The 72,089-nt window shown below is 33.0% G+C and overlaps 4 protein-coding genes and 1 long non-coding RNA gene across 5 annotated transcripts; 3 read left to right on the forward strand and 2 right to left on the reverse strand.

Annotated features, from left to right (window-relative positions):
* Nucleotides 1-9,992: 9,992 nt before the first annotated feature.
* Nucleotides 9,993-51,809, forward strand: LOC132943835 (zinc finger protein GLI3-like). Its single transcript, XM_061012954.1, is given in 15 exon segments — nt 9,993-10,650; nt 23,647-24,088; nt 46,085-46,227; nt 46,230-46,250; nt 46,724-46,794; nt 46,796-47,107; nt 47,261-47,476; nt 47,730-47,879; nt 48,121-48,285; nt 48,600-48,878; nt 48,987-49,130; nt 49,236-49,526; nt 49,599-49,706; nt 49,789-49,977; nt 50,067-51,809. Coding segments are annotated over 14 exon segments (3,543 nt in total). The 5' UTR covers nt 9,993-10,650; nt 23,647-23,873; the 3' UTR covers nt 51,306-51,809.
* On the forward strand, nt 14,888-19,079 carry LOC132943836 (uncharacterized). Its single transcript, XM_061012955.1, has 2 exons — nt 14,888-16,157; nt 17,679-19,079. The coding sequence occupies exons 1-2, from the start codon at nt 15,838-15,840 to the stop codon at nt 18,613-18,615; spliced, it is 1,257 nt and encodes a 418-aa protein (XP_060868938.1). The 5' UTR covers nt 14,888-15,837; the 3' UTR covers nt 18,616-19,079.
* Nucleotides 16,170-23,637, reverse strand: LOC132943837 (uncharacterized). Its single transcript, XM_061012956.1, has 3 exons — nt 19,100-23,637; nt 17,235-17,394; nt 16,170-17,041 (listed from the first exon to the last, which is right to left on the reverse strand). The coding sequence occupies exons 1-3, from the start codon at nt 19,296-19,298 to the stop codon at nt 16,678-16,680; spliced, it is 723 nt and encodes a 240-aa protein (XP_060868939.1). The 5' UTR covers nt 19,299-23,637; the 3' UTR covers nt 16,170-16,677.
* A 7,389-nt stretch (nt 51,810-59,198) lies between the features above and the next one.
* LOC132943839 (uncharacterized) lies at nt 59,199-61,778 on the reverse strand. The gene is made up of 3 exons (XR_009664376.1): nt 61,624-61,778; nt 59,623-59,867; nt 59,199-59,550 (listed from the first exon to the last, which is right to left on the reverse strand). It is a non-coding gene; the product is annotated as an uncharacterized LOC132943839 (long non-coding RNA).
* Nucleotides 61,779-66,050: 4,272 nt separating this feature from the next.
* Nucleotides 66,051-68,407, forward strand: LOC132943783 (keratin-associated protein 6-2-like). Its single transcript, XM_061012882.1, has 3 exons — nt 66,051-66,209; nt 67,813-68,008; nt 68,080-68,407. The coding sequence occupies exons 1-3, from the start codon at nt 66,186-66,188 to the stop codon at nt 68,259-68,261; spliced, it is 402 nt and encodes a 133-aa protein (XP_060868865.1). The 5' UTR covers nt 66,051-66,185; the 3' UTR covers nt 68,262-68,407.
* The last annotated feature ends 3,682 nt before the right edge of the window (nt 68,408-72,089 follow it).

The following is a 72,089-nucleotide window of genomic DNA, read 5'->3' on the forward strand; positions in this document are numbered from 1 at the left end:
ATATTTGAATTATTAACATTTTACGACTTTTTAAATTTTAACTTCAAAATAATTTGCAAAAATGCATCATTTTGACGAAGTTTAAACTTCAACCCACAAACAAATGCTGAATTAGTAATTTTTATATGTATTAGATCAAAATTTCTACCAGAAATCACTGTCTGTAATTGTTTAAGATTAAAGCGATTTTTCCGTTCCAAGAATTGTTGTCAGAAAAAAATTAAAAAAGCAAATATTTATATATTATTGTAAAACGTCGATCTTCGCTCAGCCCATTATCTAAAAGTACCCGTGTACAGGATTGTAACTTGTAGATGTATTTCTGTTGTATAGGTCGTCAGACGTTGATTTAATTTTTTTTGAGATTCTTAATCGTGAAGCATATTATGGTAACATTATACGCATTTCCACGTTGATGGTTATCAAATGCTATACAGTATAATACACCCACAATTGTTATACTCGCGTGCAACGCAAATACCAATATTTGCAATGAGAATATTAGCTCATGTCCACATTTTCGAGTAGGTATATATATCATCGTCTTCTGCGTTTTAAGCCGAACCTCAAGGTCTATGACACAACGCCACGTACGAAACTGTCGATATTCGACGGGCACATAGTATAATGTGCGCATAAATAATATATAACACAATTATACTTCCATTATTATTATTATTATTATGCGTATACCTACGTATAATAGTAAGAAGTAAGAATGGACACTCGACCGTACTTTATATTATACAGTGTGAAACTGCGGAAGAAAAATAATAAACAGAAACGCAAGGGCGGTGTTCGACCTAATTCAGCCATGTAGATAAATAAAACAATATAATATAATATTATTATTCAATCTGATACAATATTAATATCCTACGCTAATAATACGATACGATTTTATATTATTTTAAATTATGCAGATTCCCGCACTTTTTGAAGTAACATTATTAAAAGTAATTATCGTTTCATTACGTTACCACATCATCGGTCGCCGATTCATAACCTTATAGGTATAATATGCATCATTCTAATATGATATTTTGCACAAATTTACTTTTTTCGGTTTCTGACGCGCATCGTCGTTGTGAAGAGAAAATTCGAAAAAACAATACAATGCGTATTACAAAACATTTACACCTACGTTGGTAATTTCCAAGGCTGGTCGACTATTTGGGACTACATATTGTTGCAGTACCTAATTATATTATATGTGGGTGCGGTTTTTGTTTTATTTTTTGGGGCACACTCGCCTGTTTACTATAACTATTTAAGCATCAAACTCCAAAACATATTATGACAACTTTATAAACATAATCTGTATTTATCGTTGGCCAATATTGTACAATATTATCGAGAACAAATAATTTTTTTCTAGAGCATATTTTAAATCGCCAAACCCTAACTGCATAAATTGTTTAAATTTGGCGAGATACGATATGTTTGGATGTATAATACTTTACACGCAAGTTAACGTATAGGTACCGATAATTTAAAATACTATACTACAACAAAAGATATCGCCGGAGCTATGTGGGGATTTATGTGTTTACACGCATTGCGTTACCCACGGACAGAAGTACGACGACGACATTATTATATAATAATAATAATAATAAACAAATATTTGACTAATAATATTATTATATTGTTTAAGTCTCCTAACCGGTCGTCGTCGTATGTTTGCTCACAACAGCCTGTGTGTTGTTTTCTTATACGATATAATATATTATATACATATTCTCTGAGCGTATTGTTATTATAATATTATTATCGTACTTTTCAAAGCGCCTATATCCCTTTCCACAGCCCCTCAGCGGGGGGGTGGTCGTATCACGCGGGGCGCGTGTATATATACCATCGGAGAGCGATCGTACAATATAATATTAAATTATGTATTATAATAAAATAAATCATATTATAATTAAATAGGCCTACTTGGTGTTATTATTATTATATCGGTGCCCAAATAAATTTCCCATCGGAATGCCACACCGTTCACTGCGGCTCAGCAGCACGCACCGAACGACCGCTGCTATAATATGCGCACTTTTCACATAATGATAATAGGTATTTAAAAATATTTAAAAACAACAATAATAATATTATTATTGTTGGACCGTGCGACTACAGCGGGCCTCGGAGAGCCAATAGTTTTCACTTTTCAATATTATTGTTGTCGCCGTGCGAGTGTTTTATGTTCTCTACAACTATATAGCGCGTTGTTGTGCCCTGCGGATTCGGTGACGTGTGATTTTTGCAATTTAACTCGTTAAATTTACCGATTTATTTCCGTCCGTTGGTCTTGTAATTTAGGTATTTTAAAGTGGGGCAGTATCGTTTATTAATGACAAGGGCATTATTAAGACTTTAGATTTTTTTTGTTTAGACAAGTAGACAACTCATGTTAAACCTAAAACTATTTATTTCCCCAAATATCTATCACAATCATTCTCAGTCGTGCCGAACACCGTTATCAACTGGGGAAAATTCCCCAGAACTATTTATGGTTGGGTCAGGTGGGTGGGTGGGTGATAATAAGTGGTCAGCCATTAATATTTAAACATAACCATAATTTAACAATAATGGTAAGTGTTAAGAATAGGCAATAATAGTATATGAGTATGGCAGGTCACCAGGCAGTACCTTTATCGCGATTATATACACTATTCGAGAGCAGCTAAAAATATTTTTTAGTAGGTGGGTCCACACCAGAATTTTTTCCCTATAACATGAAATATAGATCGGCGCAACTGTATGGTATATACTAATCGCACCTACAAAACATATAAAAATTGAGATTTACCTATTAAAAATTTAAAAACATTATACCATAACTAATATACCAATAGACTTATATAGTCTTATTTATTTGTATTTGTGCCAAACATTGTGAAACCAATCGTCTCAAATATATTATATCCGAATGCAGGTGCAAATAAAAATAATATATTTTGATAATTAAAATTAATATAATGATATTATTGTGCAGTGGTCTGAATTTCGTTTTTTTTTTAATTCATAGCCTCGAAATCCCACTTTTTTACCTCTCGAATTAAATTTCGATTTTTTATAAATCTTTAGGGTACTTGTCGGTAAACGTTTATCTCGTGTGTACTGCGTGCAGTGCAGACAAAAAAAAAAACGATTTGCTACTGCAGTACGATAATAAATACATCATAATATGCAATTTTACGGCGAACTGCAGTCAGCGCATGATTATAATACTATTATCATCATAACGACGTGCGTGTTATGTATCTACACCCTCGCTGCAGTGTCGAATAATCATATTACGTTATAATCATTATTATTTTTATTATTATTATGTCGGCAGGTATATACGCGAGGCGTTTTATTGTATGCGCCTTGATTAGGCACACCGAGAGAATATAATAATAATAATAATATAATATATGTGTGTATATGTACGTCGGCGCAGTGTAGAAAACATCATTATCGTCCATCGCCGATTGCCCTTACACACCGTAACCTGCGTGCATACTCATGTACCCATAAATGTGTGTGTGTGTGCGTGTGTGTGTGTGTACGTGTGTGTGCGTGTACGTGTGTGTGCGTGTGTGCGTGTTGTTTTTCCACCTCTGAATGATACACACCTATCCTCCCGCCTTTACTGCCGCTGCCGCCGCGACCATCACACCCCCACAGGCAATTGTTCGAGCCGGGGGGTAACCGCCCCGACCGATTTTGAATCCGATTTTGGATAAAAAAAAAAAAAAGAAAAAGAAAAAATAAAGACCGGCTCAAACCGATTTTCAACCCGACTAGCACTACAACAATACAAATGCAGTGTGCTACAGGTAACGGGCGGCCGTCTCGACCGTCGTGTCGCGTTATAAGTATATTGTATTTTATAGTAGCCCCGTCGCCCTAATATACGACGCTCACTACAGGTAATAATAACAGTGTGGATGGGGTACGTATGGGTCGTATATTATGTGTACGTTTATATATTATATAAAATATAAGTATGTATATATGTATAAGGTATACATAGGTATGCACGTGCAGCATAGCATCTATTATAATACGCGCCGGCCCGTTCACGCTGTAATACAGACATTATCGCGTTTATAATAAATAGGTAGTAACGATTCTTCCTGATATTGAGGTGTGACCTTCGCCTTATAATTTTCCCTTTTCATTTTTTTTTTCTGCTCCAGCTACTACAACAGTAATCCTGTAACTATTGCGGTTGCAAATCCGAATTCCACCGCTGCTGTCGACGTCGTGTAAAAACGAAAAAAAAAAACTGAGATCGAAAATGGCCAGATTTTGCTCCAAATAATCTCTGGATACGTTTTCTGGTTATATTATATTATTATATTGTTAGTTATTACATGTTGTTACAGTTTTTAAAAAAACGTGTGGCGTCAAAGATATTCATAAATTAAATTTGCATCTTATTTTATAAAATATTACACTCATCTCAACCAGCACTGCAAAAATAAATCGTTTATAACTATATAAGAAATAAAAAAAACCTATCAATAATATATGCGGTTTATTTTGTAATATTCTAGAAAATTAAAATTTAAGTATTATGAAACAAAATATAATTAGTATAGTTGGTGAATTATGCCATTACTGAACTATAAAATTAACTAATAATTAATGAAACAAGAATATTACCGACTTATATTATATTTTAAAATGTAATCAATAATTGTATAGTAGGTATACCAGTGCCCAGAACATATTATTATATCTATTCAAACCTTCAAGAGTTTTTATACTATAGTTCTATCGTTCTATGTTTGTTTGACTTAGATCATAAATTATAATTATATTATCTACCTATATTTACTTGATCACACATGATGTTTACTAGTTTACTATGTTTGCAGTGTCACAATGAGTTTATTCCATTATTAATCATAAATAATGATCGATAGTCGAATAGTTAGAGATAAATAGTAAGAGCAGTGGAGTCTGAAACGACTTATGACAATAATTATTCCCTTTACGGACAATTGAAATACTTAGTTAAATACATTTCAGCAATAGGTACGTACCTAATTATATTAATATTTTAAAAGCTGGTCATAAATATCGTTTTGATATAATTCCAATATCATCCTTGATCCTTATCAATTATCATTGAGCAATTTCAACTACCTATACCTAATAATTTATTGATTTTGATTGAGTAAAGTGTATCCAGAAAAATAAAAAAAAATTTAAGAGGATTATTGTACGTTAACCCCATCGCCAGATATGCTAATGATTTCGGTAAGCCGCATATTATGTACATTCGTGCGTATAAATAGAACAATTTACAATGCAGTAAGTCGACCATAATTATGCATGATAATATTATAACGACTTAAGTAATGTATGAACAGACGATTGCGTTTAGTAGCTACCTCAATGGGTTAAAATATAAACCACTTGCAAGATGTATTACCTATTTACTATTAAGGTCTGCGGCAAAAGCGTACTATTGAAATAAATACACATTAATTTTATTATCAGTAATAAAAGATATCTGTTTTAAGAATAAGTACAATATGAGTATGTGAGTATATTACACACAGGGTGATTCACTAATTTTTTTTTATTTAATAAAACATTAATTTAAATTCTGATGATTGGACCTTTTAAATAGATATTTAAATAGGTACTTACTTGAAGACCATATTTTCAAATTGTCGAGATATTTTGTAGGTACTACTTAAAAAGTGTCCTGTGGTGATACAAGCTTCTGTTTTTCAAATAAGAACACCCCTTGTTTTCTATAAATTATTTAGTGGATAATTTTTCTAAAAATGTCGATGTATTAAAATGAATTTATTAAAATGTTTATACTGATGATAATAGTCCTTAAACATTGTACTACAATAGTACAAAATAAATGTAAGGATCTATATTTACTTTACTTAGACCAATTTTATAAATTATAAATATTGATAGATTAATATAAATTACTAATCACTTTGAATTAACCTTGTCCCCATATTTCCAAAACCATTATCGTGGACCTATTGGCTATCATCCTTAGTAGGTACATAAAATTAAATTCACCCAAAAACTCATTAGAATTTGAATTTAATAGGTCAACATTTTCAGAAAAATTACCCACCAAATAATTTATAGAAAAGAAGGATGATTATCATTTGAAAAACAGAAGTTTGTATCACCACATGACATTATTTATATAGTACCTATAACATATTCAAAGTATTTTAAAATATGGTCTTGAGTATATTTGAAAAAATTTAAAATTTAAAAATCAGAATTTGAATAAATATATTGTTAAAGGGAAAATGGGGGATGAGGATGCAAGGTAAATCACCCTGTATACATATATAAGTACACTCATCACTTAATCGCAAGTTATACAATATTAGATAATACTATAATCCATTTCTAAGAAAGAGATTTTAAACACTGCACGCGTAGGTACGCAATTTTTTCCAAACAATAATTAAACAATACCCTAACGAATATATTATTTGTTGATTATTTAGATGATCGTATTTTTATTTTATTGAAAGCATAATATTATAACTATCATCTCTTAAATATTTATTTAACACAATATCTATATTTTGAGCGATGTAATTATTTTAACTCTCCTGACAAATATAGTTATATTTCTTCGACCAATATTTATTTTCTAAAAATACACACAAATTTAAATATAATATATATATATGTATGTTTATTATATATTTACCAAAAATCTATCTTAAATCGTCTGAAAACCATACAATTCAGGCCAACCAAATCCACTAATGTCATTCTACCTTAAAATTAAAAAAAATTAAAACACAAAATTGCTTTCTTTAGAGCGCGATGCCAAGTAATTTCTATGATTTGGCTAATTTTCTATTCGGGATCAAAAATAGACTTCCGGTCTTAAATCGAGCGAATCTAGCTGGTGTCATCGTGGTGTTATTTCACAACCAACAACCGTATCGTTGCAAAAATGTCGCGTTTTACACGTTTTGATTGCGATAGTTCAGGTTAAATAATATATAATCATAAATTTGAGGTCTAAGTGTTTTTGGCTTTCGAACAAACATTTTCTAAATTGAAATATTCTGTTTGTGCGACACAGTTATAATGCCACTATTCTTTTTAAAAATCATATACCTAAGAAAAAAAAATTACACACATGGTCGCTGTACACTATTTCTTATATTCGTATAAATATGGGACAGAGGTTCTTAAATTTGTTGAATATTCCATTGAAGTTTAAACTATCAAATGTTACACCAAGTTAATTTAGTCAATCGCCTATCGTATTTTAATTTATTATATAATATGTTCTAACGCTCAAATATTTAAACCAGGCCTTTGCGTTTATAAATCGTAATAATAAATATTTAAAAATATGTAGTTTATAGTCAAAAGAAATAATATACAAAAATCTCAGTATTGTGGAAACAGTGTGTGTTCAGATGATGATAATTTTTATATGATTATAAGGCTCGGTTAAACTTTTATTTTTGCTTAATAAATACATTTCCAGAAGTAAGTACTTAATAAACATTAGTTTCGTAATTCACCATTAGGTATATCAAAAGTTCTTGGTGCGTATTTAGTAATTTATAAAAACATTTTTCCTGATTTACATTTTTTTAGTACATAGTATAAATAAAAAATAAAAACATTGATATTTGGTTTTGTCAATATTCAATACTCATATAATATACTTTTAAGTATTATTTATTTTAATATACGACGTATAATGTGTATCGATTCTACATATTTTTTAGTCAATACTGTACGATTCGAGCCATATTATAACAATTTATTTTAAACAAACCTAATGTTATAATATGTACCACTGACCACCAAAATTTCAGAATTAATGTGATGTAGTTTACAAATGTAAAAAAAAAATGTGTAGTAGGTATGTGAAGAGTAAAATGAATGTCATATCAATATTTAAATATAGTTTAAAACGTAACTAGGTATTCAAATTCAAAATAAATGCAGGTATCTCTACCTATTCTACTTATTCTATAATATTGTCGACACAAAAACAAACCCAAAGATAAGTAATAAAAAAAATTCCTATCTACAAATTTTTATTTTATCTCATCTATCCGAAAAGTTGCTGTCTAGCCCTGAGCTCCCATACATAATGAGGAAAATAACAATAAATGATAACGATGATAATAATAAATAGGTAGGTAATTATGTTAAATAACCATGTTATTTAATTTTGTTAAACACATCGGGCCGAACTGTTGAAGCTCGAAATAAAACTAGTTATAATTACAAACAATATAATAATATAATAATAATACCTATAATGTTATATATGTATATAAAAATTAATGTTTCTTTGTTTGTTTGTCCTCTAAAGACTCGGCAATTAATCAGTAGTTATCAATAAAAGTTATGTCTATAGATTCCTTGAGACTTCTAGTCTGTAGAGTGTAAACAGCTGATTTTTTTCAATCCCTATAGGTTGGTATAGAACGGCTCAAACACGAATTTAGTTTTGGCTCACGAAAATCAAAAATATTTTGCCACTGGTTACAGATTATGTTACTATTATAATTAGTAGAAATAAGACATATATAAATGTTTACAAATATATTTAAAAAAAAATAAATACTTATGAACACAATTTGCAATGATTATACCTACTTGCTTTTTTAATTCTGGACATTATATTCGATATCAATACATAAAGACAAATATCAATCTTAATGATACTGGATTTATATATTGGTTTTAATCATTAGTTGAATCTGTCTCCAGTTTTTTGTGTTTACATATCATAAAATGTGTCCAGAATCAGGAAGTGGAAAATCATTCAATTAATCACTGTAATTAATGTGTTTGTATTATATATTATTGCAATTAAAGCAACAAGGAAAACAATAGAAAGATGGATTCATTTTAACCCGGGTGAAGTCAGCTAATACAGCTAGTCATATTATACACTCATAACAGGATGCAGGTTCATAAAAGATGCTTGCCCCCATTTTAATTCCTTTAAAATTCTTATTTTTGGTATTTTTAAAATCTACCATTTTATAAAATTCTTGAAATTGTTGGTTCTATTTAAGGGGTATCATGTGGTAAACTTCTGTTTTTCAGATGAGAACCCACCTTTTTTACTGTAAATTATTTATTGAATAATTATTTTTATAAATTTTGATGTACCTATCTAATTCAAAATTTAAACTAGTAGTTTTTCATTTATTACAATGCATGTACTAATAGGATAATAGTCCTTAAAATTGGTTTTACAAAAATATAAAACGGATGTAATATTGTGCCTGGTATTTATATCACACTTGGACCATTTTTACAAATTGTAGATATACAAATAGATTAATAAAGTTTTCTAACCACCATAGCCTCTATGTCTTTCAGCCTTAATTTCATGGACCTATTATGTTTCAGTACCTTCACAAAGTAAAATAACTCGAAAACCACTCGTTCGAATTTAGATTTTGACGCGTCAACATGTTCAGAAAAATTATCCGCTAAACAATTGACAGTATATAAAACATTCCCATTTAAATTTCCCATTAAGTTTCTATCTGCCCAAGACCACATAGGTGGGTATGACATGCATTATCTGCTCGAGTAGTACACAAAAATCTAGAAATATATTATGTCAAAATATGTTATACAGCACGGTCCGCAATATTTGAAAGTGCCGATAATCAGATTTCGAACGACAGCAGCAGCGTTATCGAAGAAAGAATATTAAAAAAGCGCGAATCACTCTGTATATTAATTTATTAATACCGTGTTGCGGTGGACGGTGTATATAGTAGGCACTGTATAACAACAACGCGCGCTTATATAGTACATAATATTATAATGGGCGACCCGTCGACGTTCTATCGGAGAGCCGGGAGTTAAATGAGTCGTTATGGAGCTGTCAACCGGCGGCGGCGGTGGCGGCGGGCAACGTGCGCTCCTACAGTCATCCCGTTTCGGAGGAGGAGGGGCTGCGGCGGCGCTCGTGTTGCCGGGATGTTCGGCGGCGGTCGAGACTGCACTCGGATCTCGGCTGATGATCGTTACGGTACGGGCGTGTGTGTGTGTGATTGTGCTATTTCCGTTTTTTCGTCGTGTGCGTGTCCGTATTATCTCTTCAATATTATTTTAATATCGTTGGTCCGCCGCCGACCACGTCGATAATAATAATAATAATATAATATTAATAAATAATAATATTGTATTGCATTGCATTGCATTGTAATTATTCATATTTTTATCTCTTAATTATTGTATTATAATAATTGTAAATCTCGACGCCGTCCCGCGCGACGTTTCCGGCGCGTCCTAAAGGATTCGACGGATTTTTTACACGATTCTCTGGCAGGTGCATTACTGTTTATTTAAATTTCATTTCATTTTTTTTTTTAGTTTCGCGCACAGTGATTTATTTTTGTTATATTATAATATTTTGTGTCGTCCGCGAACGAGTGCGCCGCTTTACGTGCCTATAACTACGATAATATTATAGTGATCAAGTGCGTTGTACTTACTAAACGTTCTACTTTATGTGATACTATTTAATTTATATTATTCTCGGGACCGTGTTTTGAAAATATGTTATGATCAGTGATTTTACCATCTGCAGAACGCTTTCTTCACCCTGTATGGACTGAACCTTTATAATACACATCGCCTTTGGAATAATCGGTGAGTACTGTCGAGCGATATTTATTTGTTCATAATTTTATTGCTTATTATAAAATTATTATTGTGTCAACGCACGATACACACGTGCAATCCTAATGTGAAGTAGTTCATCAGACGGCGGTTTATCATAACAGTTATAAGACTTTGAGCGTTCAAATATGATAGATATATTATATTATATATTATTACCTTTATCCGTCGCTATATAATAAATTTTAAGTGTGGTGAAATAATTTAAACAATGCTAATAACGCTGAATTATTTTGTCATCGGCTGAACTAAAAGAATCTGTAAACATCACATTTCGCATTTCCAAAAATATTATTTTTTTATTGACCTTTTATTTTAAAAATTTAACAACTATATTATGATAATATAACGATCGGCGGAGTACCCGATGCTTTTGAATTACAAAAATAATAATAATAATTGTAAAAATAATGACTGTTGATATTTTTATTTTTACAAATTTAAACATAAAACAACTTTTAACTTTTTAATCATCTTACGGCTGTTAATTGCTAACCACAAAACCATTGAAAAATGCGTTTAAAATCAAAACAAAAAATTCAGTTTAATTATGTACTTCAAACTTCAATAAATATGCATTCAATATTTTTAAAAACTGCCTAAAAATTAAAATGTTAAGAATAGAAAAAGGTTCTGTCTCATTGAAAATAAAATATTATATTAATATTTAATCAACAATAAAACACATTTAGTTTAGGTATTTAGGTAGATGCTTACAAATTCTACAATTTTTTTATTTATTTATATAGGTAATATTTATATATTTTAATAATTAATTAACAGCCTGCGTAAAATGAAACTACATTCATAAAATGTGAGCAAACTGTTAATTTACTGATATTGTTAAAAATAAAATAATATAAAATGTAATAATAAAGAAAAAATGCTAAAAAAGACAAAAACCTTGCCTCAAAAATTAAAAATGTCAAAATATGCAAATAAGTTTCAAAATTATTCATTGTCATACAATTTAAACTTTGTACAACGAAAACTACGTTTTACAATGAGCTAAAATGCATTAATCTACAATTGCACTGCCCTAAATGGCCTAAATAATCATCATTGACAAAGAATAATATTACTGAAAATTATTTTTGAATTTCGCACATAAATGTTATACAAACTGAATTATATATTTCTACAGTTTGTTATTGCAATTTCACAATATTGTTTCGTTTATATAAATTATTATTCTTTATTTTTTCATTATCTAATAGATTATATTATATACGGAAACATTGTTGGTTGACGATTTTGGTTAGGTTTGAATCTTATATTTTTTATTTGGTATCAAATGCCTTAACTGTTATGACTTATGACTAATTTTATTTGTCGTAGTACAGTTTTATTGAAGTATATTAAATAAAAAAAAAAAGCAATTACTGTAGTATTAATAAACTCTACTTATTATTAGTTTGGTCGATAATATTTTTTTGCGCTCAAACGAGAAATTATACTACAGGCTACATCACAATAATATAATGCCATTATATTTAATATACCTCCATGTCTCAATTGTTTATTAACGCTTATTTGACCACATGATGTTTTTGATCGATTAAAAATATTAACAAACATGTCAAACGTATAATTTACATGCAATTTACCCGTATAAAACACTGTTGATTAATGGATACATTTCTAATGGTTTTACCGGGTTATAAGAAAATTGAAAACTATAGTTTATGTTATAATGAACGTATCAATATTTCAGACGATTTACATTATACTCTGTAGAATAAATTATATTATAATCTGTTGCACACGCGCTATTTCATTAATCAACGTAGATCTATCAAAAAAAAAAATTGTAGTTTTATTATAATGTAACGCCTGAATCGAAAAATCAATTAATTAGTAACGTACTATTATATAATGTTTTATAGGAAAACAATTATAGGTACCTAATGGAGTTTCATAAAATTAATTCTTTTTATTTTAAATTAAAACCTATGATATCGGAGTGTAATTACATTTTCGTTAACGTCTCGCATTCACTATAGTAGTATAGGTACCTAACTATCAAGTAATTAATATTTTGTGTTAAAATATCAGTAGTTTTAGTAATAAATATTTTACCTAATTAATATTAAAATATATAGGTAACGAAAATAGATGATCATTCATTGTATAATATACCTACCTATTGAATATTTGTGTTGAATGTTGGATAATGCATTTAAAACTATGTAGACAACGTATACTCTTTTCTTTTTTTATGCTTGAAAACAATAACGTGCAATTAACCATTAGTTTACGGTCATATTCTGCAGTAGTTTCAATAAACATAAGAAGGTACATAGGTACTATAATAATAATAGTATAATGTCTCTAGACGACGGTTATTATAATTTCCAACGTTCACCCACACGATCTCATGTAGATATACAACGTCAACGTCAACACAATGTAATTTTATTTTTTAAATATTTATATATTTTGACGTATTTTCAAATTAAATATTTTCAGTTTTCACTGTTAAACAGACATACTGAATAATATTATAAGCCAAGCGACTATAATCCTCCCTCGCCCGATCATTCCTCGTTGATACGAATGTGCATTTTATAAGGTTTAACGATGGCCTAATGTTCAATTTTTAAAACGTGTCTAAAAATCGCAGTTTTTGTATGATATTTTAAATATTAACTCTGAGATTCGAAATTTGGTGTGATATTTTTTTCAGAATAAAAACCACGCGAGTTTATAATTTTACAATTATTATATGGATATAACACATTAACATTGAATTTATCAGTGTCCCAATATTAAATATTATAATTTATAGATATATATGTACCTATATTTTAATGTTTTCATTAAAAATCGTTTTTAATACGTCCTACTGTTTTTGCAACAATGCCTGTTCACGTTTCAAGATGTATAATTTGTACACGTATCATAAAATAATATTATACATCCGTTCAAATTCGCCCGTTTAGCATTACAAATTAATAACGATTTTCATCGATTCTTTGAATCAGTCGTTAAATATTGCCTGTTCGGATCGTCGGAAATTGGAATTAAAATATATTGTGTTGTCTTTATGATCATCTATATCGATATTATACTAGTGATTATTTTGTTTTTAGCAGACTTGTTTAAATTATTGACCGCATCGGCTCACTCAAATATCGTCCATTCGTCATTTTCACGGAACGACGTTCGAAACACTATACTAGTTTAATCGAGCCGTTTATTTTTTTTAAAATATTAAATTTCCTCGTTTTAATCGAATGTTTTTATACAAATATTTTATGTAACCACATTTTGGCGTATAAGCGGATTTTTCAAGATATAAAAAAGGTCGTTTACGCGTGATTTTGTTCTTCTAACTACAATTGAAAAAATAGTTTCTGATTTTTAATAATTTTAAACTATTTTACACGCACACACTTGAATAAAGCTACCCACGTATGCTACCCAAAATTTCACGACATTCAGTATAATAATAATATTCTCGCCTGTACGCGCCTATAACATAAATAAATACAAATTGGAACTTCTGATTTTGAATTGTTTGGAAAAGAAAATGTTTTTATTATATACCATTATTATTATTTCTATCATCCTTTTCTTTTGTCCAGAACAATATTTTACCTGAAATAGGTTTGAGGGGTTGGATCTTTGTGTTCTGTCATGGCCTAAATACAATGATATATTTTACCCTTAATATACTTCTCAGTATTTTATTCCTTTATACAACTATAATCCTTAACTTCCATGAACATCTTTTTCATTGGATTTAAAGCATTATATACGGAAATGTATTGATGCATTAAAAACATAATAGGTACCTAGGTAGGTATATGAAATATTTCTTACTTCTTATCTTGAATTTTAAGGATTAGATTTTGTGTTTTGACACTTTAATGTAAGTATCATTACCCTTTTTCTCCGGAGTGCTACTATATAGTTTTGCTCAACAGTTTTCAACGTTTGCTATAATTTTATATTGTATCTTGCAATCAAACTCATATATTATTTACTATTTTTATTTCCATTTTATTTATTATTAATACATATCATAATATATTATAATACATTAAATAGGTATACCAACAAAAGTAGAATGAATGTTTGAAAATCAACTATACTGTATATAATATTATATTAGTATATATTATAATAGTTTTTAGTATAAGTAGCTAGTAAGAAGCCAATAAAATATAAAGTACCTAATAATAAGATTTATTGTTTAAAAGCTCTTTACAAAGTAAATACTCGATATTTAATATGGAATCTATATGAATCTACTTCATCTATATAGGTATATAAAAAATGACTACCCAGTGAAGAAATAGACGGAAAATAAATCTGATCAATCAAATTAAATCTTCTGACTCCATAGGAGATATAGATACATAATGTCAGGTAAAACGGACATAAAATATCTGACAAGACGCCACCCTATACAAGCCGAGCGTAAATTTTGTAAACCTTAAATAAAAGTGAATTATAAAAATATACTTAAACGATGTATTGTAATATTATTATATAGCCTCTTAACTGGTCGAACCTTTTTAGCTTACAAGAGATTAGGACCCAGAACGGGATTAATATAGTTGTTTACAGAAACAACAAACACCGCTATTGCCCTCCATTTAACAGATTTTTAATGGTCACATTATAATTTATAATAATAATAATATAGTCGTAGTCGTAGTCGTCCCAGTGGAAATAAAATATACGCTCCCGTCGCAAGTCTCTGTAAAGAGCTCCGGTTCACCGTTTTGTTATTTTCTTTTTTTGTATCGTACATGTTATTAGGTAAATAGTATAATAATATACAGAATAATATTATATTATATTATTATTCAATTCCCATTTTAAGTAGCTGGTACTCCAGCATACAAATACGTAACAATTAACGTCGTACGGTTAAATGCTATAGCTGTTTTCCTTTGTCTATCGGACGAGCTGTTAAGGTACGGTTTCCCTTGCGCGATCGCGAACGCAAACCGCGAACGCGAACTGCGAACGCGAACTACGAAATAAGATCGCGTTCGCGTCATGTTGGTTTGCTCTAGACGATTCTACGTTGCGACCCAAAGATTTATAATTTATATTTTAACAGTCGTCCGTCAGTCGAACTCGATATTTTGAAGTGCTAAGTTCACGGTGCACGAGTACTGTTCGTTTTTAAAAATTATTATAATGGATACAGTCGATAAAGAAATCTTAAAAATTCTTTTGCTAGAAGAAGAAGAAGATGATGAGATCTTACGGTATTTGTCGGAAGAAAAAAGAAAGCCGCATGATCCATTATTTACAAAGAGGAGTACCGAAGGTTATCATGAAATACTTATCAACGGCCATCTGAAAAATAATGAAATTAAGTTTAGAGAATTTTTTAGATTAAACCGTAATCAGTTCGATTTTATTTTGAATCTAATAAGAGATGATTTAACATTAAATCCAACATTTTTTATAAGGAAACCCATATCACCAGAAGAAAAATTGGCGGTTACATTGAGGTAAGTACAATTTTTCAAATAGGTACAGATAAAGTAAAATGAAATAAGAACTCAGATTTATAAATTTATTTGTGGAATACTGTTGTTTTATTTTAATATACAATTTGTATCAAAGTTAATAATAAATCAATTTTTTATTGATCAAAATAAATAAAAATAGTTACCTTATCATATATTTCATTGACTTATGAACAATTAATTAAAAAAAAAATCAAAATACCTTATAAGATAATATTTTAAAATATATTGTTAAATTTCTTGAGAATTGGTGTTCCATTCATTGTTCATATTTTGAACTGACTGGAAAGGCGTAAATGTAGTTGGATTTTCTGGTCCGAACTGTTGTTGAATATTTGAATATAATGGTGAATCTAGTGAAGGTGGACTATAACTGTATGGAGTAAAGTTGTTAGAATATGGGGAACTACTAGTAGAATTATTTGACTGTAATGATACTCTGCGATTGCCAGGTATGATGTGGACGTTATGTGCATGATTATTTGCAGCTTGAAGTTCCAAGTCAGTCACAATTGTCAACATTTTCAATTTCGCCTGTGAAATTAAGTGTGGTGGCAACTTTTTGACAGATAAGAGTTAAACTTTTGAAAAAATGATCAACATCATCGTACTCATCCGTATTTTTTTTAGCAATTAGTTGTGTCATCAGCTCTGTTCTTTCTTTGGATCTTTTTTCTAATAATTCAGTGACATTTAAATTTTTTCTTTTATTAGTCGATTTTTGTGCTTTTGAAGTCGACGGAGATTGAGGACATTGCGTTACTGGTAATGACTGCAGTATAATATCATCTTGTGTGATATTTATTTCCTCTTCGTCTGAGCCAGAATCTTCATTATTATCAGTATCATATATATTTGATGTTGTGCTGTTAAAATGAATAATAAATATTAATAATTTGTTATTATAGCCAAATTAAAATTAACTACAATTAATAAATAATATGTATCAAAAAATTAAAAAAAAAAAATTTTTGAAAAAAGTTAATAGTTTGGGAAATAAATAATAATTAGTGTTGCGCTTGAAATCAATCACTCTATCATATGTAATAAGGTACTTACTTTCTTTCTTGTGGTATTGTATCCAAAAAACTTAAAAATGGTGCTAAATGCCATTTTGAGGGTTTTGAAGAGGCACTTGCTCCAGTATTCATTATTCTTGCCCGTTTATTTTTTAAATAGGCATCTTTAATATTCTTGTACCTTCTCTTGCAGTCTTCATCTAGTACAAATAAATATTCGTAATCGATTTCGAACAAGAGTTATTAAAATACTGATTAATAATAAAAACATAATTAATAAAAAACAATCGTGTTATTTTTATATAAAAATTTATATATATATTTTTAATATTTTATATAATTTAAATATAAATAAAATAAATAAGTAAATAAAAAAATAAATAAATAAATAAATAAAAAATAAAATTGTATTATTAGTGTATTTTGATTCAAATAAATAAATAAATAATGACATGCATATAATATATATTATTTTTTTTTTTAGATTTTTAGCTTCTGGAGAAACGTACCGTTCTTTATCTTTTGCTTTCCGGATATCACACAGCTATATTAGTATTATAATACAAAATACCTTAAAATCTATGAAAAAGCATCTGTTGACACATTTTATACCTAATCCGAGTAAATTAAATATGAAAGAAAAAGCTCGAGAGTTTTGGACAAGATGGAATTTTCCAAATTGTATTGGCGCAATCGATGGTAAACATATTCGAATGAAGTGCCCAAAAAATACCGGTTCTTTATATTTTAACTATAAAGAACATTTTTCACTCGTCTTATTAGCATTGGTAGATGCGAATTGTAAATTTTTAGTCATTGATGTTGGATCCTATGGTAAAGAAGGAGACAGTGGCATATTTGGAAAATCAAAAATGGGCCAACAAATTTATTCTGGCAATTTTAATTTCCCAAGTGACGAAAAACTACCAGGCTTTGATAATTCTACACCGTTTGTTATTGTTGGCGATGAAGCATTCAGACTTCACAGACATATAATGAAACCGTACTCTAGATCTACGGCTAAACAAGATAGAGCAAAAACTATTTTTAATTACAGGTTGAGTCGTTGTCGTAGGGTGACGGAAAATGCATTTGGCTTATTAGCACAAGTTTTCAGAGTATTTCATACTGCAATAGCAATTGATGTAGAAGTATGCGACGATTTAGTTATTGTCGCATGTTGTTTGCACAATATGCTGAGAGATGCGTTTTTAGAAAAAGGTAATAAAATTTACTATGAATATGACGAAGGACAAAGTATTGAGATGGGCACTTTATGTAGTAGAGGTGGCTTTGCGAGTGCAGATGGTTTTGATGTTAGAGAAAAATTTAAACAATTTTTTATTCAAGAAGGTGCAGTCTCGTGGCAAAATCACCAAATTTCAAGAATATCATCTACCAATACTTCGACCAATACTTAGTGTGTGTTTTTTTTTAAATAAATAAATAATTAGTTTTAACAATGTTTAATATAAGTAACCGTCTCACACAAAAATGCTTACATTTTTAAAATTATTTTACTATTTTAATATTTTAAAAATAATTCATAATTCATTATAATGTATATCACGGAGATTAAAATTAGTTTTGATATTATAATATACACGATAAAAATAAATGTCCAGAAATTATAATTTATTTTTAGCTTGTTGCTTGTTGTATAGATGTACCTACACGTGCTTTCATCACTTCTAAAATACTCAATCATAAATAGACAGTGTCATGGTCTTATCTTGAAAATAATCATTTATTTTAAACTTAAATAGTTAAATTATCTGTTGTACACTTGTTATAATCGTAATATTATAATAATATATTATAATTTCAATGTAAAAACAAAGTTATTTATATTCCTACAAATTTAATACTTTTTACAAACAATATTTATAATAATATTTTGCTTACCACTTCGTCCAACGTTGCAACTTATATCTTTCCAAATTGCATCCCGTATGTTCAAATCTTTATAATCTTTGCTTTGGGGATTATAAATTGGGGGGTGTTTAGCTACAGATTCAACCAATATCTCGTCTTGCTCCTTAGTAAATTTTACCATTGAAGAACTCATGTTTTGAACGACCGATGTCAACGAGTGTTCAATCATAAATGAGTTGCATATTATTAATATTAAATAATATCATCAAAACAACACATCGATCGCGGTGCGAACGCGATTTGTCTGCTCGGAGACCAGTCAGTTCGCGTTCGCGCCGCGAACAAATTTAGATCGCCGACCGCGATCGCGCAGGGGAAACCAACGCTATTAATTTACATTGTATCAGCAGTCGCGCGATCGGGACGCGCGATCTTAGAACGCAGATCGCGTTCGCGATCGCGCAAGGGAAACCGTACCTTTACACTGCAGCAGTACTTAGTTCGCACCAATCAACTTCGGATGTTGATTATTGACGTCGTACAACTCACTGATGACGATCGTATAATAATATGTATAGATAGGGGTATGCGCGATGAACTGGAAAACACTCTCGGATTTGAATATTATTATCATAATTTATAATAATATCGTCGTATCTCCTCAGACATTTAAATATTATATCGACGGGAAAGTATACCGCAACGGTTAAATGGACTAGATGACATTATTATTATTTTAATGCATTACGAGTGTAGTTTCTAAGTCGTACAACAATCGTTACACACTCATGCACTTGCGGTATTTTGTGAATCGTAGACGAATGTACATTTCTCGTCCCGATGCCTAGATCGATAATCTTGTAGTAATCACTGGATGGTAAAATACCTACGTCTTCTTATTCCCAGACAATGTCCATCTCACAATATAATAATATACGGAATATTATAATAACATAATATAATATATATTATATTACCCACTCATATGTGTTATTATTTCCATCAGATTTACATAATATGAAAGAATATCACCGTTGCTGTTTATCGTAATATTATCATTATAGCTGGAAAGATATATTTATTATACTATTAGTTGCGAGTCGGTATTAATTCGTTTAATTACTATAATATTATAATGGCGTGTGCGGTTTCCACAGTCGCAATCATCATCATCATCATCGCGTACTATTATTTAGTGCAGCACACGTAAATAACGTATATTAAATCATAATATATACATTGTAACTATCTACTAACTTATATACATAACATACATGGAGTGTGCCATGTATACTTTGTAAATATAATGCTTAATTCGGTGAGTTGTGACGACGATATAATAATAATAATAATAAAATACGTCTAGCCGTCTTGGTATATCAGTTTATGCGCATAATAATATTATAATTTATAATATTACAATATATATTATGGACAATGTAATATCGAACGTTTGAACCGTTTACGCGCGGTTAACCAGTAACCACCGCCGCCGCCGCAGTCGACTAGATCTCCTATATTATAGACTCTAGATCAAATTTTTACCAACACCGCACTCCCGTCGCATGCGTCTGGGGACGTCTTGTACAGAAAATCCTCGTAAAAGCGCGCCGCCAAACACGCACGTCGATGAACGTTTCCATACGATAATAATATTTTAATATGCGTACGATAAATTATTATAACAATAATTACTGTATATTATACACTCGCACACGCAACGTGTTTATGATGTTAACGCATGGTACACACTATACCTATATAATGTTATGTGTATAATATTATATAGGTGTATGGTGGCTAATTGACTAATTGAGACGATCCTCGTTATCGCGGCGAGTCTGTCGACTGCGTCCAATAGCCCCGTATAATATTATAATTATTTACAATAAATAGAAGAGGAAAACCGTTATTGTTTTATAAACAACAGTGACGATAGCTGCTTTATTTATTCCGAGGGTTGAGGAGGACGACGGTGGCAATCGTCTATCCCTCGCAAATAATAGTATAATTGAGGTTTGTGTTTTTCGCACTCGCTGTAAACGATGCGTCCCGCAGTTGGCGCATTAATATGCAATTAATATTATTAAGTACATTATCGCCCAGAGCGCCGTTTTATACGCCGATTAGCGTATATTTGATAACATTGTCTGTGCGGAGAAAATTAAAGTTGTCATCAATGTCCGCAAGTACACGAGTTCGGTGAAATACTTTGTTGGAATCCCTCGGGGCTTGTGTGTAATGCGAATAATTTATACGAGAAAAGCTCGCCGTATTGGCTTAATAATAATCGTTCCGAAAACAAAAAACCATCATGCCAATTATTACGAATTGTATACGATAATAATACACGCATTACTATATCAGCATATAATAATAATAATATACAACCGTACGGTTACAATGTACAATATAATATAATACCCTTCATGATGATATTGTATTAATTGCGCGATCGATACGCGTGCATAGATTATACGAATTATAAATATATTATTGTAGGGTGCAGAGGGTCTTATATTTAAGACTCAAAAGATAACGCGGTCATCGTAATAATATTATATGCGCGGCATATATGACGGTCGATGGTGTTTTAAGTTCCCGCCGTTTACCGTTATAAGAAAAAAAAAATTAAAAAAAAAAATATGTAACCGTCCCGAGGAATAATGCCATCGCTGTTTTCGACCCCGCGCTGCGGCGTGACGTGCAGCACGCCTGGCTACGCGGTATGCATTACGATAATGTATTACATAATATGTATCGTACGGCGGCGATACGCGCACCGATCCTAAAAATATAATAAAAATACGAAAATATACCGATCCGAGCCGAGCGTTAATAAGGAACAAAAAATAGGGTAGTAACAAAAAAAAAAATACGGACAGACTATATATATATATGTACACGATGGGTACCCGCCTAAATAATATAGAGGAAACGCGCGTACGACGTACAAGAATTCGTGGAGGCTGCGCCGATGGAGGATGTTCAAGGTCTAACCCTAACGCGCGCGCGTACTCACAAACACACACACATACGCGCGCGCGCACACATATGCACATAACAACGGCCGTGTGCGCTAATGTCTTTATTAACTTGTACTTGTACACTCGATCTGGCGCGCGTGCGTGAGTCTGTGTGTATATATATTACTACGCAACAACAACGGCGGCGGTGCAACGAACTGCCTTGCGCGCGCGCGTACACACATACACACACCTACACACCTACACACGCACACGCACACACACACACACACACGCCCAAACGCGTACTTACATGCAACGCGACTGCTCATCCTCTCACCGCTGATAAAGTCATCATCGTCGTCGCGCGATCATCGTCTCCGTCGACCGGCCCCGAAGGAGAGAGCCCGCCGCAGCAGCAGATCGAGGTATATAACATCGTAATATACACGCACAAAGGTATATTATAGGTAACCTACCTATAGCAAACGAAAAACACCCACCGTGTAATCATACGCCTAGGCTTCAAATTATAGGCGGATTATAATATCCGACCTATCCGACGACGAGTCTACCTATAGCACGAGATTATATTATACGATATACGCGCCGAGAGATGGACGTACGTAGATGTGTGCGTGTGCGTGTGATAGAGATACAGATATATTATAGGCGCAAGATGTATTATTATTATTATTGTTGCCAGCAGTCGAATTTCAACTATGCCAAAGAAACAAAAGAAAACTCGCGCGCCGGGTAGTGTATAGATACCTGCATAATGATAATAATAATATTATAACGAATACAAACGCGCATCCGGACCAATAGTATAATATGTGTATGTGTGTGTGTGTGTGTGTGTGTGTATGCGTTTGTGTTACAACAGATAGAAACCGACGCAGACGACGCGGTGTATTGTTCGGATTCGAATAAATAATAATAATAAAAAAAAATCGAAGATGGCTCCGACTGAGAAGAAAAAATAAAGAAACGACAAGCGATAGGAATTCACCACAATCGATCGCGCGAGCACATGGCGCCTTAATTACATTTACGTTTTCGTCGGCGGCGGCAATGACTTTATTAGTAGCATATTATATTAGTTCCACATGTACAGTATACATTTCATATTATTATTATATTATACGTCCTATTTTACAACCGCGATATACCTATAAACTATAAAGGTATGTCCTACCTCTACCTATATAATATAACTGCAGCCTACCCACCTAACTCTATATATTTTATAATATCCAAACACATTATACCGGGTATATAATATATAATATGAGTTTAAGACGTGTTGTACGTGGTACCTACATACTATAATATAATATATATATTGCCTATATGGCTATATAACATAATATAGTGAGCTGCGCAGGTACGTATTTATAAAAGACCATCTCTATACACGTATAACGTCCACCCCCGCGACGGGACCCTGACGGATGCATTGTGCCAGCGTGTATACAGAGTCCGGCGGGGAAAAAAAAATATAATAATATAATAACGCGACCCCGACACGTTTTCGACTGAATACTGAATATAATATACGCCTCTCCACGAAACGCATTTCAATGTCTTTTTTTCTGTCTTTCTCCGCAGGTATCGTCTCACTGCAATATAATATCAGCAGCGCCTGCCCACTGCAGAACAGGGCGCAGCAGTACATCGGACGGGTGACGACGACGGTGCAGCGGACACGTTCATCCCGCCCGCAGCAGCCACAGGTGTGATCGTGTGTATGGCCGTCGCACGGTCAGCGGCGTTCAGCCGTTCGGGTCCGAATCGCGTCCGCCCGCAGCACCACCGCCGCGGCGGTGTCCTCCGGTATGCCTGATAAGGAGACGACCAGCATGCTGTACCCGAATCCGTTCGACTACTCCGTCGGGCTGTCCCTGCAGTTCCCGCTGTCGGCCGCCGCGGCCCCGCCGCCGCCCCCGGACGCCAGGGGATCGTGCATATGGAACCCGAGCCTCATACCGCCCGCCACGTCCAGCCCGTCAACGTCCGGCATGGGCGCGTTCCACCAGCCGATACCGCACAGGTATTTAACAACAACAATACACGCGCACTATTATTGTATTATAGGTACTATTGTCACGACCCACGACATTGTGCTGTATAGACATTCACTGTTATTATAATATGATATATTTCATGTTATGTTGTATGTATAGTGGCGTGGCTCCAGCCACTCCAAAAACCCGCCAACCTCGAAAAAAAGGTCATGCATGATTTATACGCCATAGGCATATACATACCTATTATCTGTGGGGTTTTTCAAATTTCGAGTCGCCCACAAACTTACCGCGCTGCTCAGTTTCGATCCGGTGTTTATTAGTATTTTTGAACCTATAAAAATATTTTCTGAAAAATACCGCACAATTAGGTACGCGAGCAAAACGAAACGCTTAGATTTCGTGATAATCGTCTACTGTAAATTCAGACGACAACTGTGGCGTCGGCGGAAGAGACCCTTTATTCCGCTCTTTGTCGCCACAATAGCCCCTAGAGACTACGGACGTCAGTAAATATAATGATTATGTATGATATACATATATACAGTATAATAAATTCCTATATAACTGCAGCGTTGCCAATCGAAGTCCGGTATAGGAAGTTGGCTGCCGATGACTTTCGAAAAATTATATTACAACAGCAGCAGTTGTAATAATATTTATTTATTTGACAACCGAACGTAATTCGGTTTAATTATTTTTTTTATGAATTTCACCGCCTCACCACAATCATCCCTGTATGAGTATGTACTCGTCCACTTCCTATTCTTATTTCTTATACTCTTCGAGGTCTGAACGTCCGCTATCTTCAATATTACAGTAAATTCTACTGCAGCAGTAGAAAATGAACTACGATTTACGAGTTTTCGATTCGTTGAAAGTATAATATTATGGGTATAGCTCCTATATAGAACTATTGAGTTTGGTTATTTTTCTACGAAAAAAAAAATTAAGTATAATATAGGACACGGCGATTCGAAAACTGGTTTACACGTGAGTCTCTATATAATATATAGTACATAATATTATCCTCATCTCTATATTTTATCGTCGCATTCTGGCCCGTATAATAATAGGTAGGTATATATTATAATATTATACTCGCAGCGACTCAGTTTTACTCACTCGTAAGTCGTAGTTTGTACGTATATTATGATATGGCCAATAGGTACTCGCGGTACTGTATTATTGTTGAAAACGTTTAGCGTTTTATGCGTTTCGTCTACAACTACAGACGATGAGCGCGCGCGCGTGTAAATTACCGATTTCGTTCGGCGTGACGACCGTCAAACGTTTGACAAGTGCAACAGGTGAACGTGTAATATTGTGTGCAGTGCCGTTATTACATTATATTTAGGCGTGCAGGGTAGTTACACTTATTATAATATATTATACTCGTATATATTATGATAGGTATGAACCGAACTGCGGTCAAAACACGTATGAGTTATAATAATAGTACCTATATAATATGTAACGACAGAGACGTTGTAAATCTACGCGTGTCCTTAGGGTGTTGACAAAAAAAAAAAAAAAAAACAGTAAACACTAAACACGTCACGCCGCGATACAAACGAACGTTTTGTATAATAATATATTATATTATAATAGTGTACCTATACAACTTTTAATGCGACGACGGCCGCGGTATGCGTAGTCCGAGAAACGCACTGCAATCCGTTTCGGGCGGCCGTCTGCAGTCGGACGGCGGGAAAATAAAAACCGAAACGTGTGAATAAATAAATAAGCGATCTTCCCGCCGCCGTGTAAAACATCGAATTTATCTGTTCTAAATGAAATCTGACCGATCCGTCCTCGGCGGACGATTGCGACTCCGCGGAAAAAATTGTATTTTATTGTACGCGATGACGATAAAACGACCGCCGCTGCGCGATAAAAATATAGGTGTCTGCAAAACGCTGACTATAGGACGGGATCGCAAACGGTTCCCATCACACATGATGCGTAATAGCACAATATTTTATAACGCCAAACCTTTGTGCTGAGAATGGCGGAAAAAAAATGACGATAAAAACCCCTCGTCGCGATTACAACTGCACTGGACTGCAGTCCGGACTATTTTCACACACACGAATCGAAATGATCGTACATCGGGTCAAATATGATCTGCACATTTTATTAGTCCTAATTAGTCTAATGTCCGTTTCCAAAATGTATGAACACTGTCCATCGATTGATGACGCATTATAATAATGTCTTAACTTTTAACCGGCTTCGAGTATAAAAGTTATCACTTTGTTAAAAAAAAAAACACTCGTTTTTTATCTCACTCACACACACACGTTCGTTGTTTTCAAATGTTTTAGACAATTCAACTGAACATTTAAATATTATTTCTAAATTTATCTAATTACAAGGTGAAACAATGATCAAGTTAATATTATTCAGTCACAGTTTCAAATTGGTAATTTTTTACTATCGAAATGGACTACCTGCAATCTTTCAACACTATTGATAACATATATAACAAAGCGTTTTACTAACAATTCTTCGATATCAGAAAATATGCAGATTTACCTAAAATGTCATACTTTGCAGAATAACAAATTTATCTCGGGAGATGATTATTGCTTTACGACTGTCCATCGCATGCGTATTGACGTTGCGCAAATAATATATTATTGTTCATCCCCTCTGATATCACCACAGCCACAGTATGCACCACCCATCGTTTTATATACGGGTGTCAGCTGACACCCACCTACCTCTCTGTGCGTGCCACTGAATTTCGGTGAAAGGTGGAACGATGTATATATACAGACGAGCCATATTATATTGTGTACTCCACGCGCATTTATAGCACTTTTTATTATTATATTATTATACGCATATATTATCATAATAAACACACACGCGAATATCGAAGTGTAGGTATTATAGTGTTTTGCACTGGCCATCGTCCACCCCTCCCCTCCCCCCACACACGCACACTAATACACATACACCACCGTTCGGCGTGCACACAGAAGGACGACGACGCGATTACATTACGCTGAGTGCAGTGTGCGTGTGTATATTATATGGCAAAGAGGTTTTTCAAAAGAATTCACGCCTCTGCGGGGAAGACACGGGGCAGGAATGTTGTATTGCCGCGTACTCACACACACACACACACACACACACACACTTTGCACTGCAGCTCATATACGATCGGTGGTGGACCGGTAATGGTATTTGTTGTAAAAAGTAAAAGAAAAAAAAATAATAATAATAATACGTACACGTACAATACACTTTATAATATTATACATCGTTGTATATAATAATAATAATAATAATAATATGTAGGACGAAAGACGATATAATGATAATATAATATAATAATATGTGAAGGGAAAAAATGTATGTATGGATGAAAAAAAAAAAAAAAAACGTTTGTTTGAACAACATCGCACTGCGCAGCGAGCATATTTCGAATACGCGTTCGAAATCGATCTCGGATACTTGCGCGACGTTATTTTTTACATCCGTCTTCTGGTGGTTTGTTTATTTTTTTTTATTCTTGTACGTGAGTCGTTCACTTGGGAAAAACTGCGATAATCTGCACGCACCGCGCATTGCACATATTATTATTATTATATTTTTTTTTTTACCCATACGCGAAACGCTGCGACGACGACAATTATTATTATTATCATTATCATTATCGTTTTTGTACGGTAGGTTTGCACGACGATTTTCGCGCGAGGTTTACGGCTACGACAAGGTAATTTTTTAACGTTTTAGATTCCGAGCGAAGCCGCGAGGAATGCGTATTTTATTACAGTTGTATACAGCGTTGTGTTTTTTTACGTCTGGAGTGGTCGTTTTTGCTTGTAAAAGGCGAGTGATCAGATCACATTATTATGATGCTTACCTATCCTTTTTATTCCGGCAGCAAATCGAACGTAGATTATATTGTGTGCAAATGTATAATAAACTCTAGAGGTCTCCAAACTACGACTTCGTTTGTTAATAATTATATTTTTCTCACGTTTTCAAAATATTATAATGTAAAACACGTCCGTTTTTCATAAAAACGAATTTCGGTCTTTTTTGTCATTATTCAAAGTGTATTGATAATGACAGGAACTATCGAGACACTCACTTGAAATATTATTTATTTATAGTATAGGTATAGTGGTGTACCTATAAGATTTAAATATTAACAATATAATTATAATAATAATAATAATAATAATAATAATAATAATAATTATTATTATTTGAAAACAATAAAAGCGTTCTTGAGGTTTCTACCTCTATGGGAATTCAGAATATTTTAAAATATTCATATTTTTCCACGTCATTCTTTCATACGAAGTATTGCATTTTCGATCAAGTTTCGCTCCGGACAATTTTTTATATTATTTTAGGCACATGTGTGGCGCTGCTGCTGTTGCTGCGGCGGGAAAGCAACTTACACACTATACGCAGTATACACATATGGTATATAACGTGCACCACTAAACGTGCACAGAATAAAATATGATATACGATATATTTTAATAATAACGCTTATACATAATTTAAAGAGGAAAAAACCACACACACGATATAAAGACCCGATAACTCGCGGGATTGCGTTACAAACGGTTATAACATGTAATCTTATTTTCCATTGAGATTTTTTTTTTTACCCCGACCTAAAGTCCGTTGTCGGTCGAGAATTTGCAGAGGTGTATTTTTTACTGATAATCTGACGGTATATATAATATAGCTGGGTAGACATACTACATAATAGTATTGTGCGCGTTGCACATGAAGGTCCATTGTGTCGTGTCTCTTATTTCGCGCAAATATCGCCACAGCTTCTCTCTTGTTCTTTATTTACGTGCCAATTTTCACATCCAACGCGAGCTTTTAGTGTTCAATCACCCGCACAAAAAAACACTATAATATAATAATATGTACCTGACCATTGTCGTGTTATCAACCGTAATTTCTTGGTTATCGTGTTAATATATTTTGAACTAGTTGATCGAGTCAAGTTCAAAGTTCCGTAGTCGTACCTGGCCTTACTGTATAATATAGTCAGGTAAAAAAAAAAAATGTCTATGATATTATTCCAATATTTTTATCAAATACCAAGTGTATTTTATACCGAGCGATAGGTGATTTGATACTGCACTCATTTTCACAATTGAATTCATTCCTCGATCGATTTTCCAGTAAAGACGTATAAGTGAACTGTCTAAAAAGAACTCAGTCCATTTAGCGTGTCACCTATATTTAACCGCAAACCATAATATTGTTGACTTTGCAGGCATAATACAATAAATAAAGATACGACGTATATTATTCTGATAGTCAACGTGAAGTTAATGACATGCATTATCATAAAAAATAATCCATTATCCTGGTGATTCCGAGATCCTGTGCGTGAGGCCATTAACCCGTTCGTCCCTGAGACGCGCTCATAATGACTTAGTTCGGCCCGCGCACATGATAATAATATATATAATGTTTAATATCATATTATACGGCGGCGGCGGCGTTGGTGCGTGCGTGCGTATACGCATCGTCCTTTTCGCCAATTGTCGTTAATTATTGCTCTATATATATGTACGATGGTGGACAAAAGACAAATCACGGGGCCGCCGCCAAGTCTTTATTAATTTCAATTACTATAAATGGATACCCAATTGAATGCAATGAGGATGTTATCCACCACAGTCCAAATATATCACCATATACATTATGATAATAACAATACCAATTATTATTACGTCGTGCCAGTGCCGGATTAAGCCGAATAATAGCCCTAAGAACATTAATTTTTTCCTAACTCTCAACAATAACTTGGCCTACCCCCCTTCCATAAAAAAATACATATTTTAAACTATAATAAATATAAATAATACGTATTAACCATAATTAATATTAAAACTACGATAGGCACCCTGGTAAAAATTGTTCTACTGGGTACATATAATGAAATATTGAACCATTCTTAATCAAATACTTTTTCTACCATTATATTCTATGAATAAAACTGTACTATTACATTGTCATCAGTCATTGCAGTCATCACTAGGTCTAAGGACTTCACACCCAACTAAAAATAATCTATTTTTTAAAACATTAATTAATGCAAATTATTAATAATAATATATTACATAACTATACTATACTATATTACATATATAATATACCTATAATATGTATAGATTTTAATTTCAAAACGTTTTTCATTTTTATAGTAAAGATATCACCGACAGAAATCCCTATATGAATTTATGATACAAGTTATAAAAGTTATGACACCTCAGCTATAGGCATTATATTCGTTAATCCAGCCCTGTGTCGTACGCTTTATTGTTAGATTGTATATACACGTGTTTCCGAAATCCCTCGTTCTTTCGGTAACGAACCACCAAACAGGTGCAGTCTTTTACGTCGTTTCTGCCGGGTCAAGTTTTCTCTTTTCTATCAGTGTGTAATTTTTCTAACTCGTGATAAATCAAATTTCCACTAGCCATTGCCCGCGATGTCGACGTGTGCATGTGTGCTGTCGGTGGGGCGGAAAATAGGCGGTCCGACCGAAAATTATTACGCCGTCAATATACGTATCTCTATACGTATAGAGAGGTATCTGGTATACGTATAGGTACATAATGCAACCTCCCAAAAAAAAAAAAAAAAAAAGAAGAAGAAGAAGAAAAGAAAGAAAAAAAGTGGTTGTTACTCTATCGGAGATACTGCAGGGAGAGACGAAGGAGTATAAAAAAACCAGTTTGTTTTAACTATGCCGTTTTATCCGGCCGAAAACTTCGGAAAACATAATTACTTATTTCCCCTCCGCCGCCGCCACCACCGGTAGTGCAGCGGCGGCGCGGCGGCATTATAAATGCGTGCACGCCTCACAATCGAGCCGGCCGAGAAACGCGTTAAATCACGGCCCTAAACACAAACGGCTAATCCGCACCGGAGGCCAATTTCGAAATAAATAAAGTCATAAAAACGATATATATATATATATATATATATATATATGATATACATATTATATACGTACTAAACATATACACGTATGCATGAGCGCGGCAAAAAAAAAAAAAAAACTAGTTTCCAACGCACACACTCGGCGGGGACCGGAGCTCTCTGCACAGACGGACCGAGCGGATAGTAGGAGAGAACCGGATTCGGCTAATTGGCTCGTTTATATATAATGAAACCAATGCGCGTCGTATATAATGTGTATATATAGGTGGGCATAGGTGCACGTCGTTTTGCGGATCGCGTCGTTGTCCAAACTACCAAAAAACGAAAAAAAAATTCGTATAATGTATAAACGAATGAAAAAAAAAATGACGAATTCGCATGAAGAAAGAGAGATAGACACGCGCGTATTTTTTTTGTTAAATTTATATAACATATAGTTCCCGTGTATAGTAGAAGTAAGAGATTTAGTAGAATATCTAATTAACTGGGACTTAATTTTTTTTTACACTTGGGCAAACACGTCTGCATACTTTATCAACGTTTTATATATTTGTGTTTATTGCCCAATTTATAATAATTATTAAATAATAAAAATCGTTCTAATGTTGAATGCTAATGATATAAGACAATATTATTCGTCAAACGTGTACATTATTTTGGGTTGGCACAAAAAATTGTTTGAGGGGGCTAAGTCAACCCAAGTCCTGAGTCCCGTTAGCAATATCCCTAGCCACAGTTAATAAAAACTAGCGTTTTTACTATATTACTGTAAACATTTTTAATAATATTATTATTATTTTTCTTCTATTTTGCCCACGAATAGTGAGATTCTATTAATATTATTATAATTATTTACTATCGGAATTCCTTCATTATATCCGATTTCTATCGTCGACAAAACGCCACCACCGCCACCTCGGATGCCCGTGCGTCCATACTAATTGTTTACCTGTAGCAGCGCGCATCTCCCTAGCCCCGCAACCCGACAGTTAGCTCCCCCCCCCCCCCCCGTCTAATTGGCCAACGGCGGCTGGAAATGCACACGTGCATTTAATTGGGCTCTCCGCCGGATAGATTGATGAAATATATTATTTATTGTTGTCTGCAGATGACCACGCCCACTCTGTATAATATACATTTCGACACTTAATGCGCCCTTGACGGCGGCTGCGGTGGTGAGAAATCGCAGACAAATTAATAACCCCGAGAACAGCCTGTGAAATAATACATAATAATAATATTATATTGTAATAAATATCGTTGTCGGGTGGCGATACAGATACTAAATCGTAAGCAACAAGCAACGATAATAATAATAATAACACTATTATTGTGTAATGATTTATAATATTTATCTGAATGTTTCGGATTTCGTTTTGTCTGAAATCGCTAGAAGAAGCCGAATCGATTGTCCGCCACCGGTATCGACTACGTAGTAATCTGTGATACGCACCATAATTCTAAACCTGCCCCCCCCCCCCCACGCGTATCACCGTATATTTTAATGCCGTGACTGTATTATATCATCGACAGCCGCCGCTAAGACAATAATATGTTCAGAAGTCTGTTTATATTACATTATTATAAAGTCTTCCCGGCCGACGAATCTGCGCCGCTGCCGCCGCACGCATTCCACGCCGTGGCCTGCTGTCGTCCGAAAGTGGATAAAAACGACAGAGACGATTATTATAGTATTAATAATAATGATAATAATAATAAGCTCGCTAATAGGTCTTTGTGTATTGTGAGTCCGTGAAAAAACATACACACACACATGTGTATATCTATATGTATATAACGCGAGCGCGTGTCTGTGTATATATATATATATATATATATATATATATATATATATATATATTATATATACATAATATTATATATTATTATATAGAAATAATAAATAAATAAACGGGTTCCAAATAAGAACTGAAACACGAGCTAAATGCTATTATGGGGTTTGACAGATTTATTAGGAACCAGTTTTATGCGCTTATCTGACGACCAAAACCTGTAGTCTTTTTTTTCATTATTATTATTATTATTTTTTATATATAATATAGTATATATATATATATATGTATACATTTTTTTAACGGCCGTTTTGTGGCGGAAAGCTCAATCGAAATGAGACGCGCTACAGACGTCTTATGTGCTGCTGCGGCTGCGGGACGAGAGGGGAAGTGAAAAAAAATGTGTGTGTGTGTGTGTATATATATATACACTCTTGCTAATCGGAACGAATTAAATTCCATTTATTACTCTCCCGTTTTCGTTAACCATATAATATATAATAAATGTTATGGACGTGATTGGCTTACTTGTCTTTATAATGTTCTTACTATATAATATATATCGTATCCAGACTTTAAAAAGTAATCGACTGGACTTATACGTTCACACTTACCATTATAATAATATAATACGCTGCACATTATTAATAATTCTCTTCAACACTGAAAAATGTTATACCTTATATCAATTCATAATAAGTTATAATATTATTATATTTCATCGTATCCATTAAAAACACACAATTATTATGTCGTTAATTTTTTTTTTTTGAAACTAATGTGTATATAAAAGTATCAAACTCAAACATTATTATAAGTTACAACTGCACACAACAAACAGGTGTCTGGCGCATTTGCATTAATAGTTACACTTACATGTATACTGTATACCATATAATATAAGCGTTAACTGTGCTGCATTTATTGTAGCGAAGCAGTATTCGTACATGCATACTGCGCATACCTATACGTCTATACATTATTACACACATACATATATGTATAACATAGTATAAGAAAAAATGTCATGTATTTAGGTATACAACGGTTATCTTTTACCGTCGCGTTCGTGATTACTGCAGCGATGGCATTAAAACGATTATTGCCCGACCGGAATCCTTTTCACCAGAGAAACCCCAAAAATTGTTAAAAACATTTAGTCAAGGATGAAATACATAATAATAATAAATATTCGAACAGAGAGCAAAAAAGAACCGGTACCGTCCCTATAAGTATTATCTTTTGTGTTCCATTGTGATATTTCTTTTCTTCTACTTGTCGCATATGATGGGCATTTTACCGCGATGTCGGACAAGGCTGTGAACAATAAGGTCCACTCAGCGAATACCCCACTGCGACCCTATGGCCTATACACTCGCTCAATGCTGCACTGTCGTCTTCAACTTATATATAATATATAGGCACCTACTATATTATAAGAATCATGTATAGGTCATATATAATATATATTATGTACAGGTCTACCTATTTATACCACTCATTCGATCCGGTGCGCAGACACGTGCTACGTGCAAAATATCTCCTAAGGAGTATAGACTATTTAAGATGACAAGGTCTCTTCCCCTCCTCCAGTCATCGCGCTTATGTTGTGATTTATATTTAACATTTAGATATAAAACGACGAGCAAATAGAAAGAGACGTCGCGCATACGTGTAAATATTATATTATGTACATACAGGAAATCAAAAGAGACCACTGATTACATCCTCTTTGTACACATAATCTCTGTACTCTGCGTTGTATCTGTACATACTATGTGTGTGTGTATCGTAGGCCGTGAGAGTGCGGTCAGTAAATCAATGGAAGCGACGAAGCGCGCGAGGTATAATAAGGCTCGTGGAATGGCCACGGCGGCGGATAAGAAGTATACCTACTATATATAATATAATATACAATATTATATATATATATACACACACACACGTGAGAATAGATAGACGAGTGAGATGGAGAAAGATAGTATGATGTGCGAGAGGGACGTGATCATAACGGCAGCAGTAACAGCGCAGCAGCAGCCGGTCGTCCGGTGAGACGCGGGGGGAGAAGAACAAGACTCGCACAGAATCGCCGTCCCGATCTCTTATATTATTATTATTACACACGCACGCACTCTGTTTGTATATATTTATATATTATACACTATACGTATGTAGTGTTGGCGGTGGTGGTGACGGTGGTGGTGGTGGTGGTCGTCGTCGTCGTCGTCGTTGCAGTCGTCAGCAGCAGTTGAATGCCAACGAGACCAGTAATATACAAGGGGGAAATGACTGCGGAGAGAGAAGTACCTCGTCGCCAGTATGCGGCAGAAGAAAAAAAAAACGTACACACAAACGACTTTATATAATAAATAACAACTGAATCCCGGTCTCGGGCAACACAATCGTGGGGATTTATATTATTTACATATAATATAACGTACAAGGTGCACGTGAACGACACACACACACACACACATATGCACACGCACACGTGCACTCTCTTCTCCTCGTCCTGCTCGCAACACTGTCATCGTCGTCCTTCGCGTTCAGGACGCGCGCATCTCCGTACAATATACGATTATATTTATATATATATATATAATATACATACCTAATATATATGTATGTGTACGACGTGACTACTACTATAACTACTACAACTATTACTACTACAACTATAAGACAAACACACACATCCATATTACGTATGTGTGTGTGTGTGTGTGTGTGTGAACACTAAGTGCTAACGAATATCAATCGTTATTGGTATTCGCGTCGCGTCTCAACCCTCTCGTCCTACGGTCGACGAGTAATTCCCCCTTGCCCCCGCATCGTGTTATATTATAATAATAGTATATATCATGTTACAAGATAATCACTTCATTTGTTCGCCTCGTCCTTCCCCTCCACTCGCCGGCGACCGAGTATAATATAATATTCCGTCTCCTACCGTCCTATTACCGCGCACCGTCGAAAAATAATGTATACATACCTACACATCGTATAATACCACACTCGTATTTTTATAACTCTCTACGTCTGCGAACGATATCCGCGTAAGACTACACGGACTCGCCAAAATATTATAATAACAATGTTGCGGTTATTATAATAATAATATTCCATCCAAAAACCGACGTAGGTAGTAGTGTCTATAATATTATTATTATTATCCCCTTCTCCGTATACATTATTTTCCGATTAAAAAAATAATTACTACAGAAAAATTAATTCGTACGTTAAATAAATTACATGCGCGCGTATACATACATTGAGTATATATATATACATATTATTATTATTATGATGTCGTTATAACATTATTATAATATGTTACCATGGCCCCGCCGTTGCACAGAACTGGTTTTCGCGCGTAATTAAATACCGTTTACGGCACCGCCTCGCCGCCGTCCACTGTAATTTACGAAAACGCTAAATAATATTATTATTATATACATTTCCGAACGGCGCGCAGACAAACGTCGATGGTCGTGGACGGGGTGGGACGTATTCACATGATTGGTATGTATTTACCGAAAAGAATGACTTAATTTATATAATAATATTATCGCGGCGATTGCGTTCGGATCGAAACGGGCAGCAGCAGCACCAGCACCAGCAGCGTTTCTCGGATTGTAACAGAGTCGTCTCTCGTACACACACATATTATTATTATAATATACACGTCGACATCGTATCTGATGTGTCAATGTGTGTGTGTGTGTGTGCGTGTGTCTGGACTACCTGTATAGACACGTTTTCCGTGTGTGTATAATGTCGTCGTCGTCGTCGTCTTTTAAACACGGTCGTTATGCGCGCGCGTGACAATAGTCGAGCTGATTTGAATGTTTCAAACAAACACACACACACACACACATACACTTGTGCGGGAGACAAGCGCGCAGACAAACAAACCAGAATTTTTATACTGCATATTATATAGATAGGTAGGCAGTTGCGGGTATTATGTTATATTATTATAGGCAGGTAGAAATTAGTTTAGGCGCTGGCAAACCCGTTGAAATATTATGTAAATTATCGCGTCGAACGTATATTATATTGTTACCATCGTCATCATTAGGTGAACAGTAAGAAATTATAGTCATTTACATTGAAATGCTCGCGTTCGTCACACGCACACACGATGTGTATAGGCGTATAGTGTACATACCTATACAGCTGCAGCTCCGTCGGACACGGTGCGTATTATATTGTATATTATGCTGTGCCGCAGTGCCTTAAAATAAAGTCACCATTATTGTAGAGCGCGTTTGGAATTTATTATTTTGTTTCCCATATTATTATAATACGCACTACTGTCGTACGACGACTCCCTTAACCCTTACCCCGCCCCCACACTCGGTCACCCCGTCCACCACGCGCACCCGGTGTACCACCTATATAATATTATATGCGCATACCTATACACATAATATACGTCTGCTCGAGTTCCTATATAATGATAATAATAATATTATGTATTATAATGCACAAGCGTATTATGTACGTTTTTCACGATTCTCTTTTGTTCCTCTCCCGCAGCAGCCGCCACCGCCGTCGTAGCTGCATATATATGTATATATATAGAGAGAGAGTCGCTTCTGCTCGCCGCGACGTCTCATCCGCAATCGTTTTACAACAATGGACCGTATTATAGTGGCGCGTTAATTAAGACGTGTCACGTTAATACCCGTAATGATCATATATACAATGTAACTCGAGTATAATATATATAATATGTACCTACTGTCCTACCTAAACAGCCCACAGGCATATTGTCTACGTGTAATACGTCCGTCGATTTTTTTTTTTTAATTAACCCTCACCCCCGGCGCATACGATGTACCTCGTGCACACGATAGCTGGTCTCGTAACAGCATTACGTTATAATATTGTTAGATATAATTTTATATTATTATATTATCATCATTATCGTAAGATAATATAATTACATTGATATTATACATAATATTATTATTATAATAATAATTCGACGGCCTCGATTAAAAACCGATCATGCGCGTTGTAGTACCATTTTTTCTTGCTTATTTTCTACTTTGCGTTCATCACACGTATCGTACAAGTATATACGACTACGTACTTATAGCGCCACATCCATTGCATCCCAAAAACATGAATCGTCACATATTATTTCACGTATTATAATCAATTGTATAGCTTTAAGGGGATTCGATACCGTGATTTTCTGTTTTTGTCCAACACACGTGCGACATAGTATTTTAGACGTGTTTTTTGCCAAACATTCCAATTGATCTATTGAAGCGATAAGAATTCTGAAAACAGATTTGAATTTGTCGTCAAGTCTACTTGAAATCGACGTTCCCACATTTTTGATATTATCCCCTAAATTCCAGAAAACGTCATATTAAAAAAAGAGTATTTAAACATTTTTGTATTTCAATTTTTGGAGAGGCCAAAATCAAAAAATCAAAATTGTGGGAAAGTCGATTTCAAGTAGACTTGACGACGAATTCAAAGCTGTTTTCAGAATTCTCATCACTTCACTAGATCAATTGATATGATTGGCAAATAATCCGTCAAAAATCTTATATTGCGCGTGTGTTAGACAAAAACAGAAAATTACGGTATGGAATCCCCTTAAATATGAGCTGATTATGTTATGCGTCTATATTTGTACACTTATGACTTAGGTCAGTTATCTATATACCATATTATACGATGCAGACTTACAGCCGTTCATAAGTCATATTGTATATAGCCACATAGGTATTAATTTATTGGGATACTGGTCCTTCTATCCACTGACATTTTGGAGATATTCAAAAGTCCAGTGATAGGTATCGATCATTCGGCGTTCCAATTATTATAATTACCATTATTTGATTTCATCTTAAAATGGAAATCCATAACTACTTGCTCCGTTTAAATAATAATTACATGAACATGTGTTACAGTCAATAAACAATACACAGTGATTGTTCCTTTTTTTTTACTTTAAACATGCATTCTGTATAATAATATTATATCGATATAATGTTCTACAAAATGTGTTATAATAATAATAATAAAAATGTTAAATAATAATTTTAAAAAATAACCTGTACCGTGGCGATCAAGGAACTATTACTGTGCAATATATATATATATTGTACACGTGCTCGTATCGTATATTATAATATTGTTGTATCGTATTATGGTGTATCGCCGTTATTCGTCCGCATATAATATATAATATATGTTACACTCGTATACGGCTATAATATAATAATACGTCTTATTGTACGCGTCGTATACCTAAGTAGTACAGTGACTTATGTGCTTCCATTATTCATCATCAGGGCACCACGTAGGAGTGGAGAATCGTATATACATATAAATATCTGTACAACACATGCACATGTATAATAATATATAAATGTTGACCCCGCGCGTATTATTGTAAATTACGCCCGATGGAGATAATATGCGTGCGCGGTTTTTTTTTTCTTTTCGTCGTGCCCGCGCTGACATTTCACGAGGAAAAAAAATTATACCTATACCTGCGCGTACACACAGCCATAGGTGACTGCTGCAGTATATAATAATAATATATACGATACAATAATAATATTATGTTGTATTATATTGTATTATGTATAGCGAACGGTATTGTATTATATATGAGTCCCGGCGTATACGCACTCGGCGGCGATAAATCGCCCGACCAGTTGTAAATCATCGCGAGCGTATATTATATTATATACCTACCTACCTAGCTATATACTCGCCTCCTACATGTATTCGACTGCACGCGCGCGAACCGACTTTTTATCCGTCTTTATAATAATAATAATAATAATACGATGATATTATTATAACGTGCACGCACTCTTTAATTGGACCGATTCATCGGCGACGCGCATAATGGGATCAAATAACAACGGCTGCAATAACGACCTATATATCATATTATACAGGTACCGATATATTAATATACGTCTGCGGCGAGTGACCCCTCCGATGAAAAAAAAAACGCCACCTACGCCTCCCTATAATTTTTTTTCTAAAATTTTTCGACTAAATTTTTTTGTCTAATACCCGCGATGACGGCGAAACGAATAAACAAATATTAAACCCGCCGTCCGACGACCCCGCTCGCGGTGTAAAACGTTAATGGCGGAGGAGGTGGTTGGACCGCGGCGCGCGAGGGGGGCGCGTCCATCGCCGTTGTATTATAATATAATAAATTATATACACATATATATTTATTATATATATTATGTGTGCGTACGTTACACCGCAGTCCGCGGCGGCGTGTCGGGCCCGTCCCCCTTCGACGACGACGACGGCCTTCATGAAGACATTACTCTTTACACACGCCGCGTGTATCATAATATTGTGTACGAATATATTATAAATATATATATAATATACGGTACGAAGCGCGTGTAATCATTGTCGGTCGTAAAACGAGAAAAGCGGACGAAAAAAGAAACGAAATAAATACGAATAAAATCGTGACGAAAACTACATAATAATAATAATATAACGTGTAGTCGGCGGCGATGCCCTGGGTCTCCGCGGGTCGAGGTGTAGGAGGGAAAAACGCTGGACGCGGATAACCGCGGCGGCGTACATAATATGTAATTGCATATTATACACAGCGATCGCGCCGAAAAGAAAAAGAGCCGGTAATACCTATATAATGTGGGTAGGTTAGATATTATACTATGTATAATACACGCGGTGGGCGGGCAGGAGAGAGAAAACAAAATTATACCGAAATAAATAACGATATCACGTAAATATATAATAATAATATTATAGTCTCACCGCAGCATCGATCCCGTTCTCGCGATTGGTTCGTCCGCGTTGATAATTTCATCTTGTCCGCTATGCACACGTCGCACTGCGTACATATTATTATATCGGTACCTACACAATCGCGTCGTAACAGCAGCAGCTATGTACGCCGTGTATAGGTACGTTATTATATTATGATGTACAATGTACAATACACACCACATCCAGCGGGTGTAATTGGCTGACGATAATATTATTATGATATTGACCGAACTAAGACTCGGCAATTGATTTTCTTGTGACAGTTTTGTTATAGTCTATAAACGTTATATTTTCATATTATTCGTCCAATCATTTGCGTAGGTATACGGTTGCACGTCACACACTTAAGCGAACTGCAGCACTATTGTTCTTTACGGGCACCTATAGAACGTTTTAAGGGAACTGTGACGGAATTGACTAGGCATTTATTTAATAGTCTACTTAAAACCACGAGTAGTCCAATAGTCTTTTAAGAATAAATGAGATTCAAACAAGAGCCGTCGTATAAACTATAAAAACAAGGTGATATAGTATTATTAATTAACGTGACAACTATCGATGTACAAAGAACGGGCGAAGACCATCGTCAGATGACAGCAATTGATAAGTGCAGATAAGAATACCTTATTGCACTAACTAGATTCTTCGATCTACGGAGCCCGTTCAGTTTCTCAGATTACAAAGGCTTCATTAAATATCAAGAAGGGAAATTACCTATATTATGTACCATTTTAGAGATTTTCTTTAGATCAGATAATTGTTACAGTATTTTAAAAATATTGTGTCAAATTCTATCGTATCGGACTACGAGTGTAACTAAATGACACTGTCGAGGTGGCAATCGCTATGGTACAACAACTTCTATAAGCCGGGTGACGCCGTCGAGTCTACCGGCTGCTGCTCGCATGTCTAATCAAATAAACTGATAACTCGATAGCGAGGTGATACCATAACGTAATATGGACCATGGATGAGAGAAGAAGATCAGGAGATGGTATTATTATTGTTATAAATATTGTTATTATAATAATATTATTACCTACACCGTTCACCGCGTCGTCGTCGTCGTCGTCGTGACGTCACCGCGTGCGTCTCACTCCGGTCCGCATCGTAGTCGCACACTTGGGTGGTCCGTCGTGGCGTGGCTGCGGTAACCGCGCGCGCGCGCGCTGCCTCAGTCGACGATTCGGTTTTGTGGTGCGATGTGCGCGTCGTGCTCGTCGTTCTCCCGTCCTGGTCGCCGCCGCCGTCGTCGCCGTCGCCGTCGAGTCACAGCCGTGCCCAAGTCCGCGAGATCGCCACCGCTCGAGGAGTTCACCCGCGGCAACCGTCGCTCCTCGTTACATACCTTTATCATATAGGAATACACAATCCACGATCGTAACCTTCAGCCTCCGCTTAAACAGTTACAAAGTGACGTACACCATGCACCCACAGGTTCGTAGCCGCAAAGATATGTCGAGGTTCTCTATGGATGTCGAGATTCGGGGAGGTTTTTTATGAGAGTGGCGAGTTCGCGGAAGTCATTGCCACGACAGGCGACTGTCTTCAGACGAAATAGTATATTATTTTAATGCTCGCAGTCCATACCTATAGTAGATATAGCCACCGTATCGTACATAATATTATACCTATACCGACATTATAGACTATATAGTATTATACCGACATACCGCGGTTGCGGTACGTTTACACGAAGCACCTGTTGTTGTCGAGCTGAGAATTTATACGTACAATAATATTGAACCCACTGCTACCGCATCATCTAAACGCGAAGGTTACAAAGAAGTTGACATTCTGTCAGAGTTTCGGATGACGGTTTCTTAGAATTTCAATAGTATCGGCCGTGATATGTTAATATAATAATATTATTATAATGGCGAGAAACTATTTTAGAAATGGTCGAGTAGTGCTTGTTCGTCGGTGATCTTGTTTATTTTTGAGTTTCCTATTTGGGACGATACAATTTGTCTCCGTCGACCCGAATAAAACGGTACTATAATTGCGGCAGATATATTGTAATCATAAATATATCTCGTATAAGTCCTGGACACCGGCCAACGATGACTACGGCGGCGTTGTTCTGCTGTCAGAATTATGTCCGCAGTCAAAACTGGTGTTTTTATTAACTCTTTACGTCATCATGGGAGCGAGTGATAAAATATGTTTTCACGTTTCTCGCGCTTCATCGGCCGCTTAAGAAACTTGGCTACAGCCAAGAAAGTTACAATAATACTAATACTGCAGTATTATGTGTCAGTCTGCGCGTCGCCGCCAACCCTCGATAAAATTTTATAATATTTTATTCTTGTCTTTATTCTTTGACTGGTCCACATGTACACTAATCGTATATTGTGTGCGTAAAGGAGAAACATATTTTATACACACATATATATATACGAGTTGTTGAATGTAGGTACACCTGATTTTATTATTTTTTTTTCTTAGTGTGTAATACTCGCAGGGTAAAGATATTTCTACAAAGACTCGGCAAAAGGGAGAATAATAATATAATGTGGACGTCGAGAGAGAACAGGTCTCAATACATCTGTATAGCAGGATAGAATGGGGGTGGGGGAACAAAAAAAAAAAAAGGACGGCGAGAATTCAAAATTCAACGTCCTGCTGTTCGGTTCTAAGAAATTCACGGCCAGTTGCATTCCATCACTGGCATTATTATATCGAAATGTTTATCTGTGATCTAACAAATTGAACACATGCCTAAACCACCACCAATCATGCGTCGTCGTCGGTCGTCCGGTGCAATGATAAAGAGGAAACGGTGCGCGGTTTTTTTTTTACTTTGAATTTTTTTTTCTCTTGTTTCTTATAGTTTTAGTATTTTTTTTTAGTCTGTTTGATTATTCAATTTGCCGCCGTAAAGTAAAAAAAAAAAAACCGAAATAAATAAAAAATTAACATGTCCGTAAACTGTATGATATAAATATACAATATAATCGTAGTGTCGCTGCTGCCGTGTATCGGTATGGAACGATGAGGTGAGAGGAGGATGCGACGGGAAAGAAAATATAACGCTAAGGATTTATAATAATAACCGACCATTAATATATTATTATTATTATTATTATTATTACGAGTCGTGTGTTTGAATAACGCAGTGGCATTAATGAGTAATGACCCATAGTCCGTCCAAACTATATGGTCACGAACTCTGAACGTTAAAGGATTATAATTGAAAGATTAAATAGCCGGTGTCCGGGCACTGTATATACAGCGATTGAGTTGCAATATTATTGTACTGTTTATATTTAATTTTCAATACATAGGTACTGTATCGACCGTAATGATATATAATTACTACCTTCTATTTCTGTAATATTATGACGATATAACGACCGTCTTCACATTATAATAATTTATAACGACACTCGACGCCACAAACGAGCAAAACGGAAGCTACGTACGCTAAAATGTTCGTCTTCATCTTCGTAATTGATATGACGAAGTCGTCGCGTATGGTGATGTGTATACTGCGTGCACTACACTGCACATGTGTGCACACACTTGTATACAGAGTGTTTCTTCTATCGTATAACGGCCAAAGCACTGAGATTTTTTTTTTATTTTAATTTTCTTTTGCGTTTTCAAACATATATCGTTTTACATTTTATTACAGTTATCAGGTTTTGTTCTTAACGTTCAAAATTCCTGGGATTTTCTTAGGATATTTCCTGATTGACGATAAAATAATCATGATGCACATCGTGTATACACTATATATATAGTTGGCAACGTGCTAGACACTCTGCAGCCGTGACGAAGAACGGACGAGAAAATAAATAAAATATTACGATGAAAAGCCTCTCCCGGAAATAGTTCACAGGATGCCAATTGTATATACATTTAAGTGCGAGTATGTATCGGTATATATACATATAATATAATATGTTCATCTATATGTAGAGGTATATAATACGCCACCGCCGCCGACATCTGAAAATAGTGTCGTAAATCAACAGCTCGCTCTCGCCGCCGCACATGGCCCCGGCTATCGTCGTTAAAATAAAACTCTCTTTTCGAAAAGGACAACACCGACTTGTCCGGGAGTTTTTACAGCACCGCCGTCAGTGCAGCTCCTTCTGCTGCCACTCTACACTTGCTGCTCCTCGTATTATCCGTGGTATTATATATACATAGGTTGTCAGCCGACACGATTCGTTTAGCGCCGAACACGTTTTTTGATACACAACAACTGTTCGTCGGTTCTCGTTTTTCGTTTTTATTTTTAAGAATCCGCTCTCTGAGACGATGAGCCGTAACAGACGACGACCACAACACCGGCTGAGATTTACCATACCTACATAATATTTAGTTACCGCCACCACTCGTCACTAGACGACCATTACGAATCGTCATCGCGTCCTGTCATCATAATATCCCTGCTTACCCCTCACGTACGTTCAAATATTCCCACGTCCACGCCCTAATCGAATAAAACCACCGATTTAATAAACAGCAAATATTATGAAGGTATAGTTGGAAAATTGTTTTGCCACGAAAACGATTCACGATAGTGTGAATTTAGTGTGAAAAACAGAGAAAAATGTTTAACCTTGAAAACTGGAGTAAATCGGATATATTATCTAAGTTAATTTAACTAACGACAATATAAATAACAGTAAAAAATATGGAGTGTAAATAAATAATATATACCTAACCAACCTATGCATAATTAAATGATTATGATTTAGGTAATAATAGTTATAAAATCAACGTTTTTCGATCTCTATTGAGATTTGTAGACTCGTAATTATTTGTTTAAAATTTTAAATGCTTAATTTTATTATTTGCGGCGCGGAATTAATTACTTTCCCGTGTTCTTTATATAATTTTTTTAAATCTTTATCGGTCTGTCTGAGTTCCTTTATTTCAAAACAATAAACAAACGACTAGCATTGTGTATTGTTTATACTATATATTATAATATCACTGCGTTTAGTACACACCGAGTGCATAAGCGCGCTTGATCTAATAAGTTGTTCCATTTTATTGAACACGGCGCGCGAATGTATGGGTAATTGGCAACAGACATTTTTTTATTCTTTGGCATTCGCAACAAACTCGCGGCTGTCAGTAACAATAATAATAATTAGTACAAAAGCGGGGTTTACTAGGTTTTGGCATTTAGAATTAAAACATTTTACAAGTTGGTGCGTACACGTCTTTGGCCCGCAAGTTCGCGGCGCTTTTCGATTATGTTGTGTCGACGTATGTGCGTAGAGGTTTTAAATAACCGCCCGACGCACGAATAGACACGACTCTTGAGGCGTATTAAGTGTAGTGTTTTATGACGCCTGCAAAGTTTATGAGCTTGAGCTGCTTTACACACGGGGGAAGTCAATTCGGTATAACCAGCCCGCGCCAGTGATAATAATAATTGTACCGATATACTACCTATATATTATATTATAATTACGTGCGTATATTTATAGCCATGTGTATTTTGATTGTTTACAGCTTGGTTGGCAGTTGCGGTGTCGGAGGATCAGGTGACTTAGTTCGGAGGGGGGCGGGTGGCGTCCTGCCGCCACACCATCCGCACCCCCATCCCGCCGATTTCCCCCATCCGCTTCGTTTCAACTGTATGGATATCTGTTCGTCGTCGCGACAGTCGGTTCCCTGAGTAAGTATAATAAACATAATGATATATGTATTGCTAAACGATAATTTTGATTTCCTCGAATCCGATTCTGAATTATAAATACCTACCAAATAAAGTTTGGATACAAATGGATACAAATTGTTGGTAATCAATTTGAGTATTCATACGGTTTTTATAGTAATTTCTCTATTCATTATAATTTACATCTCTTTATCACTTGCTTTTGGTTATGGAATAGTGAGAGGACGACAGTCGATTCAATTCTAATAGTAATAAATAGGGATAACCCCATTTGAAAGGACTAAAATATAATATTGTGTAATATTAAAAAAAATGCATGTTATTTTTTAATTTCAAAAGCATTTTGATAGAATTTGAGTTGTAACTTTTCCCGCCTGCCCTTTCACGGTTAGCCCGTTATTATCGCATATATAATAGCAGATATGACTCTATATATAGCTGTTGTGTTAATGTTCGCGAATCGTGATCAACAGGTTCGGGTCTGTGTAGCCCGTTGGCACAAAGCTTCTCGCGTCAGGGCAAGAAACGGGCGCTGTCCGTGTCCCCCGTCCCCGGATCTGGAGCTCCATGGCCGGATTCGGTCATCGCCGAGCGCGCTTTACTCGGCCGCCGCAGCGTACGGCGCTTCGTGCTCCAGGAGTTCGAGCACTTCCGGTTCGTACGGGCACCTGAACCCGCTGGCGTTTACCATGCAACACCACCCGTCCGTCATATCGCCGCAAGTCCAACAGTTGTTGCGATCCGCCAGTGGCTTGCACTTGCCGTGGCACAACGCCGCCGCCATGCCGTCTTCCGCCCACCATCCTTCGTACAACCTACACATGTTACCGGTACCCTCGCAGGACTGCAGTTCACAGGCAAGTAGTTTCTATTCGTGGTTCGTTGTTATATAATAATATATGACTATGCGCGTTGTTTTTCAACTGGGCGGCCGTCATTGTGTTAGTTGCACGGTATATGCGTCATCTGTAATAATATTATATTATAATGTATCATGTTGTGGTTATTAGATGTTGGCCAACGACATGTGCAAGATCAAACACGAACGGTCCAAATCGAAATCGTCATCGGCTTCGAAGAAGACTTCTCAAAAGATCGTCGAAGACTCGAAACAAAACTCACCGGAATCCATCAGTGACCTCAAAGGGGAACCAGATTTCATCGAGACAAACTGTCACTGGAAGAACTGTAATTTAGAATACCAGACTCAGGCTGTATTAGTGCAGGTACATTCATGATGATTATTGTTTTCATTACCTTTCAATATTGTTTTCAATCTACAATATTATAAATATTATATACCTACGCCGACATTGAAACGTACCTATAATTGCTCGAAGCAAATTAATTTACACTGCATAACTCAACACCAGTCACACAACAACACCAGAATACTAATACGCTTACCGTTTTTCTTTTATAATATAATGATAATGCGATGACTTTATAATATCATTATTATGTTTTTGTGTTTTGCAGCACATCGTTAATGATCATATTCAGGCGAACAAAAAGTCATTTGTATGCCAGTGGCAGGATTGTTCTAGAGCCGAGAAGCCATTCAAAGCCCAATACATGCTTGTGGTACATATGCGAAGGCACACTGGAGAGAAACCTCACAAATGCACGGTAATTGATTTATCTCCAAGTTCTGTTAAGTGTTAACATAAGTCGATTGTATAATATGATGGTTTTACACATATTATATGAAAAAACTAACCCGTGATACAATAATAATTCAATAAATGTATAACCAATAGCCAAAAATATTATACTAATTCGATCATTTATAAATATGTTATGTTTAATACCAATGTTCAACTACCTTTTTTTTTTTTAAATAAACTTTATGTTAATGTTAATGTTACAGTTTGAAAATTGCACCAAAGCTTATTCGAGGTTGGAAAACCTAAAAACTCATCTCAGATCTCATACCGGCGAAAAGCCCTATACTTGTGAACATCCTGGTTGCAGTAAGGCCTTTAGCAATGCTTCCGATAGAGCGAAACATCAAAACCGCACTCATTCCAGCGAGGTAATTGCAACTTTGATTTAAAAAAATATACTACCTATACAATGTTTTTAATATGAGTTATAAATTATATTACTCATATAATTATTGGGCACTATTGAATATAAATAGTATATTGTATAATATACTAAATAAAAATAATACTTTTTCTATTTCAAAGTTTGCTTTGATGAAATTGTATGTTTAAAAATGTCGTATATAATATAATATGTTTAATTTGTGTGTATGCAATCAGTTGGGAAAAATGAATAGGTGAGAATGGGTTATAGAAAATCGTTCGCTGGAATTGAACTAACGTACATATCTGTATTTTTTAGAAACCGTATATATGTAAAGCTCCTGGTTGTACAAAACGTTACACCGATCCAAGTTCCTTGCGCAAACACGTCAAGACGGTTCACGGGGCTGATTTCTATGCGCATAAACGGCATAAGGGCAATGGAAACGGCGACAACAGCCGCGGCGGTGGAAGTGGTGGTGGCGGCGGAGGTGGCGGCAACGGACCGAGTGCCGACGACGCGTCACCATATCGGAGCGATGAGATGCCGATGAGTGCCAAAACCGTTAGCGTGTCTAGTCCGAGCATAAAATCTGAAGTACGTACCTATAACATTCCTAAAATAAATCGAATTTAATAAGACTATTTGGCTTAATTTTAGTTTGACTTATTTATATAATTTGTGTTTTATTTTTTCTTTCCGTAGGAAACAAATTCCCCTGGCCAACAACCCAGTCCTATGAGCGTTCCGTATAGTAATAGAATGTTTCACGACGAGCCTATTAGCGACAGCAACCATAGTGCAGACGCTCTGGACGACAATTGGGTCGAAGATGGACATGAAGCCGACGTGAGTGTTAACTATAAATCTTATTCAATAGCAACTGCAGCGCAGATTTCAGTTTTCATGGAAATAGAAAATTAAAACGGTTAACAATTTATTTGATTTCTGTAGTTATTCGACTTTATTCCGATGCACTCTGAAGTCGGAATGGTCACTTCGGCGCCTATGATTCAAAGGATGCGACGGTTTGTGCCACATGCTGGATTGAAGCACGCCGCAGCCAGTGAGTTATCGCCAATGCCCGAATTGAGTCCAGGACACGGAGGCACTTCTGGTATGCAAGAATTAAATAAGCAATTGACTGACATGAAAATGGTATCTAATCAAGACACAATACGGAGAGAAAGCACATATAGTAACTACTATAGCATGAAGTCTGACCTAAGTCGTAGGAACAGTCAAGTACGCATACCAACTTGATATGAAAAATAGTTCGGCATCATTGTTTAATGTAAAACTAATGTACTTTTTTAGGTGCCTTCTGAGCATCATAGATTAAGCAACGCCTCATCCCTATACGATCCGATTTCTGTGGATTATTCCCCTAGTCAAGCAAACACAGCAATGGGTCCTGATATCGATGTATGTACCATTGTACCTAATAGAGAACTGTCAATTATTTATTGATGTCTACAATATACTTTATTTCAATGTCGTTTTTCAGGCGTTTACCGATAACGAAGAATGCAGACAGTTGCCAGAAAGTGCCAAAATGTCGAGACCTCAAACTCGCCAAGCCGGAGCTGTACATCATCCAAACTCGAACATCAACCTTGACGAAGTCGGTGAGGGCGAATCGCTGGAGAGCAAAATGGTCCTACCCGACGATTTTGACGACGTCATCAAGGACATGGTGAGTCAATAAAACGCTATAAGAACCAAAAACGATATTACGTAGGTCCAATGCTATACTAAACGGTTTCTGTTCAATTATATTTTCAGATAAGCGAAAAAATCGAAGACTACGATCTCGGCGCGTTTGACGCGGAAAAGACCATTAACGAACTAACCGAATCCGCTCTGGAGCATATTCCCACGCTGACCCCACCCATCATCGTCCAGGACGCGTCCAACGGTGCCGGCAACGGTCAAGCGTTGACCAATACCGTGGCTCCCGTCATTCCATCACCCATTCCCAACGACCGTCCAAGAAAGGCACCGCCGGCAAACAGCTACCGGAACATGCGCAGCAACAGTTTACCGGTCAACTGGCAGGGACAGGAACAGAGCCACGGACACGGCTTGCCCGGTTCGGCGTACAATCCTCAGTTCCAGAACCAAAGACCGTACCAGGCGAACCACCCGGCGATGTTGTTCGGCACCACCACCACCAACAATACCAACAACAACAACTTTAACGTCGGGCCGAATATGCAGCAGAGGCAAAACGGTGGACGGTACTCGTATTCGTCCAACCAGGACTTTGTTAATTACAACCACAATTACGCCAACTTCAGGCACAACAGTGGTCACCAGTACCACCAAGTGAAGAACAACAACAACAATCAACACTATCAGCTGAACAACAACAATAATAACAACAACATCAACAATAACAGTAATAGCAACAGCGGCCACAACAACAACAACAACAATAACGGTCTACAGTTCCACGGGCAAGGAAACGAAAACGGGTACTACGACGACAACAACGCCACCCCGAACGCGTACCAGAGGTGTCCGAGGACCGCCGCTGGCAACGGAGGACAACAAGCCGCGGCTGTGGGACAAGCGGCCACTGCGCACGGCATGCAGTCGTACATTCACAGCTACTACAATGGCGGCTGTAACAACCAGCAGTGCGGTCAACAGCAGTGCGGCCAACAGCACAACAACAATTACTACAACAGTGGCTATCATCAGAACAACGGCGGAAAATTCAATGGTTGCTATTCGAGGCCGAACCACCAACAACAGCTCAGCCAGCAAGCTCATCAGCAACAGCAGCAACAACAACAGCAGCAGCAGTATTACACGGATCTGGACCGGAAACAGGACACCGGGACGACGGCGGCCACGGGTCCGATGGAAGAGGAACCCTCTAACTTCCGGCCCACACCAGAGCTCCAAGAGTTCGACAGCAGCAACAACATGGTGCTCAAGGACATGTCCACGTCATTAAGTTCACTCTACGACGAGAACACCTTTTTCCAAATGTCCACCGTGTTTTCCGAATCATAGCCACATCATTCGCCACCTTACGTATTTATTGTATAAAAATTAAAACTATAGTTACCACTCGGTTTTAGCGTGTTTTGTAAGTGCCCTCTCCCCCCCCCCCCTCCAGTGAAGTGTTGATCATTTGTATTTGTATTTTTATTTATGTTTTCTTTGCTGTAAAACTGGTCATTAATGATACCTTTTTATTAGATTTAAGATGAATGCATTTCTAAACTAATGCATTTATTCTACATCATTTAAAACGTAATTTTGAAATTGAAAAAAGAAAAAATTATACTTAAAATCCGTTGGATTTGAATTGTGTATATATTGAAAATGTTAAAATTCATAATTTTATTTATTTAAATGTAAGTATGTAGTAAACTTAAAATTTTTATTGTTATAAATGTGATCTTCATTTTAAGACTTTTATTTATTTTTTTTTGTTAAAATGAAATCATAACTTTCTTGTATGTTTGATTTAAGATGGTAAATTTTTTTTTAATTAAAAAAAGTTATATTTAATACTTATTTGAATATTTTTAAAGTATATTTTCGACCTTTTATATCTCACATCTGATTATCTTATAACAATATATTTAGGTACATAATATATTCAAGTACCTATGTATTCGAAGGAGGAACCATTAAAATATATGTAACTGCGTGACTCGCTGCAGTAAGTGCAACTCAGCCACCCTGATAGGCAATGTGCGAAAATTCGATTTGATTCAAGCTTTTGTACCTGACTGGCCGATTTCTACAAATTATTTCTTCTATAACCAATAGTATAAACAAAAATGTTAAATCCTAAATCTCAAAATCCCTCATTGAGCACCTTCCCGGGTTGGACCTAGTAGGTCCAATTGTGAATCTAAATCATCCCGGGAAGAACCACTTAAGCACACACAAAAAAATTTCATCAAAATCGGTCCTCCTGTTTAGGACTGCATTAAGGACTGCAGACAGATGGATGAACGGACGGATAGACAGACAGACAGACAGTCAAATATTAATTTTTATTTACATATATAAACGGATTACAAATTCCAATTAAGTAGGTATTGCAAGTTTCCTCACCACCTTAGCACATTAAATTAATAAATCGATATTATATATATTAAGTTAAAATAATAATATTGTTTTAAAATAAAACTTTGATTTAATGAAATATAATATTAAGTATCGCCCTTCTGGCCGATAATTTCCCATTACTTTGATGATCATAACATTGATGGGTAATCCCGTCCATATATATATAATATATATTTCTGTCTGCTGAATTCAATATTGTATATAATGTATACCTGAAAATAATTATAATATATTACATATAGATTTCTTAACCAATATTATTATAATAATAACTAATATTAAAGCTGCTAGTTGTAACTTAAGCAGAATCAATTTTTAATTTTATTTTTAAATTTATATTTCTCAACTAAACTTACCTATTAGTGTACTATTACCATTTTTATTTTAATATTCGTTTAACAAAAAGGAAACATTTTTTTCATGTATCATTATTAATCCATCGTACGATTAACTAAAATCTTATTTGTATTTTTTGAATGTAATAGCAATGATGTGGATAATATTAGAAAATTCCAAAACGCAAAAATAATCAATGTCTAATCACGACATGTTCTTGAAAATCTATTCACTGAAAATAAACATTCAAAATTAGAATAAAAAGATTTAAAATTTAAATTAATTTTCTTAAAACAAAACCAATTGTGTACTACAAGTGAAAACTATTGACAGTTAAATAATATTAAAATATAAGAAAAATAGAACTCAATCGTTTTTTAAATATGAAATAACTGACTGTCGATATAAATTATAAATAATAAAATATGTGTTATTTTAGTTATAGCCAGTACAGTTTTATGTTTTATGTCACTAGTCACTATTAAACTTTACAGCCAGCCTAATAATATAATATGACCGTTGTCTGTTTTATTTATTAAATTAAATACATTGTAGTATCATAGGTCGGTACAAGTTATTATATTTATTGAATTTATTTACTATAAAAGAAAATATTTTGTAAAAAAAATATCAGTATCTAATAAAACGTGACTTAAATATAGCATACATTATACCACATATTATGGATTCAAATTGAAGTTTATTAAACTATAGAACTATAGAAGGTCAACTATCCGCATTAATATTTAATGGCTATTAGCCGCAGAGTAAAGAACTGCAAATATATTGTTTAAAAATGTAAATAATTCCGTGAAATAATACATATTTTTGAAATAAGCTATAATATTTTAGTATTAGATTTGTTGAAATCACCATTCGCAAATGCTGCACTTTCAATTTTCAATATTAATTATTTATTTATTAATTAAATAATCGATATAAAATAAGTTATGGTGACACGGCGTTCTGGATAGGCATTTTAGCTACACCAAGATCCAATAATTTAACTGCGTCTCACTGACACAATTTAATACATTCCAGTAAAAAAAAAAAAATACCAACATGAATCGAAACACACAAAGTAGCAAGTACTACTTTACCAATATATTATGTGTTTTAAATTATTCAAGGTCAACTAACAATTTGCGGTGTTATATTTGTTCAACAAGACTGAGCTAGCTATTTAACTTTAAAATATCGAGTTTGCTGATATTCATTGTTTGTTTTTAGTTAGGTTTAGTTTGTTTTTAGTTTGAATCACAAAATCTCAAACACGATTTGCCTAATATCAGAGTAAAAATAATTTATTTTACATAACAGCAGGGTTACATGAGTGCAGTCAAAAATATCATAGGTAAACAAGACCCCAATCAGCTGATCGAGTTTCGCTTCTATATTGTTCTATGATAATAATCATGATTCACGATTTAGATCTTACTTGAACCGAAATACTGTGTTAAACTTTGATTACCAAAATATCCCACAAAAATCATTACCTAATTGACTATTATAATTTATAGGACTTTATTAATAGGTTTTAAACATGTAAAAAAAAACATATCTATAACATATTGTATTGAGAATATTCTGTGAGATTGAAATTTGTAATTTGTATATCAATCGGAAATAACTGCTCTTAATTGTTTGCTTTTGTTTTATAAAATAATAGTTCAAGTTCCTATACATGGTTTTGAAATGAAAAAATTAAGATTTCATTAGGATTGGCATGCATTGTATCTACCAAACCTATTTATCACCATTTGTGATACGAAAATACTAATATAATGCCATTCTAAAATATAATGGAGTATAGCTATGATAGAGTATAGTCTATAATGGAGTATAGCTTGTAATGAGCTGCGACTATAGTGGCGTAATTTCAGTTTTTAATAGAGGGGGAAAGTTTTGACCAGCCCAAATGGGTAACTTTAAAAAACAGCTCGCATCGCTCGGAACCATATAATAAAATTATGATGTGTTTTTTTCCTTCATACAAGACACACTCACACATATAGTATGTATATTATGTCATATTCATACCAACTTTCATGCACGTCCCCACATGGCTCTAAATACCATAAATATAAATATAAATATATTCCAACTTTTAATTAGTAATTACCAGTTTATCATTATGACAATAGTTTTTTAGTACACAATACAATATTTTCTGAAAACACTATAAAAATAGGTAGGTTTATATTTTTGCGCTAGTAAAATATAATAATGGTTAAACAAAAACCACAGGGCACTAGCCCTTCAAGCTGCTTTTAAAATCAGACTGGGCAAAGGCCCGCCTTGCCTCCCTCCCACGCAAAATTAAGCCACCAAGTGACTATTAATATTAGCTAATCAAAAACAAAACAGAAATAATATGTTTAATGATAACACGGCGTCCTGGATAGGCAATTTAGCTACATCTGGGTCTCATTTTCTGGTATCTTTCTAACACACGTCACATACACTCTAGTGAAATAAATACTTATCATTCTTTATCACCAGATATTGTATTTTAATTTTTATCGATAAATCCATCTACTGGTCAATAATCACAAAAACCAGATTACGAAACACTGGTGGTAATACATTTTTAATACCACTATGCAAGTTTAGTGTAGAATCATTTTATTAAAAGTGCACTTTTGGTATAAATTATGGTGTAAATTGAATACTATCGTGCATCAAAGAGAAATAAACACAGACTGTAACACCAAAAATGAAATATTTAATAAAATATGTATTTCATATCTTAAAAGAATATTTTTACCATATAACGCTGAAGCGTAATCCATCTGCTTACGACTAGCAACGTCTTCTCTTTGGTATTTCTAAAAGGCCAGGCGAGTTAATGATTTCTTTTAACTAAATTAAGTTAAGTAAATATGCATTCATAACAAAAAGTTAAAAGTTAATTTAACTATAGGTTAACTCAGTTAAGTTAAAAGCATAATTTTTGTAATTTTTTATTAAGTTAAAAAAAAGTTAATTTGTTTATACAACGCTAGTGTAATTAATTTTTTTCCAACCCAAAACTAAATTATAGACTAAAGTGTTTATACTTTATGCAATATTTCCATATAAGTTAGATTTGAATGATATAAATGTTTAGTTTTAACCAATTCATGCTAAATATTTGACATGAAAACAAAATAGACCCAATAAGTGAAATATAATAAAATTAAAAACAAAAAAAAATTAACTTAACTTACTTCTTAAAATGAAAAATTAATTTGTTAATTAAAAAGAAATTTAGTAATTTAACAGTTATAAGTTAATGAAAAGCCAAAATTAACTAGTTAAGTTAAAAAGTTAAAATTAAATATATTTTTTAACTTAACTTAAACTATTTAACTTGTTATTGCCCATCCTTGGACTATTTCACAAACAATAATCACAAAGACCTAGAATTTCCTACCCTTAATCAATTACAAAAATTATATTACTTTAAATTCCATACTAACTTAAACTCTCACAGTAACCCTTTAATCAATCAACTATCCTCCGTCTTACTTTTCGGTAATGTACGTAGAAGACTCAAAAGACAGTGGCCTAGCGAGATACTTAATAAAATAAAAAATAAAAATAAATAAAACGATAGATAATACCTAAAAAGTACCTGGTTGGGTGGCACTGCTGAATAAATGTTACCTCCTGTAAATAACCATGTATCAAATTTACTAATTTTACTGATTTTATTGGATAGATTGTAAATAAAATGTTTAATAAATAATAAAAATAAAATAATATTATTAATATTATTGATGTATATCAAGGTTGCAATTATGACGTATACTGTATAGTGTTATTTAAGCGATTGTACGACACTTGGGCGCTGGACAATTGGGCGTGGACATTTGGGCGCGGAAAATTGGGTTACAGGACAATTGGGTGAAACGAAAATTGGGTGCCGTACATTTGGGTACAAGAACATTTATTTATTAATTCAGGTTAAAACAATACTATTATGAAATATCTACTTAAGAATATTAAATCTACACAATTTTTAATAATTTAATTTATAATCAATAATTTTTTTTTTTTTAATGGACAAGTATTTGATTAGATATATTAAAGCTGTTAAATTAATTAAAAACTGTAAGCAAAAAAATAAAATAAAAATAATAATATATATAATAAAAATAAAAATAAGAAAAAATCATAAAATTATACTTAAACATTTAGACATTATTAATACATTTATTTTATTATGATAGATTTTGAGCAATGCCTTTTAAAAAATCGTATATACTGCGGTTTTCAAAATCATTACAGATTGGTTTAATTCTAGAAGCTGTGTCTTTATATTTTTTAAGTTTTTGTCTTGGTTCCGTTCCAGCCAAAAATTGATGCATTTTTAAACGATTAAGTTTTTCTTCTTTTTTTAGCGCTTCGATAAACTTCCATATCGAAGGATGGAGTGCATTTAATGTTGAATTAAATGAATTATGCTACCCTTCTACTGAATTGTTTGTTTTAGGAATAGCATATTTAACGAGATTGTAACAATTCCATAGCTCTATTGGAAATCTGGGATTTCGGCGTTTTTTATTACGACATAATTTCCCAATCCACGTACTCTCAAAATAATCCAAAAAGTCTGATAATAAGGTCTCGATTCTCTTCACTTTTAACGAATTCACACATTGTAAAAAGAAATATTTCATATAACACAAATTATTTAGCACTTAATTGTGTTACCAGCGCATGAACGTGATATACTAAATAAGTATCAAAACTCGTATCGTATTGTTAGATTATAAATTCTTATCTGTGTTATATGGAATGTAATTGGGAATTTTGGCAATAATATTGATAAGTACAATAGAACGCTGATTATCCGAACACCTATTAACCGGACGTGAAAAAAAAATAATAAAAGGTCTAATAATATTTTTAATTGCATTGAACAACTGTGGATATTTAACCAGACTAAAATATCACCATTTTTCAAACCTTAGTCCGTCTATTGATATTTGCTCCTAATTGTCTTGCACCCAATTGTCATTGCGCCTAAAAGTCCCGCACCCAATTTTCCGCACTTAATTTTCCGCGCCCAATTTTCTGCACCCATGTGTCGGCATACCTATTTAAGCCAGTGGTTCTCAATCAGTGTGTCGCAAATATCCATGACGTTTGTCGTCAAAAAAATGTTTTATTTATACTGTACGTGTTCAAAGTATACTTATATGATGGCGTCATGACGTAATGGGAAAAATTACAGATAGGTAAGAAAAAACAATTGTAAATAAAGTATCATTCTGAATTTACATTTATGTTTATAAGTGTTGTTTTTTAAAAAAATCTTTTAATTATTTTAAGTGTGTCGCTATTTTGATGGATCTAAATTAGGTTGTTGTCTTAAAAAAAAGTTGAGAAACACTGATCTAAACGACTTAAGATCGAGCCAAAGGTTTAATGTCAAATCAAGTTTGTTCATTTTATTACTCTTAATCACCAAACCTTGTGTATTATTCGCCTTAACATTATTCTACATTATCGAGTAATAATGCCATTGTTGTTTGTATAGAGCTATTAAATATACCTACGTCGATTTGATCGTCGATCGTGAGTTACTCGAACAATGCAATTCGACTGATGAGTTCGTCGTGGTAATCAGTTATCGTTAATTTGCAGTGTTCTATTCAATTATCGCATAATATTATGAGGTAAGAAAATACGTCGATACTAACTGAAGTGTTACGTTACCGTATTGGTAAAGGGTATATCAGATTGACTACATCATAATGTTAATAAATAATTATTAAAAAAATAAAACATGGAATATAATTCGAACAAAGAGATACTGATACAATATTACATAATAATTATATTAATTGCTCTTTTTACTTTGAATTCAAATATCATTGGGTATTTAATATTTTATTACATTATTATAATTTTTGTTTTACTTATAACAAACCTATTTCTTTTATAGTTTAATTGTATTGTATTTCTTCACGGTGTCATTTATTTGGTCATATAAATATCTCTCTCTATATTATCGAGTTCTATAATATAAATAGCTATAAGCCTATAAAAGTATAAAAACAAACCATATACAACACGTAACTTTTTTTTGATGGTATTTACGACACTGAGTGTGCCGGAACCGTATGCGCTCACTGCCGGTACTGCTTACGCAACATCCGTTTTAACTGGTTGACCCTTGTTTCATATTACGCGCACTGCAGTAATTATTTGTAATTGTTCTACTGTATTTTTTTATTTGTTAGGTAATAAGACATTTCTAGCCTATGCGGTTATCTACATCTACGGATTTTTACCGAATGGTTTTAATTTATAACAAGGACATAAATATGTAATATTATTTATTATAATAACCATACAATTTAAATATAATATAATAGGTACCTATTATGAAAAATGTTATTATTAATCATTTCTGTCGTATCTGAAATGAGAGATTAATTAAATTATTGTAATAGCTTTATAATTATTGATAATTGGTGGTAACGAAAAACAATTAGGTATATTGCATTTATTATACTATAAAACTAATATTTCAAAACATTATCAAATACAGTAATTTAAATCTTAGTGTGATAATAATTAGTAAAAACGTATTCCTAGTATAAATCACAATGTCATTCGAGGTAAAAATTTAAACATACTATTGATACAAAGAATACCTTCATAGTGTTATTATTATATTATAATAAACATTTTAAAATAAAATATAATCTTTAAGCGGAGATGGTTTTTGTTTTATCAAATTATGTTTCTGAATTTCTTTTCAGTATTATTATATTATACAGTAGTGCCTATCTTAAGTTTCTGCAGTTGATACGACGTGTATTGCATCATTGTTCATAATCTAAATAGTTTAAATTGTAGTTTAAAAATAATGTAAAATTTAAAATTTTGGATTTTTATTTTCTAAATTAACCTTCTGCAACAGTAACACAACACATTTGCCGGTTCCATAGTAGTGTATTGGTATCTGAATATTTCCGAACAAAAATCGTCACGAGGCTTAACATCTTCCCAACATTGGCCTCTGCACCCCAATACTTGGCTTACCGACAGAATCAACAAAAAGGCAAAAATCAGAAGTTTCGCGTGGCCATTCATTTCGGCTTAGAGATATATAGTACAGCTTGTCGTCAGATTATGTTCACCGTGAGATTTTTGCTGTAAATAGAAATCAAAACTATAGAATGGATATTGAACTAAAATGATTTTTACAATTGTACATTAAACAGTAGTAACGTTTATTGATCCATCAACTATAACATAAATGCGATAATTATATCGTTAAAATAAATAATTATAGAGGATGGTTTAGTTTAAATAATGCTAAAATCCTAAACATAAGAACCCGGCTACTATTAAAAATATACAGGTCACACGTAAACTGCGCTCCGATTTTTATCCATGTTCAAAAGGTATAGGTAACGTAAAGTCGTAAACTCACGTTACCTACAACGTTTGTTATTACCAGTGGTGTAGTGGGGCGTATACGCGGGTATACGGCGTATAACGACTTCTCCAGTTTTTGGTTGATGCGTATACTTATAATATAATTTGTGATACGCAGGTATACGGGTATACTGTATAGCTATAAATCAATAATATAAATAGTATTAACGAATAACCAATAATACCAAACATATTTCCTTGTTATCATGTTCATTAGGAACTGTTATTATTTTTACATTTTACACATCTATTTTTAACTTCATTGCATGGATTTCTATTTATTATATATATATATATTATACGTCTAAAATTATAAGCTTATCGATAACGATAGCCGACGCTGAGATTCACGGTCACATGCATTACTGAAAATAATTTTGTCAAAAAATATTATTTTATGTACCGTCTACACTGTGTCACACAATAATTACATAAATATAACAATTGATCTACAAAAAATGATGTTTTCATTTATTTTTAATCATTCAAAGTTGTGATACCTAATTTATATACTACCGAGTATATAATAAATATTTAGGTTTTTTGACTTAAAAAGAAGTGGGGATAGGGGGGTTAAGAAATTAACATAGGTAATCATAAACAATTTAAATGTATAATCATATATTTTAGGAGTATGATTGTAAACTATAGAGACTCAATTGCGGTAAGGTAGTAGTAAAGTATATGTAATTATAAATATATCATTATTCATTAGTAATAGCGTAGTATATATAGTGGTTGGGGGGGGGGGGGGGGAGAAGTCCCCACGTTTACATATCAAGCACATTAAAACGTATACTCAGTAAAAAAATTACGACTACATCACTGGTTATTACCATTTTTAATATGTATAATACATTCAAATAGAAACATACCTACATTAAATTAAATAGTATAAAATGTGATAAACCCTTTAAATATCGAAATTCTATAACCAAAAAAAAAAAAAATTTAAAAATTTTAAAGTTTAATTAATAAATATATTAGTGGTGAAACACCGATTGTTCAATGTATATCAAAAATATATTAATATATATTGTCCTAATCTGATATGGTATTTTTTAATACAATTTGTTGTATTGTTTATTTTATTCTATTAATTATTCATATTATATGGTTCTATAAACTAAGTATAAATTAGAGTACATTCATTTTTACGTAATTTGTTTATTATTTTGTAAGATTAAAGAGCTTTTAATTTTTTTGAAATTTTACTCGGGCATTGTTTACAAGTTACATTTTACACTTGATAAAAATTAACTATTAACTTGATACAATTTCTTTAAATTTAAATATGATCAAATATTAAAAAAAAAAAAATATATTATTTACCTAAATAATGTTTAATATTATGCTTCAGTTAATGCTGGGTTGGTTTTATTGAAATTAAATATATATACGTAGTGTGTAAAATCCATAAAATGTATTATATAAATATAATAATATAATATATAATGATTAATCTTACCAAAGCACTTAGATCAATATTTGCTATAGACGTTGTAGCTCGTTGGTCTCTATAACTGCAAATTGAATGGATGCTAAATTGAACACGAGTATTTACACGACTATGTACATAATGATAAGATCGCGGTCCACGCACGATTTAAATAGATCGTATTCAATGGGATAATTATATTTTTTAATTATTGTACACATCAATATTTTATATCACAACCCAGTTACCATTTTGTAATGATAATGTTATAATAGTGTTATAATAACGTTATACTAATATTATTCGTTATTATAATGTTATAATAATATTATTAAACAAAAAAATGCTGTCTGGGAATCAGTCTATGTTGTTCAATTAATACTATTTAGTAAATCCCATACGTTATTTCATTTTAACTTATGGGATCATAGTTGAGATTTTATTAAAATAAGAAAAATTAACATATTATAGGATTAAATTAAATAATTTATTAAAACAATAGATGCCTACTGAAGAAATACGTGACGTCTGTACCAAGGTCACCAACAAAATAATAAAAATCAAGCCTTGCCATTTTATTTTATGAAACACAACGCACACAATCTCAAGCCTCAACGTGCGTTTTACATATTAATACAAAAATTCATCCACTTATTATTCCAGCGTACTATTAAAAGCTTTAGATTAAAAAGATCTTTTGAAATATTATAGTTTAAGCATTTATTATAACCTATAATAATTGTACAATTTATCCATTGCCGGGTCTATATTATACGATATGATTTTTGAAGCCAAACTATGATGTTAATGATTGTTGTTTATCATTTGTATAAATATATTTCCGTATTGAGTATTTGTAAATTAGTAACTACTAACTGTCTAGTAGTACTTAAACCCTAATTATGGCTTATACGCGTTTAAACTCCAATTATATAAAGCATTTAAAAGTGAGAAATAACAACTAATAATTAGCGTGTTGGTATAATATTTATGATATATATTTGTACAAACATATTATGATAGATAAGACTAATAATAATAATCGTTGTTAGGGATAATAAATCCCAATTTACATAATAAAATGAAACATATAATATGTTACAGTATATAACTGACAAGAGAAAAAATACAGTTAATAAAAATTTAATATTCCTAAAGGGAGAAAAAAATGCTGTGATAAATACAGATCAATAAGATTTATTTCTAACAATAGGTAAATTTATTGTAAAATTAAGACGCTCATTTAGTTTAAGACAACTCAAGACAATATTTAATAATTCATGCAACAATTTCAATCTTTCAAACGTCTGTAATAACAAAAAAACCATGAGCAACATATTATAATTGAAATGAGGCGTTCTTTGTATATTACACTGATAGTATAAAAATCTTAAAAAGTTATTTTGAATTTTTGACATAATATATTGACTGATTTAAAGAGCTATTTCACTATATCTTGCTTGGGTATTCGAGCTTAGAACGTACTATAATAAAATATAACAATTTTAAAGTATTATAATCATCATGAAAATCATTTATAATCGTACGTTCGATAATTAATAAAACCCAATTCAGCTAATTCCTAATTAGTTTTTGATAAAATATGGTACCTAAATCGTTCATTTAATTTACCCTATTCGATAGAAAGATTGTTTAGAGTATAATTATAATAAAGAATTGTATTCTGTTGAATGAAAACGAAATAGTTTTACATTTTTCTATGTTTAAAGACATGTCGTATATAAATTATTATTAGGTATTAAAATCCGAGTATATTATTATAAAATGTAATTATAGATAAAGTTTATAAGTATAATAATATATAATATGTATGATATTATATATTATACAATAATATTGAGATCAAACGAAATAATCGAGTTTGAGTTTTAATCATTGGTTAGGTTAGGTTAAAAAGAATTATTATTTAATTTTTCTGCGATAAAATCATGAACGTTATAATTACAGTTTTGTCTATTCAAACTACAGTCATATAATTATATAGCATAAGTATTAGTATGATTTAACTGGAATAGCAGTGGGTACTCAATATAATACAAATCACCATTGTCAGTATTATAAAACACACATATTTAACCGACTGTTTAGTCTAAAATAATATTGTTATGTAAAAAACGTAAGACACAATGATCACAATAAAATATTATTGTATGTTATACAAATATACTAATATGAAACAAGCAAATTATGCAAATCATGTGAAAAGATTGCGTGGTCTATGATTCATGTGCTAATGGTTTCCTGCAATAGTGAAGAAGAGTGAACAAAAACAATCCAAATAAAATATCATGCAAATAGAATACTAATAGACTTCTCATAATACTAATGGGTAAATGGCTGCCAACCCATTAGCATGATTATCATGTTCAACAAATAAAACATAGTAATCGCATAGGTAACTCAAAATAAGTCATATTTCAGTTAAATTTTAGTCATTGTTTATCGAAATTCAACTATAGGATTTAAAGACCTTGGGGAAACAACCAGACACGTCCAATTTTTCAAAATTTTCAGCAGACAAAATAAAAACGTTTTAAATTCCAGAAAATTTTTTTAGAATTTTCAGAAAAATGTCAGATTTCAGTTTTATGATGGGTATTATAACATAATATGGACTTTTAAATAATGCTTAACTTTCAATACTAAGAAAGCAATAAAGTATGTTTGGATATATCTTGTTGCAACGTAATTGAAAAACCATAAACCTAACAACATAATATAAGTATTTCTGACTATTTTTGAAAAAAAATATATAATTATGACTTTTGATTACCTTTGAAAATGGTGCATAAATAAAACAATAATACTACATAGTTTTTTCATCTGAAATATATTATTATTATTAAGCTCAATAACAAATTTTAATATTTATAAATTGTAAATTACAATAACAAAATGTATACTATGTCAGTCTTTTGACAAAGTATATGTGATATTATTTTGCGTACAATGAGTATCACAGTAGTACAGTACCTATATATATATATAATAATAAATAACTAATTCAAATATACAAAATAACATTCAAATATTATTATATTATATTATCACACTTTAAAAATATATTAAATTATTTTTTATTGCATTTACTTTAGTGATTACACGCAATAGATATATACATTTATCAAATAAGTGTGCTTCAGCGTGTCGCGTTCAGACCTAGGATAAATTTATGAAAACGGTTTTAAATTTGCCATTTTAGCGTTCTCATTAAATAATTAAGGAAAATTATTTAAGATAAATAATGTTGTAAATTTTAATATTATAGGCGACAAAAAAAAAGTTATGCACATTATGAAATAAAACATACAATTTTTTTGTGGTCATCGAGTTGCAGACATGACTAGAAAAAACGACCACGCATATACTTAAAATAAAGTATATGCGAGTAATTCACCATAATATTATACGTAGTGTTCATCATGTTTGTTCCTTTCAATAATTGTTTATCTGTGTAATATTTTTAAAATATTGTGTTTTAGAAAATTATTACCTGGGTGCTATAATAATAATTTTTTAAAAGATCCGCCATCATTAAAATGTATACTATTTTCCTGTTAACCTCATTCAAAATAATAAATAAATGTTTGCTTTCGTGTTTTGAAACATGCATAGTTCATACAACAAACATTTTGAAAGTTAGATCACTAATATATTCGTTAAATCATATTACGTGCGTTTTAAAGTTGAGGGTGGTACACAGAGCATGGAGCATTAAAACACGGTTAAACACTCTGTATATGTTCATACTACCATTAAACGATCGTAAAAAATTATAGTATTCGGACCCTATACTGTTGGTGGTGTTTCTGCTAAACGGAAAAAAATGTAATATTCACAGGTTAATGTGTCTGAATACCTATTATATTTTATACCTCACAGCATAGATGAATTTGTTACATAATAAAATATAATATAATTAATATATTTACTACTTTTTTTATACCTACGTAATATATTTGTTGATTAACGTATATAATATATTCAGCTTTTTTTAATAATGAATAATATACTACTTAGTCGTCTCTTTGAAAATTATATGGGTATCGGGCGAAAATCCAAACACGACATCATACGAGTAATAGGTATATATGGGCATATAATGATATAATAATATATATTTACTATATATTAGCATATTATATTATTTTCCACCATATTATCTTTCGTGTAAATCTTGAAATTTATTCATCGGAACGCTGCTCGTGCAGCGGTAAAGGGTACCTATCCTATATGTGAAGATAATATTATGTATATCTGCGCGTGCAAAAAAATTATAAAACGAGGAAAACTGGTTTTTCGGGCCGTGGTCGAAATCGCAAGGCCAAACCGGTGCCAACGTCCCGGACGAATGTCCAAGAGCGAGCGGACAGATACCGAAAAATGAAAAAAAAACTTGCGCACTGCACACAGGCGGATTTAGCACTGAATAAAACGCCGAGTGTTCGATGACACCGAATCAGACGTCTTTGGAAATCGCTCGAAGAACCAAGAAATAGTGGTCCGCTGCAGTCAGTAATAATAATCATTACTGTTCTAACCGTATACCGAGGACGAAAGAAACTGCAAACATGAGCGCCTGCAAACTCGTCTTGGTACGTATTTTATTATGAATTATTATTTTAGTGCACCTCCTCACAATACCCACCGAATCGACTTATCCTGTTCGCGAAATCACTTATATCACATGCTCGCGCGTTTATATAATATTTCATAAAAATGCAGTTCATAATTCAATCCCGCTGAACTCGAATAACTTAATATATTATATTATTAAATCGAGTTTTCTGTGATTACCAGCTAGTTATCAATTGCATTCGGTCGAGGCTTAAATTTGGTACATATTATTATTATGGTTTATGTCTATTTTGCCGATACTAGTTTTTAATGGTTTTTAAAAAATACCCGATTGCCAACAACGATAATATATGGAGTACGTGCTTCTTGGCATAACATTACAATAATTATAATAGGTACCTACTGTCGACAAATTTTGTGAACCTATCTCTGTGTATAAATTAATAAATAGTCCACTGTGGTTTTCAAGTAAAAATTATGATTTTAGTTTGTATTAATATTTGACTGGGTGAACTTGAGCATTATAAGGCACTGTAACGAACACATGACTTATACATTTTTATTTTTTTCCACCATTATGGAATGGTTTAAATTTTAAAATTAATTTGTAAAAATTGGGACTCACACTTGAAGTGAACAATTACGATGAGATTCACAAAATACACCAAACAAGTGTGAATCCTATAAAGTATAAATGCGTGGAAAATTGAAACATTTTTATGTATAGTATTAAACATATTTATATTGCTGCATTACATTTTATTTCTTTTTATTATATCAGATATTTTGTATGTACCTATATAAATAAATAATTTTATTAATTTTATTAAAAAGACGTGAATTATACTGATTATCGACGAATTTCATGTCGGTGAACTGAGAACTCGCCCATATTGTATATTATATTTTTAATTTTTTGAATAATAACAAGTCAATTTTCCATTTACTTAATAACTGCAAAGGTCGACGTCTAATCCGTCCACTGGATAATCAGGACGGTCGAATATTATATTATGTAGGTACTGCTGAATGCAATTAATACGACATTTCTTTAGTCCGAATCAAACATTAAAGCTACATATCATAGCTGTTAATCGGAATTTCCCTTAGATTCGCTTAATCCAGACAAAAACCTCTTTGCTCGATTTTTCCGGAATAAGCGGCAACTTCAATATTTAAGAAAAGCTATAGCTGTATAATATGATTAGCGACTTACGACGCTTATTGTGTTCCATTATAATGTACTCATTTTGTGCATTATTTCCGAAACTGGATTCTAAATAAGTAGTCTTGATAATTGTCATATTAAATATTGTTTTGAATACAAAATGTATCGTTTTAACTATACCTCTATCTTAAATTAATTCTATTTTATAACATTTTATAAAAAATATATGATTGAATATTATATAAAAAAAAAAATAGTTTTAAAAGTAAAATGTAAATTAAATCAGGAAATAGGAAAAAAGGAATTAGTACAATATTTTACAGTTTTTTAGGTTGATTAGTAATTAAATAACTATGCCATCAAAATATTATTCATAGCGTAGATTCCTATAAATGTTCATAACTTGTGTTGTATGTTATATAAAATCATAATTATTATTTTGTATTTTGCAGTGTGTATTTTTGGCAGCTACTCTGGCCCTTGCAACAGCTACACCTACCGGATTTATCGGGTATAGCAGCGGTTACGGTGGTGGTTTCGGCGGTGGTTATGGCGGTGGATCTTACGGTGGCTATGGAGGTCACAGAGGAGGTTATGATAGTTATGGTAGCGGCTATGGAGTAGGTGTTGGAATCGGTTTCACTGGAGGTAAGATGTGCTTTAAGGATGACCATATAATTGGTACACAATATATTCAACAAATTCGTTTTATTTTCCAGGTTACAGTGGCTACGGTCAACAAGGATACGGTGGTCACGGCTACAACGGTTACAGTAGTGGATACGGACAGCAGGGTGGATACTATGGAGGTAACCAGGGTTATGGACATGGCTACGGAAACGGCTACGGAAACGGCTACGGAAACAGCTACGGAAACGGCTACGGACACGGACACTATTAACCATACCACAAAATATAATAATTATACCACAGGCACAGCTCATCGTCCTTCTCAATTGAACAGTATTAACTATGTTTTTTCGATAAAATGTATATCTATACTTAACAGTTGTATAGATATTTAATAAACTAAAGATTTTTTTTTAATTTTAATTTTACTTATTTGATTTTTAAACTGATATCAAATCTAGTTGTCTAAAAATGACTAGTGATTCTTTATAATGTATATGTAAATGAGCTTGAGAATGTGAATTATTTTACCAAGCGGTTAAACAATTAAGTCGAGCAGACAGGTAGTACCAGAGGAACCTAAATCAATATTATCTAATACTATAAAACAGCAAGCGTTAATGTTATTCTCAATGAATCATTAACAGTCGTTAAATAAAACAAGTTTTTTAAACATAAAAATTCATTAAATATTGAAATGTAAAATCAAATGTAAACCGTCAGATAATCATTAAAAGATTACCGTATAGGTTAGGTAATATTGTAAATTTAAATCACCATAATGTTTATTCGGCATGAAATCAATAATAAATTATCCGTAGTTATTGACTTTTGAATAAAATTAAATGAAAGTACTCTACAAAATAATACAACTACCGTGTGGTATCTAATTACATTTACAACTATTGTTTTAGAAAAAATATAAGTGCATGAATAATTTTAATTAAAATTGACAAAATATAGTATAAGTTTCGGTCTTGGGACATTTTGAGATAATATTAAACGTATTACAATAATTATTTTGTCAATGCCTGGGGACTCGGGTGATTCTAAAATGTATGAGAGACAACAAAAACCTATAATGATTGTCTTTTTGACAAAAATACCTATACAATTTATCAATTTTCATTTTCCCGATGTTATCAATTAAGTTAACATTACGATAAGAAATCCAAAAACATATTTGAATTCGTTATGTAATTTATTTAACGTAATATTTATCCTTCCTCTTAAATTTAATTTTAAAATTTAAAAATGTAAGCATTTTAAACACTGATCGTATACTCGTAGATTTGAAAAAAATATCAAACAAGTAGAATGGTCAATGCCCGGTAAAGTTCATAAGAAATTAAAAAATAATTTCAGATTACTCATCACATAACTAGTTTCATTGGTGACAAAAAGTACTTGATTTTTACTGTAAATATTATTTTTATACTAATGGAGATTGGACACATGTAGATACGTAATTCATAAACGCTACAGCGAGCAACACACTCTTTTTAGTCACTTTTACTATATTATGTACACAAAATACACGCATGCACACAAAGTTGCAAATTCTTCAAAAACGTTTGGTATCACCTTTATAGATTAGATTACAAGGAATATAGGAAAAAAACAGTTAAATATAAAATTAAAACTGTTTTAATTGAACGCATTCATAATGTAATATTTTTTATTATTTAAAACCACATACTATAACGTATTATAGAATCGCTGTATATTTTAATAACATTTAACATATTTATTATTTTATCCAATGGTAAGTGGATTTCCTCTTATTATATGATACACGAAAGTGTCTTGATTTGAAAACAGACATGCACAGTTCACTCATTTATGCGTTTTGAAATAAAACGCAAAAATAAGGGGTTATCTATAATAGTATACTATAATAAGTACTTACCTATGACTAGTAAAACAAAATATATTACACGAGAGTATATTATAAGAAAATAATTTAGGTTAAACATCATTAGATAACATAAAGATGCGGCGATTGTTGGTATTGATATTTGGTGTAAAGTAACGCTGAAGACTTTGATCTAGTCAAGAATCACAGCATAAACTTTACTATTTTTAGGTGGTTGTTAGTCAACGTCCTGACAAAAACACGGCAAATACGAGTCTTATTATTTTCATTGGGACATAATAAGACTATAAATTATAGTTAATTATTATTACAATCTACCAAGTACGTCATGTCATTATCACTAACATTCATTACACAATAATAATTATTATGTCATCAAATGCTGCTGTAAGCCTGGGCATACATAAAGCTAATTTCAGTATTTGACGATGTAAATAACTATTACCAATTTTCAATTCTGATATGAATTAGATAAAAAACTTGTTTAAAGTGTCTTCTGTAAAGTTACGTTTTTGTGGATTACGACACTTGGCTTAAAAGACCATCAAATTGTAATAAGTACCTTATCAATGTATTTTTAGTTAGATTTTTATACCAAAACAAAATATTATCTACACATACATAAACACTGTTTTGACATTCTAACGACTAATGTTTTAAAATTAATTATTTAAGTGGTTAAATTTAAAATGTATTAAAAATAATATATTGTTACTGTAATAAAAAGAACGACGTGGAATGTATATTAAGCAAAAAATAATACTTAATAACAACGATATTTATTTTTTTTTCTGATTTTATTTCATGCGAATCTCTGAACAAATAATACTATATAATAATAATATATTGTTATAAATTGAATGTGTTAAAAAAATAATTAGGAAGTAATAAAGTCAATGCAATTATTCAGTGATCGACTATATAAAAAATATCATTATGTTATTCGATTTATTAGGATTTGAAAATAATAATTTCACCAGATAAGCGTAAAACAAAAACTATATAATATTATTTTATGCCATGTCACTTTTTAAGGGAATTCAATCCTGGCTATTTGTATATCAAATTAAATTATACCTACTTATATTATGCCAATTTTACTAATTATCATAATAATTAGATAAGACTTATGAAAATATACTTAAATTCATTATATTTAGTACTTGTAAACGACTGTTCCATATTTTTGAATATGAACTCTTGAACTCTTGAACATTTTAGAATACAATTTAAAATATTAAGAAGTTTTAAATTTTAATAATATTGAGCTCAAAAAAAATGAACTAAAAATGTACGAAGGTCGTTTACAAGTAAATTTCACAATGAGTTTAAATTTGGTTTCAGAAATGTTATCGGCTACTATATAATAATAATAATAATATTTTATTTACGGAATAATATAACAATTGTTTACAATAATTTAATAATGACATTTTACATGTGCGTTGAGATATAATAAAAATTTATAAAAAAAACAAGTCAATACAATTGGCAAAAGAAACAAAAAAAATAAAAATATATACAATATATTCGTGCAGCGTGTTGTACACATGTTGGTGTGCACAGCTATTTATTTCACACATCGGCCACACACTCATTAGTATTATGATCACTTACTACGTATAATATATTCACACGACACACACGGACGCGCCTTAAAAAATTTAAAAAAATTAGAAACTTTAAAAATGGTCGCGGTATCGAATCTCCTTAAAATGTTAAAGTGATAGGGTTACTGTACTACGTTTACGCAGCAATGTAGCTAAATTGCGTATACGTTGCGCCGGGTGAGCTGAATGAGCAGAGTTTTGCCGAATTTATTGGCTTGCTCACTCACCGTAGACCTTAGGCCGGATGATGTGTTATAGTATGATATTGTTATACTATTATGTGTATAAACCAACTATACATTGTTGTCACATTTAATGGTTCTGAATGACGTACTACAGTAAGGTTCATACAATATTATAGTATCGAATTCGTTTTATCAATGAAATTCAATCAACTTGTAGATTATGAGTGAAGATTTCTGCCATTATTTATGATAATATCGTTATGACGTTAACTTTATACACAAACTAAAACTTCTTTTAAGATATTTATACCATGAACTTCTTCACATCAGTTATGTCAATTTCAGATACTGCTTATTTATATTCGATTTTTTTGACATCAATTTGATTTAGAATTGCGGTAACTGGTGGTGATTGTTACAGATATTAT

The sequence above is a fragment of the Metopolophium dirhodum genome, chromosome 4 (assembly GCF_019925205.1).
Source record: "Metopolophium dirhodum isolate CAU chromosome 4, ASM1992520v1, whole genome shotgun sequence".
Classification (NCBI taxonomy): Eukaryota; Metazoa; Arthropoda; class Insecta; order Hemiptera; family Aphididae; genus Metopolophium; species Metopolophium dirhodum.

Coding starts and splice junctions, on each gene's coding strand:
- LOC132943836 (XM_061012955.1), top strand. CDS start 15,838: ATGGATACAGTCGATAAAGAAATCTTAAAAATTCTTTTGCTAGAAGAA. Junction 16,158..17,678: donor AAATTGGCGGTTACATTGAG/GTAAGTACAATT, acceptor TTTTTTTTTTAG/ATTTTTAGCTTCTGGAGAAA.
- LOC132943837 (XM_061012956.1), bottom strand. CDS start 19,298: ATGATTGAACACTCGTTGACATCGGTCGTTCAAAACATGAGTTCTTCA. Junction 17,395..19,099: donor TTGCAACGTTGGACGAAGTG/GTAAGCAAAATA, acceptor TATTTGTACTAG/ATGAAGACTGCAAGAGAAGG. Junction 17,042..17,234: donor ACAATACCACAAGAAAGAAA/GTAAGTACCTTA, acceptor TCATTTTAACAG/CACAACATCAAATATATATG.
- LOC132943783 (XM_061012882.1), top strand. CDS start 66,186: ATGAGCGCCTGCAAACTCGTCTTG. Junction 66,210..67,812: donor GCGCCTGCAAACTCGTCTTG/GTACGTATTTTA, acceptor TGTATTTTGCAG/TGTGTATTTTTGGCAGCTAC. Junction 68,009..68,079: donor TGGAATCGGTTTCACTGGAG/GTAAGATGTGCT, acceptor TTTATTTTCCAG/GTTACAGTGGCTACGGTCAA.